Source organism: Athene noctua, chromosome 1 (assembly GCF_965140245.1).
Source record: "Athene noctua chromosome 1, bAthNoc1.hap1.1, whole genome shotgun sequence".
In the NCBI taxonomy this organism is placed as follows: Eukaryota; Metazoa; Chordata; class Aves; order Strigiformes; family Strigidae; genus Athene; species Athene noctua.
Window position 1 is genome coordinate 135,030,256 of NC_134037.1, and position 66,296 is coordinate 135,096,551.

General features: G+C 47.4%; 1 protein-coding gene across 5 annotated transcripts; it reads right to left on the bottom strand.

The window, feature by feature from the left end:
• Positions 1–4,812: 4,812 nt before the first annotated feature.
• LOC141956546 (galactosylgalactosylxylosylprotein 3-beta-glucuronosyltransferase 1-like) lies at positions 4,813–37,923 on the bottom strand. Of its 5 annotated transcripts, none has more exons than XM_074897402.1 (6): positions 37,853–37,923; positions 15,277–15,425; positions 14,432–14,970; positions 12,819–13,115; positions 12,210–12,317; positions 4,813–8,094 (listed from the first exon to the last, which is right to left on the bottom strand). In XM_074897402.1, exons 2-5 carry the CDS (start codon positions 15,386–15,388, stop codon positions 12,231–12,233), a joined length of 1,035 nt encoding a protein of 344 aa, XP_074753503.1. In that variant the 5' UTR covers positions 15,389–15,425; positions 37,853–37,923; the 3' UTR covers positions 4,813–8,094; positions 12,210–12,230. The 5 variants fall into 5 exon arrangements, with proteins under 5 accessions (XP_074753503.1, XP_074753484.1, XP_074753475.1 ...); XM_074897383.1 differs by having other exon boundaries at positions 14,432–14,967; positions 15,277–15,421; positions 37,853–37,920; XM_074897374.1 differs by having other exon boundaries at positions 15,277–15,421; positions 37,853–37,917.
• Positions 37,924–66,296: the final 28,373 nt, after the last annotated feature.

A 66,296-nucleotide genomic window follows, 5' to 3' on the forward strand; every position in this document is an offset into this window, starting at 1 on the left:
CGTATTATAGGGAGGATAATTCTACTGATTCAGGAAGGAGCCACCTGGACTTCACAGCGCACGCTCTGGAAAGAAGGTCAACTAGTGAACACTGTGAAGAAGACCACTTACTTCATCTCTCAACCACCAAAGACCCTCATCCTATTTTCACTACGCATGCTTGGACTATGCACATGAATTCTGGGAACTCATTGCCATTAGACACCCCTTTCCAGGAAATCTAATGAATATGTATGATCTGTGTATATGTAAACTGATGTCCCTTGTTATTTCTTGGGAGCTCTTATGGTGGAGAATCCCCAGGGCGACCCCAACGGTGCTAATAAAGAATATCTGCTTAACAGTAGAACTTTACTGTTGAGTTAATATCTTTGTTTCAACCTAGGCTTGTGCAACCCTAAAATAAATAAGCAATGTCCCTGAGTGTTTGTTGACGTATTGCAGACCAGGTGACAAATCCCCTTTTCAGACAACAGTAGGGGCGGCTGCTGGGTTGTACCATGGCTCTTCTTTGCTAGCCCACAGCTGCTGTCCCGACTGAGTTGCTTATTGAGTTGAGCAGGGAGGTGTGAACTGAGATGAACACACTGCTCTAGCCTGAGGAACTACAGCAGTGTAACCTCCACAGTGAGGGATCTCCTGCCTCACCACCCATAAAAATTTTGGCTTTTACACCCATCTGTTCACTGGCTGTTTTCTTAATGAGATGGGGTTTATGAGATTGTGCTGTCAGTCCATCTGCGTGCTTGAGAGGCAGATGGACTGACAGTCCAATCTGCCTTTAAGAGATTCTTAAAGTGTTGCCCATTGTCACTTAAATTTGGCAGAGGAAAAGAAGTCTTCCAGATACTAAATTCCTGTAAGGCTTCAAAGAAAAGTCAGTGGCTGAGTTTGCACTGAGGACAGTAGTGAAAAGGAAATTTGTGCCTGAGAGAGGGGGGCAGGCACCCTCAGCTCAGCCTCCCGTCCCGCTCCAAGGTGCAGCTGTCAGCTGGGCAGTCAGCTCCTGTGGCCCCCAACCAGGCTAAGCAAGTGCTGCTGTTTGCCCTCCAAATGGGGTGGCATGGGAAAAAGATGGGGGAGAGCATTTATATGGGGATCTGAGAGTGCTCTTGCTTCAGAGATGGACTAAGATGTAGGGGACACATCTATAAGAAACTTGACCTCTGTCATTCTGCTGCGCAGGACAACCCATTCTTCAATTTAAGTGGATTGCTTAAGGCCTGGATGCAAATTGTTGTCATTTCATATTTAATTTCAAGTTGTTTTTTAAAATAAAAAATGTACTTAACATTTCTTTTGCCTGGGCAAAGTCTCGCTTTATTGAAACCCACCCTATGCTGCAGAGATTGCTTTTCTTGCACACTGCCGTGAGTCTCTGCTGTTTACATTCTCCCTGTGCCATGCCCCCATGACCACAGCAAACACACCCGGATTGTTTTCTCCTCCATAAAACAAAGAAATGCTTGCTGGTCTGCTGGAAGCTCCAGCGAGTACAATGCCACAGACAGGAAAGAATTAATCTCTGCATCAACCTTGAAACAACAGAGGAACCAAGATTTCTGTGATATGACCTGGGGTTGCAGACAGCAATTGTTTTAGGGCCTGGTACTGCTTTAGGCTTTATGCTTTGCTTGTGATCCTCCCTTGGGTCACAGTAGGAAATCATGATCTAGGAACAATTTGGGCAAGGCCTGTCTGCCTCCATCTGTATTGGAGGCAGGGAAAAGCCAGACCTGCTGGAACTGTTCTGCACTGGCAGCTCTGCTAAACTCCTTGCTGTCAGGGCTTTATTGTAAAGATTGTCACCCTGTGTCGGTTCCTGGGCAGAAGCAGCAGGTCAGGTGGAAAGGCAACATCCTTACACCAATCTGTATTTTTACCCATGTGTATATATGCTCTCAAAACTGGAAAACTAACATACACCTAGTCAGATCAACTGTCTGCAGAGGAGCTGAAAAGCACATGTTTCTGCACGGGCTGGGAGAGCTGAATCTCTAGGAATATCTCCCTCAGGAGCCTTCCAAACCCAAATACAGTTCCTGTCCTTCCCCTTCAGCCACCACCACTGAAACAGGTGGATCAGAAACCACCATGAGCACAAGCAAGTACAGACTGGAGAGCAGAGTACAGATCAGAACATGGTGCCAGCAGGTCCAAGCCTTTTCAAGGTCACAGTGCTCCTGTTTTAAACAGAGCTGTGGAAAGCTGGGGTGTGTTTTGAATTAAAAATTAATCTCGTTGCTTAAATGCAAAAAAAAAAAAAAAAATTAACTGTCTCAAATGAAGTATGGAAGGGAGGTAGCAGGCATTTTAGCAACCCCTGCACACAGATTCATTGAGGGCAGTGATGGAGGAAAACAATGTGAGACTGGATCTGTAAGAAGCAGGCACCAGGCTGTCTTCACAGTCAAAGGTCTGCCTTTCTCATTTTCACACGTCTGCCTGAGAAATTAAATCGAATGCATACAAAAAAAAAAACCCAAACCCAAACCACCCGACAAACATCATCTTCAACAGAGCTTGAAATTAAGTTTGTGCGAGAGCCTCTGGATTGTCCCAAAGGAGGGGGGTCCCCTCCCTCCAAGTGCAATTTCACCTCCAATCAGCACTGAACATGATGAGAGACTAAGTACCTCATTGTGTTTAATAAGATTCATTCTTCCTTGTGCTTTCTTTTCCCCTTCTCCTCCATGCTTTTTCTCCTGGGGCCTGCACTAGATCCCTGTTGAAAATGCAGCAGAATGGCTGGGAAGCTTGTCCCTGACAATGCAGGGCCCAAGGAAGGTAGGAATGATGTGCTGGTGTAACAGCTTGATACCAAGCAGTGTCAGTCAGTATGTCTTATCCTCTGCCCTCCCAGGTCCCAGGGTTTCTAGCAAAGGAAGAGGAAGGTAGGATTAGTCCTTGTACAGGCGTTGTAGAAGCTTTCAGCCACTACAAGCAGAGCTGTCCTTCTTCTTGAGAGGATTGACTGTGTTTTCGAGTGGGGTGGACATTTCAGGTACCTTTGGCTACAGCAGTTTTTTCTCAGCCTTTTGCAGAATCTTGGCTTGTAAACTTCACAGTGCACTCTAAGCAACACCTTTGTGAAAGTGATTTTTTTATTACACTGGTATAGATTCGGCTTGTACTCTAGTATGCTAAATTTTTAGTAATGCTTCCTCAAAAGAGTCTTAAAAGTGCTTCCACGTTTCTGGGAGGTGGTCCCTTGTGAAAAAACCCAGATGGCTGATGTCACGTACCTTGGCCAAATGACAGAGTAAATCAGTGAGAGCATTAGAAACAGGACCTGGGTCTACTAGCTTCTCCCAGGCTTGTTGATTATCCAGCAGTGGTCTCCTGTCAAACAGGCCCACCCGTTCTCCTCCAGATAGAAGGAAGATCCAAGAGACTAGAGGTGTTTCCCTACCCAATCCCATTGCACTGACATCTAGTGCCCCAGTGCGAGTTCATACATTTTTCCCAGTGGGTTGTAGCTTACAGGGACTGGCAGAAGCAAGGACTGAAACAGCATGCACTTGGTTAGGAAGACTAGACCTCGTAATGTCTTAACCTGCACTTCCCTACCTGTTGGTGCAGCTCCTGGGTGTCTCCCCCTTGCTCAGAAGATGCAGTGGGCTGTATGGCAGAGGGCCACAAGCTGCTGCCCTTGCCTGCCTCCCATCACATGCTGTCCTAAGCAACTGATCCTCCTCCAGGAGAAAGGAAGTTGAAAAATGTCTCTTGAGAGGTTTCATGGCCTCCAGAACCAAGTGGGAGAGACGGTGGCACCCCATTCTTGCTGGAGATCCCTTATGTCTTATCATACTGTGTTGGGATTCTAGAGGGCTTTCTGCGAGAGAATGGCCATGTGAGCAATCCTGCGTGAGAACAAGACTGATAAGAGCCTCAGCCAAGCAAGAATGCGATAAGGATGTGACCCTGAATGAGGGGGGAGAAACTCGACGAGACAAAGAACCCCCGGAAGGGGTTGGGATGGAAGAGGAAGTTCCACAAGGCGGGAAGCCTGGCAAGGCTGATGTGGCACTTTTTATCCAATCATAAGAAGGTTTAAAGCATGGGCTAAGTTAACTGTCCAGTCTTGAGGACTTGTACTGCATGTTACTCACGTGTGCGGGAGAACACTATAAAAGGGCTTTCTTAGTTGTAATAAACGGGCATTGCTTGATCACATTGGTCGTGTGCGTGCTCAGCTCTCCCGCAATACTGCTGTCAGAAGAGCTTGTCCTGGCTTTTCCCAGAGAGGACAGCATGCAGGAGCTGCCTGGCCCAACTGAGCTGGAGTGGACACGGTGCACCCCTCAGAGCAGACCTCAATAACGTCCCCCAGCTCCACAGAAATCAGGCGGCCTGCCCACTACCAGCAGCAGCCTTGTTTAGGCATGGTCGCGCCAGGCAGCTTGCTATTTCACTACAACGGCTTGTGGCACCTTTCCCCTCTCCCTCGTGATGGAGAGCTGCCTGCCTGCCCTCTGTTTTGACCACCACTCACTTCGGAGTTATGGTCAGCACCTTTGCAGAGCAATCTCAGTGGGGATGGTCACCATGTCACCAAAATGACAGCTAGAGATGCCATGAGACTACAGAGTTCAGGCCATACTCTCCTGTCTTCTATCTCCTTCCTTTATCTCCATAATGTAGGCACTATTCTCAGGGCCCTGAAATCTTTTTGCTTGAACTTCTCTTGTAGCATTTGGGTCAGATGAAGACTGAAGTGAGTACCCTTGAAATGAGAACCACTAAAACCAATACAATTCTCCCTTACAGAGACTGTTGTGTTTTCCTGGAAAAGGAGTAAGCACTTACACTGCAAGACAAGACGATGTACTATTCACATCATATTTAATAACGCTCTAGTACCATTCAATATAAATAAATAACCATTAAAAAGTACTTTCTTGACATTCTCTCTCCTTCGTCAACAGTATCTTCTGCAACAGGAAATGTTAGTAATATTCATTGTTTGGTGAATTGGATGAATCTCAGAGAACATGAATATCAGATACTAATATGCTAGTAAAAACCAGGCGCTGGGATGCCTTCTCTTGTTTAAGAGGCTGGGATGCCTTCTCTTCAGGCTTGAACTGCAGCTTCCCTCCTTATTGCATTCACTGCATTCACATTCCCTGAAGTCCTTAGGCTGCTCTACAGGGAAAAGGGTATTTGTGCTGAACAGGTCCAAATGTCTGCTAGCCTGGAGCATCAGGTGTGTACATCCATGCTGTCCATACGAGGTCTTGGTCTTGCACAGTTTAGTGACTGACAGAATTTCTTGATTCACAGAAACTCTTCTCCACAGGGCCAGGCTGGGGCAAGAATGGAGACAGTGCAATAGGGCTGGTCTTGAGAGCAGACTCCGACTGACACTGAACTGACAGTGTAGCGCATATCACTGGAATCCAGGTCCCCAGTGGGAAAAACAGGAATAATTTTGCTTTCTTGTAGGGATGCAGAGAGAACAACTCTGTAAAATCATGTGTATGGGGGTATCCTTTGCAATGGGAATAGATTTTTGCTACAGACACCCACCGTCAGTGCCAAAACCCTACAGAGGACCTGCGCAAGATTAAAGGCCAAGGAATTTATCACCATATCCCCTCCTGTTCATACAGGCAGAAACCATGCCCATCTCAGAGGCGAAAATGGAGGATCAAAAATCAACTCTTTTATTCCCTCGCTCTTGCTCATTCATTGAAACCACAAAGACGGGGACTTAATCTTGGCTTAATGCTGGGTGGAAGCATTGAACCCACCTGTCTGGTAGCAGGATGAGTTGGCAAAGCTCACTGGAGTGCAAGGCCTGTAACCTCCTGCAGATGACAGGACACAAAGCTCTGACAAATGGAGAATGAAAAGTATTTGGTGGACACCAGGCTTCCTTCATGCTATCCAGTGCCAGTATGCCAGACCCTTGCTCTGTAAGGACCTTTGCAGGGCACAGAGAAGACACTGTTTTCATGTCCCATTCAGTATTTCTCCATGCTGAGACGGCTGGCAGGGTGGCCTTATAGTGCTCTCAGGATGTGTTCATCCAGAAGGGCCCTGGCCTAAGCCTCACTAAACGCAGGCTGCATTTCTCTGCTTGCTGCCTCTTCTCCTCCCTCCAGTATTTTAGTCTCCCTCTTCCAGTAGGATGCGTGGCTGCTTATCCCCCGTTTGAGGGAACACGGACCAACTCTCTCTCTCAGATACCCTTCAATGAGCCCCTTTCACAGAGGCTTCTCAAGATCCCATGGGGACTATCTGCTGAGTGAGGCACTCCTTTACATATGTTTTTACCTCGCTGTGATTGCTCGGGAGCCAGAAACTTAGTGCCACCCACATCTCTTGCATAAAGGAGCTGTAATTCCCTTTGCTGTACTCCCTTCCTTGCTGTGTTTCTGATTATTTTCCAGTTTAAAAAAACATTGTAAAGAAACCCCGGGGAGCACAGAACATGTGACATTCATCCGTGAACTCCAAGCTCTACCGTTCCTGGGAGAGGGGGGGAAATATTCTTTCTTCATGAATGTGTCAGGTGATCTAAGCTAAAAACAAAAACTAAACAAGGAGTAGGCAGAGAAGAATTTTAGTATAAATAAATCAACGAATAAATAAGTTTCCTGTCAGTCCAGAATTTCTTGGACGGGGATGATTCAGCTGCTTATAAATTTCCCCCAGCTGTGAAATCCTCGATGTGTTTTGAATGCCTAAAGCCTTGTTTCTCATGGCCTGAGTGAAGATGGTTTTCAAGATGAGCTCAGAGGGGTTTCTGGGTCATTCAAGGAATCTTCCTGGAAAAGTCACAGTGACACCACTCCCCACGCACACACATGGTTCCAACACTTGTGCTTTTAATTCAGTGCATCCTTCCTTCGGTCCTCATTTGCCACCTCCTCCTTTGTGGGCTGCCTTCCACCTGGCTGTTTTCCTGTTTTATTGAGGGAAAGGGAAACCCTTCCACATGACACTGCCTCCTCTCTCTTCGCAGCACCACACATGCTTTTCAAAGTTCAACTGGAAAACCTTGTCGCATTTGCTATTTCAGTTGTCATCTATGTGCTCAAGATATGTTTCCTGATGGTATCTCTGCACATTCCTTGATGTTCTCACAGGATATGAGCGCAGGCTGAGGGTTCCTCTTCTCTGAGCACTTCTCACCCACCTCCACCTCAGAGAGGTGTCTTCCCTTCTGGAGGTCTAGGAAGCAAGTCCGGATACATGATTTGAGGCTACTGAAGCACCCGATGGTGCTGCAGCAGGGTTCCAGGCTAGGAACACCACTTCCAAGTCCACCCATCTTTGCCCCTGCTTTCTGGTCTCTGCACCGAGACATGGAGGCATGGCCTTTGAGGTACAGTACCTGCCGGATCTCCCTGAGCCAGAGAGGGACTTTATCCAGGGGGCTCTGGGCCAGTATTTTCCAAAACAACCTTAAGCGAGGGCAGTTCATGTTCTCAGCCGAGGCGTAGGCACCAGATCCCTTTGGAATTCCCAATGAGGCGCTTCAGCAAAGCTCCCTCTCCCACACTGAAGGCTGATCCGTGTAGGTGTGAGTGCATCCTTCAGAAGGAGAGCCTCTCTCAGGCTAGCTTTGTTTTAAAGCTGTTTTGGGAGCCTACCATCCTCAGGCCAAGAGGTCTGCGTTTGTGCTTTTGTGACAGCTCCTGTCCTTGAACCACTGCAGCTTGCAGCAGCTGTGCTGAAGCTCAGGTTTTATGATATTCCAGGAGAGACCTTCCGAGGCACCTGCACCCATCCTGGACTTCAGCAACTACGCTGGCACAGCCGAGAATGGAGACTGCATCTAATAAATTTTAACAAATGGTTAAAAACACAGAGCCCGCAGGGGAAGGGAAGCACTCTTCTCCCAGGTGGGGAAGGGAGCCAGTGCACGAAGTCAAAGGTAAAGAGCTGTAGGATTGCAGGGCACCACATCAGCTCTGTCCCTGCTGGTTACCACCTTTTGGGCAGTGGGAGCTGATCGGCATGGTGACATTTGGGGGTGTTTATCATCCTCCAGTGGTGGAGCAGAACGCTGGGCAGAACAGGCAGGGCGTGAAGCTGCTGTGGTTGCTGACAAACTTCAGGAACAATCACTGCCCGCTGCCTCTGTCAAAACACACACAAGATGAGGTGAGAAGGAGATAGAGGTGTCAGTACCACATCCAGTAGGAGAGGGTAGGAGACATATTTCCAACAAGACTGTCCCTTGGCTCAGGTAGACACGGGCCACACATCAGTAAACAGGTTCCTCAACCAAACTATGCACAGCTTTGGGCTGGGGCATGTCTGAAGAGCTGCTTGTTCTGACTGTGCTACAGAGTCCTAGCTGAGAGATTTTATTTATGAGTTAGAAAAAGTCTTTGAAAGATTTTTTTTTTCTCCTCATAAAATCATTGTTTTAACCTATCTGATAGTTTTTTAAGGAAAGAGCAAGCGGATGAGATCTGAGGATCCCTGTTCAGACTCTGAACAGCAGGTGAACTGCATGCTCTGAAATGCAGGTGAACTTCTTTCCCTATTTCCAAATACCACAAGGTAGCAGGAGTCCTGTGCTAACCTAAGCAAACTCTTCTCTTTCAGATGCCTGTAAATAGATGTTAGCAATAAGAATAGGTGGTTTTTATAACATCAGTCTTGAGTGATAGTTTTCAGGGATTTAACAAAGGAAAATATGAAGAGAAATTAATTTCCATCTCCTGCTTTCAGAAGCCAAAGCCAGTGTTTCAAGGGTGTTTCAGTACAGTCAGCAGGGACATATGCTGTGATAGCTTCCAGTTGCTCTGTGGTCCCTGTTGCAATATAGACAATCCTAAGGATGTTCCCCATCCTCCACATTCTCCTTCCTACTCTTCACATCCCCACAGTGTTTCTCAGAGACCAGTCTTAGAGACATTTTTCACAATACCTCCAAAGTGAAAGCCTTTGTCCAGCTGAAGATGGGCTCAGAGACCCCCTTTTTGTCCCTCCTGCTCCTCCACTTTGCATGAAGAGGCTGAGGATGTAGCTGTGGCTCTCAGCCCTGATCCTCAATCCCAATACATCTCAGGTCCTGCCCAGTGGTTCTCAGGGCAGCAAAAAAAGCAGAAATTCTAGTGCAGAAAGGAAATCACTTCCCTTTTTTTTTAAATGTTGGGTTCTTCTTTTTGTTGTCCCTTGTGAAAAGCAAACCCCTGATGTGTCTTATAGCTCCCCCTTTGCAGATTTGCTCTGATTTGGTGCATAGTTTTCTCTACCAGACTCACAAACACCGCCGTGGTTCAGCTGGACACAGCTAAGGCTGGTGGGAATGTGGGCAAGGAAGAGAGTGGACTCCAGCTGGGACAAAATAACTGCTATTTACGTAGCACCCACTGAAGCCTGATCTACACAGTTCACATGATCATCAGGTCCCTTTATGCTGTGTGTGTGGCAATCCACCAAGTGGACACACGTGCCAAGCAGCCGTGCGAGTGGTCCAACTAGAGACCAACAGAGCACCAAATCCCGCATTGAGCAACGTCTGCCTGGCTCACATCTGCAGGCACTGAAGGGGAAAGAGGCCTCTGAGAGGTCTGGGAGTCTTGACTGGCTCAATCTGATCCTCAACAAGGACAAATTGCCAGGAGGAAGAGACAAATATTCTCCCTCCTGTGTCTAAGAAGAGAACATCCTCAGGGGAGCAATTTTATGTCTTTTCTTCCTCAGAGCTGGCTTATATAGATCATGTCTGTCAAGGTTCTGAAGCTCAGCAGCCTTGATAGAAAGGATCTCCAAACACCGTAGCCATCAGCAGAGATCTCAATTAAAAAATTTAAGGGGGGGAATCTAACGATTTTGTTTGACTGCCCAGTCAAGCAATTTACCTCACAGGTGTCTTCTGGAGTGGATGCCACCTGCCCGCTCTGCTCGGCAGGTCAGAGCAGTTGCCCCACGTGGCAGATGGTGGTGCAGAAGGGATTCTGGTCAAATTCACTGCTAATGCAAGTGGGAAGCTCCTTCAAAATCTACAGAGCCGGCCTAGCCAACACTCTGGCTGGAAAGCACCAGGGAGGATGGCTCTAAATAAAGGGTGCAAGTCCTGCTGGTTGAATGAATGGCATTGATCTCTGAGACTGGTCGCTTCCCTTTCCCACAACAAATCATTTACAGGGAGCCATTCCCATGAGTGACTGTTCTATAACTCCCTGAAAGGAGGTTACAGAGAGGTGGGGATGAGTCTCTTGAACCAAGGAACAAGCACCAGGACAAGAGGGAATGGCCTCAAGCTGCGCCAGGGCAGGGTCAGAGTGGCTCTTAGGAAGTATTTCTTTGCAGAAGGGGTTGTTTGGCATTGGAATGGGCTGCCCAGGGCAGGGGGGGAGTCCCATCCCTGGAGGGGTTGAAGAGTCGACTGAAGGTTGACCCAGCACTGAGGGATCTGGTGGAGTTGGGAACGGTCAGGGTGAGGTTAATGGTTGGACTGGAGGAGCTTCAGGGTCTTTTCCAACTGAGATGATTCTGTGATTCTGTGAATCCATAGCAGGTGTGTGGCATTTCTCATGGAGGATGGCTGAGTGGTTGGCCAGGGAGGGAGTGTGAGACCAAAAGCTCCGATACATAAATGGCACATTTATGAAAACATCACATCCCCTCTCTGCATCTGTAGTGGATCAGTTAACCCCTCCTCTTACAAATAGGCAAGGCAGGTCTAATCCATCTGAGTTTTTATAAGCCTGCTCATCCTTTACAAAGTAAATGGTAACTCCAGACCAGTTAACTGGATTCTGAGTCCTTATGAGCTGAGTTTGGGCAACCGCAGCTTTAGCCTACTGCAGACTCAGCATGCATGGGATGTATAATGAGTCCATTATGCTAGTGGATTTCACAGAAGCACAGGTTAAAAGAGGGGCTGCTGCCTAAGCATAGGTGTCTGGCATCATTTTAGGTTTGCTAGGATATCTCAGACACTAATGAAAAGATATAGTACAGAGTTTGTGGCCTACAGAAGGGCCAGGCAGGCTACCCCAGGGTCCCTATGGTGGCCCAGGAGTCTGTGTTTAGGCAACTGACTCATGTCCCTCCCATCTGCTGCTGAGTGTGCAGGTGCTGGGATTGCTTTGTGCTCTTTGTATGGCTGTCACTCAGAGATGATGAGGTGATGTGGAAATCCTGTATGCAGCTACTAGTAATGCACACAGCAGGTCAGTGCAGAAGCTGAACTACTCATGACTGCCCATACAAAAGCTGTCAGTTTTATTTCCACTGGTAGAGCTGAGCAGAGGTGTATATTGAGGTCAGGGCTGAAAGCAGCCCTGGAATATCTTCCAAAGTAGGAGTAAATCATTCAGCATCCTGCATTCTGCCACAGATATGAGTCATTCCAGAAAGAACTGGTACTCCCAAATTGGACACCTTTATTCTTTTCAGAGTTTTGGGCTAGGAATCTGCCAAAGGCAGGCACTAGCATCAGGGGCATGGCAGCTGGCAGAGGAGGTCACAGCTCCTCTGCAGCCTGTTCTTCATCAATCTCCACTTCTAAGGACATATCACTGATCTCTGATACATTCCTGCCCTCACCTGTGGTGGTTGCCATAATCCCCCCTCCTGCTGCTGACCCTGGCTGGCTCTGTAGACCACTAAAGGCAGTTCTAATGCCTTCACTATTTCTCCTCAGCAGCAGATGTATTCCTAGCTGGTAACATTGGTACCGAGCCCCTCAAACTCTGTGGGAGTATGTGTAGGTTGGGTTTTGCAGGTTCCTGTTTTGAGGTGTCTCAGCATCCCGACAGTCTTTCCCTGTTGCACCCACACCACGGTTGTTCATGCAGGATAAAAGCTGAAGGTGGATGCATGAAGCACTGCAGAGGTGTCAGGGCTGCAGGGGGAAGAGCTCGTCTGCAGGAGTGTGTTCTCTTTCCACATGCTGTAGGACAACTCCCACGCTAAAGAGAGTTTGGAGCTAGCAGCAATAGGGGTGCAAGGAATTTGGCTTGTCATTATTACTGAGTGAAGCCACGGGACTCTTCTGCCACTTTTCTCTCTGTATGCAGCCAAAGCTTCCATGTGGACTGCAAGGAAGCTTGAATAAGTATGAAATGCAGACCATATGTGGGTAAAGATGAGGATCTGCTTCTTGTGCAAACGGTGGCATGGTAAGGGAGCTACTGAGACAATCATATATGCAGTCTTTGAGGAAATAATAGCATAGGAAATGGGTACAGCTTATTTGCCTTGCCAAAACCAATAAAGACAAGGGTACTCACACCCTGGAGCTGGCTCTCTGCTTACACCTCTACTCTGGGGTCTGTAAATCCACGCTTGCCTTCGTTAACCAGAGTGGGTCTCTCAGTTCTTGTGTGCCAGACCAACACCTAGAGGGAATCACAAAGAGTTCAGGGGCTCTGGATGCTGTGGAAATGCCAAAAGCAGCGTATCCATCGGGTGGGATCCTCAGCATCCCAGAGCTCAAAGCTGTTTGAAGGATGTGATTCAAAGGGTTTGAAGATGGGAGACACTTCACAGGCACCATGAAACAAGTGGCAAGGAGGAGGGATCAGTCTGGACTGAAATCTCAGACTCAACCCTCTGCCAGTCCTCCTGGGTTTTGGAGAAACAATCTGGGCACAAATTGTACATCCGAGGCTCTTTATTAACACAGAGTACACAGCACTAACTGTTCCTCAGTGCTTTCTGAGCTTTGTATCTGTGAAGAATTTGGCAGGGTCTGCCCGTCTGTCCCAGCAAGGTTTGGCACAGATGCGTGCCAGCACAGGGAGGGCCCAGTGGAAGGTGGAGGAGCATGGCAGGAGGCTGCAAAAGCAGCCAGGACCCAGCAAGGAGAATGTATCCTCAGGGTCTCTTGTCCTACTCACCTTTGTGCAGTTGGCTGCTTTGGGCTCCAGCCCATCCATAGTCACTAGATCCTTCAGCAGACTGGTTTCCTGGTAGCCTCCTTTAACTCCCTCCAGCTTGAAACTGGCCTGAGGCTTCTCCAAAATCAGCTTGATGCTGATCGCAAATCCAGCCATGTCAATAGCAAAGGGCCGGTTAGGGTCAAAGACGGTTTTCCAGCCCACCACCTTCCCTGCTGGGCTCACTTTTGGGGATTCATATCGCAGCCCTCCAACGAAAGCCACTGGCCAGACTGACACCCTCCTTGTGTAGCGCATCTGTATGCCAGAAGGAAACAGTGCTGTGAAAATTCAACCCTACGATGTCTGTCCCAACCCATTGGTGAACCATCCTCTGCCTTCGCTGGCACCTCTCCTCCACCCTTGCCTTCCCACACCGTCACAGAGCTCCAGGCAGCACAAGCTCTTGTTCCCCTGTGCTACTGCTTGAAGAGCTGGAGCTTGCAAAGCCACAAGGTTGTTTTAGCATGTGCTTCTCTGAACACCAAACCCACTGCTTTGCTGTGTCCATGTTCAGTCCCTCAGAACAAGGAAAATCTTTGGTTTTCTGATCTCATCTGAACTTTCACCATTTTTTGTAAAATTTTTATCATTTTCATAAATGCCAAACACAACTTCTACCGAGCCTCTAGGTCCATATTATCAACTCAACTCACTACAACGTCACCCTCATGCACGTAATCTCTCTCCCTGACTGATGCATCTTTGTCCTCAATTATTACAAATTCCCCCCAGCTTTGTTCTTCCATCCATGGCCTACAGCCTAGAACAGTGGGGTTTTAGTGGAATTGTCAGAAAGGACCTGCAAAGAAGTGAGAAAGGATGAGCTTAACAGAGATCTAAAAAATTCTGAAAACTGGAAAGGTGTTCTGATGCATAACTCTGTATTTCAAGTGGTGTAGTACAGTTTGGTTTAAATTGGTGCCAAGGGTGTTTACTGAATTTTTGGAAGTTTACAATAGACTTAGCATCTCACAAAAGCCAGGTTTCCAGCAGAAGTCTGGGCAGGCTTCTCTGATCCCAGGGGCACAGGCTGTGGTGGCTGGAACTCAGGAATACAGAAGGACAACCAAGGAGAAAAGGTGGATTAGAAAGTCAGTCAACTTTTCCACATCTCCTACCCATCACACCCCTACATCAGTGCAGATTTGTGCTTTGTCAGAAGTTTGGTTTTGGTGCTTATTTAAATCAGGTCAGCTCTCTCTGAGGAGAGGTACAAATTCTGGAGTGTATATCCTCTGGTCCCTGACAAAAGGGGCTCTAACTGGTGCAACGGGGGAGGGTGTGTGTGGCTGCAGCCTGCATCATGGCAGATCTTTGCTCTTTCAGCCCTTTAGAGCATGTCTACTGGGTTTGCATAACTATTGCTTTGCATTTGCCCTATACCCAGCTCCCACCGAGCGCAGGGTGGGTGAGGAGAACTCAAGGCAGCATGCCAGAGCCCTTGTCTCCCAGTTGATGCTAAAAGTCCACATGACAGCTATGTCTCAGAGGTCTCTGCAAGTGCACCTGGCCTTAAGAGGCTTTGCAGCTGTATCCTGCTTTTCTGCCCCAGGTAATTTTACAGCTCTTACCTCTTCAAATAGCTCCAGGCTGTAGGTATTATCATCATCGGCAAAATACACTACCCCTTCAGGTGGTGCAGTGTTGCTGAAGCTGTTCCTTAGCCAGTGCAGCCCCAGGTTCCTCTGCAGTGTCCCCCTTGGGGTGTGGGATGGGATCCAGGACAGCCCCAGCTTCAGACTTTTGGGTGTCTCCACATTGAGGTGGGTGAAGTTGAGCCCTGCCTTCTCCAGCAGGTTGGATACCAGGTTGGTCCTGCGGGGCGAGTCCTCCACCACCACCCAGTGCAGGTTCTGTACGTGTAGGAAGGTGTTGGCCAGACGGGTCAGCTCAGCTTTTTGCACTGGCCGGGTGTAGGTAGGGGTGATAACGAAGATGGTCGGCAGGGTGTCTGACCATGGGGGAGGCCTGGAGTACACATAATTCTGTATGACTTTAGGCGTTGCCCCTATGCTTTGCTGCTGCCGAATGCATGATGGGAGGCCTTCTTCTCTCAGTGCAGATGTACCATTGAGGAGAGCTTTAGAGGTCACGTTCTCATCTGTCTCTTCTGGGACAAAAGGAAGGAAGAAAGGAAAGGAGAAGAAGAAAGATGTTAGAGAACTGATCACTGCTGGGCTGTCTCCTCTCCAGGGAGTGCTGGGGACACATCTGTCTGGAGTCAGTGCTCAGCACATCAGCATCCTCTCCCCAGAGCCAGCCTAAGGTGCGTGTTTAACGTGCAAAGTTTGTGAGAGGGCCTTCAGGCAAGTTTGTCTTTGTTTAACCCATCCTGTGAGAGAGCATGTCCTACCGAGGGCTCACACAGCAATCGTCACAACCACCAGCATGCTGATAGCAGAACTCTCGCACTTACTTCTCAGCAGGCTGAGGTAGTGGGTGGTTGGGTACTGGTGCCACAAGGTTAGGAGAAGAGCCCATGGCAAGGCAATCAGGAGCGTGGTAAGAAGGTTACGTCTCCTCAGCATGCTGCAGAGAGCTTCCAATGCCGAGGCATCTCTCTACCTTTCAGAGCAGAAAAAAGAGTTAAGACCTCTGAAATATCAGTCACCACAAACATTAGAACAGTATGTCTAGAGGCCAAACTAATAGACTGAGTTTGGCTCGCTTGGAGGGAGGCATGATAAATGTTGGGCCTCGATCCAGCAAAGCATTTGTCTAAGTATAAGTTTACAAGGAGCCCCATTAACGTTGCAGGCCCAAACCATTATCCAGCTGCCCTGGCCAATTCCTGTGTTATTGAACAGAAGCTTTTATCTATTTATGTTGCTATAAAGAATCTCCTGCTGCCCCATGATGAACCCTCTGTCCTTGATTTAGGGTTGTTCATGTTGCTGACTCTGAAGCCAGAGAGGACTGTTACTTGCCTCTTCTCCGGGGCTGGTGTTCACTCCTGAGCTTCGTGGTGACCATTTAATTTGCTTCATTTGTAGAATTTTTTAAAACTGTGTGCAAGATTTGTATTCCTGCATATGCAGGTGGATAAAACAGAAAAAGTCAGGCATCCTAAAGATAGACAAATTCTCTTTCATTTCTGCAGTTTTAATTCATCCTCCTTATGCAGATGCATTGAGGCAATCATGGATGCAGGCTATCACCTACTAAGCTTTCCATGAAATCCCTGCCTCAGTCATTCCACAGTGCTGGTGATTCCTGCTGAAAGTTTAATTATTCCACACCCTTTTCTAATCCTGTCTTTCAGTGTTTGGCCACTGCAGCATTTAGTTTAAGTCACAGACTTCAGAATACTTTAATTTCATTCTTAGCATTTCTGTAATGTACATGACCATGACATCTGAGGAACCGCAACAGTTAACATTTGTTTTTGAAACTCCTTTTACAAGGTGAGAGGAAAGGGAAAAACAAACAAACAAAAAGAAATAAAGGATAAAAGTATCAGGAATAATCAACAACAGGGGTGGCTGATGTACAGATGGTCTACAAGCTACAGTAGTCCTGTGCTTGGTTTTTCACAATTGTTGAGCACCTTCAGCTCCCACTAGTTAATACGATGGAAAATAGGCCTGGAAATCAGACCCTTGGCTTCCCAAGGTAGCCCTGCCTTCAACAAAGTATCCAGCATTAATGATCAGTTTGGAAAATACAGGCTGAAGTATCTGGACACCTGTTGCAGATCACTTGTTCAGGGACATAACTCAGACCTGTAAAGACATAGTGTGGTGAGACCCCAGCCCTGGCTCACCTGTTTTAAAGACCCTTAACAGCCCGTGTGCAGTTAAGTTATATAAGCATGAAATCCCAGAGGTGACTCCTGGAAGTCCAACATCAAAAGGGCTTGCCTAGTGCATGTGCTGCCTTCCATATGGCTCTGGCACAGTCAGGAACATTTTCCTCCAGCTTCCAGTTTCTGTTTTGGTCCCTCTCTGGGTATGAAATCTCCTGATACCACTACTACACACCAGCAGCAGAAGCAGTGCTCCAGGAAAGAAGTGGGATCCACTTCTGCTGCTGCAGAACAGCAGCCTACAGGAACACTGAATGGAATCACAGAATCATCTAGGTTGGAAAAGACCCTGAAAATCATCCAGTCCAACCATTAACCTCACATTGACAGTTCCCAACTCCACCAGATCCCACAGCGCTGGGTTAGCCCGACTCTTCAACCCCTCCAGGGATGGGGACTCCCCCCTGCCCTGGGCAGCCCATTCCAACACCCAACAACCCCTTCTGCAAAGAAATACTTCCTAAGAGCCAGTCTGACCCTGTTCTGGTGCAGCTTGAGGCCATTCCCTCTTGTCCTATTGCTTGTTCTTGGTTCAAGAGACTCATCCCCCCTCTCTGCACCCTCCTTTCAGGGAGCTGTAGAGGGCCATGAGGTCTCCCCTCAGCCTCCTCTTCTCCAGACTAAACCCTCCCAGTTCCCTCAGCCGCTCCCCATCAGACCTGTGCTCCAGACCCTGCACCAGCTCCGTTGCCCTTCTCTGGACACGCTCGAGTCATTCAATGGCCTTTCTGGGGTGAGGGGCCCAAAACTGAACCCACTCATCGAGGGGCGGCCTCACCAGTGCCGAGCACAGGGGTCAGATCCCTTCCCTGTCCCTGCTGGCCACCCTAGTGCTGATGCAAGTCAAGTACAGAGCAAAGTTACTTGTTACCATCTGAAGACTTTCTGCTATCCCCCCAAGCAGGCTACCTGATGTTTGATAGCTGGATTTTATTCCCTTGTCCTGCCTGGTAACATCTGTAATCTGTTTCCTCTGGGATTACCTTTCTGATGCCAAGTACTTCTCCTGGTGGACTTCCTCACTACCACAGCAATGCTCATTAGGAAGCTAAAGGGAGCATAAAACTTTCATTAGCCTCCTGCAGAGAGATTTCTGTTGGGAAACCATAGTCACATGCCCTGGGAACCAGAGAGCTGCTGAACAGCACAGCCCCACCAGGTCCTCTTGCTCTCCTCTCTCTGAAGGCAGTTTGAGGGAAGAGAGCGATGGCATCACACTGATACAAAGGACAGAACGGAGGTTCAAATCGGTTGGCTCCAAATTCCTGCTCTGCCAGGGATTTCCTAGGTGTACTGATGGCCAGTTATTGAAAACCAAGGTCCTCAAAGGGACACAGGCACATTTTGTGCAAAGAATTTGGTCCACACAGCTCCTTATCTGTCCAAAGGGGAAGGATTGCCTTGCTTCAGCCTTACAGAATTGTGTGAGAAGAAACATGACAACTGCTCCAAAAGGGCTCTACTTTGCAGTGGCAGCAGCCACATGCTAGATATCAGGGGATGCTATTCTAAATTCATCCTCTGGGACCTTCTTAGGACCTGTCTTTGATTTTTCCCTGATTTTACCTTGATGTCCTGAAAGAAAACAAAGATTATGCGACTGCAGGGTTCATCAGTGCCCTATTACCAATAACTATCAAACCCATTTCAGCCAAATCTGACAGAAGAATAACATGTCTCAGCAAGTCTTCTGGCAGGCAAGTAGATACTCACAAGCCCTATTAAGGAAACTGCTGCAGCATGAGCTCATTGTTTGTTAGACACCAGCAGTACCATGCTGGAGCAATCCCTCCACTGCTCCCCAATCCAACTGTTCATGGTGATAATCTCTAATGGTTATTACCTCCTCACTCAGGGAATGCCGTGGTGCCCATTCCTCTACTTTCAAGCTATGGAAAACTGGTGAAGAAGTGGGCCAAGGAACCTGTGTGGCCAGGGGCACGTGGGAGTGTTTTGGTGGTGCTAGCAGGACCCTTGAGTAGCAAACAAGCTGGCTCTGCATAACTTCATTGCTTTCTGATGGCTGGGTCCAGGACAGATACAAGAGTCTCCTTCAAGCTTTAGTGCCAAAAGCACTGGAGTTTGGTAAGGTACAGATCTAGGCTGGACACGGGGCAGGATGGTATTAACCACACCAGGGGCTGCTTTCCCTCCAGGAAATCCCTTCCCTCACCAGAACAGAGCAAAGCTTCCCGTCACTCGGGGCCATGAGAACAGACAGAGACACCAAAGAAATCCAAGGAGGGCTCTGCACTGCCTTGTAATGGTGGCCGAAATCTAGGCCCACCCAAGCCTGGCTTGGGGTCATCACAGCTCCTTGCTTCCTCTAGTATGACAGTCAGAGAGGGACCTGGGATGTTAATCGATTGCCAGCCGGCTGAACAGGAGCCAGCAGTGTGCCCAGGTGGCCAAGAAGGCCAATGGCATCCTGGCTTGTATCAGCAATAGCGTGGGCAGCAGGGACAGGGAAGGGATCTGACCACTGGACTCGGCACTGGTGAGGCTGCACCTCGATGACTGGGTTCAGTTTTGGGCCCCTCACCCCAAAAAGGCCATTGAATGACTCGAGCGTGTCCAGAGAAGGGCAACAGAGCTGGTGCAGGGTCTGGAGCACAGGTCTGATGGGGAGCGGCTGAGGGAACTGGGAGGGTTTAGTCTGGAGAAGAGGAGGCTGAGGGGAGACCTCATGGCCCTCTACAACTCCCTGAAAGGAGGGTGCAGAGAGGGGGGATGAGTCTCTTTAACCAAATAGTAAGCGATAGGACAAGAGGGAATGGCCTCAAGCTGCACCAGGACAGGGTCAGACTGGCTCTTAGGAAGTATTTCTTTGCAGAAGGGGTTGTTGGGTGTTGGAATGGGCTGCCCAGGGCAGGGGGGGAGTCCCCATCCCTGGAGGGGTTGAAGAGTCGGGTTGACCCAGCGCTGAGGGATCTGGTGGAGTTGGGAACGGTCAGTGTGAGGTTAATGGTTGGACTGGAGAGGCTTCAAAGTCTTTTCCAACTGAGATGATTCTGTGATTCTGTGATTCCGTATGCTTGCAACTACAAATGGGCCTGCACTAGAGTCAGGCAGCCAGTGCTTTTCCCCTTTAATAAAAGACCTTAATTATACAGGTACAGTTTCTATGCAGCAGGCCTGCCACTGCTGCAAACTCAGGTCGCTTGTGGAGGGAAGGAGAGGAGGAGGCAGCGGTAGCAGCTGTGTTACCAAGAGGGCACCAGGGGAGAGTGCATCAGACTTAGAAGTGCTTTAAAAAATGCCCTTTCTAGTTCTTTCTCCCCCTCCTCACAGCCAGACCTGTTCACGCTTCCCCACACTGCAAACAAGGGGAGATGCTGTTTGTGTGTGCAACTCCCCTGGTGCTCCTCGCTCATTTATTTCTACATGCACCTTCCTTCTATTGCTTTTCCAAAGCACACCATGCTGAAGAAGTTAAACCCTGCATAAAGCACCAGGCCACTTGTGAACCTCACAGAGGAGCTAACTTTAACCCTGTTTTCAGAAAATCTGTCATGCAACACTTTATTTTCTCTTTAAAACATTCCTTTCTCTCCCCCAGTGCCACCACCTGCATCCATCATGCTTGTGCTCTTCTCTGTTCCTTTACATTTGTCACCTGCCTTTTCTTAGTCCTTAGGAGTCTCTCTTCTGCCCTGTTCCCAGGACTAGAAAAATCCCCTGGCCTAATAATTTTAGCCTTTGTCTTCTCTCCTTCCCCGCACAAAGGCCTTTTGCATTTTCTTAATGTTCACCCCACATGGAGTATTTCCCACAAAGTGGTCCATTAAAGCATCAGCCCATCCTTTCGAAAACACAGCATCAAAACCCAGTCACATGTCAGTGCCTCTGGGTAGCCTGCTCATGGCCCCAGTGGGGCTTACAGATGTTTGTTGCACGTATTTTTACCTACTTTTTATAATTAAAAATGAAGTCTCCTAAGTGGCTTAGATTAATTGTGTGTCTGGCTGGCAGGTATTACTGTGTTTATTCTTGGCACAACCAGCTACTTGCCTTTTTCCTTTAAACCCATTCAGAGTAGATCTTATTAAATGAGATTCAAGATCAGAAGAAAATTTGGTGAGCATCTGAACCCATCTCCAGCGATCATCCCGTAATTCCTGGATTTAAACTGTAGAGGGCAGGGACTGTCTCTTAATGTTCTTCTACAGTCCTGCTCTGATCCCAACAGGAGCCTTTGGATGCGATTGCAATACAAATATTATTGATTGTACTCTCTTGCTGGCTCTTCCCTCCCTTGCTACTTCCCCTGTCCTGCCTATTCCCCTTTCTCTTCCCTGTTCTTTTTTTCCTAGTGTCCCCTGCAGCCCTTACTTGTGTTACACACCCTTAACAACATTAGCTGGATGTTTGATGGATGCCTTCAATATGCTGCCTGTAGCCTTCTTGAGCTGTTTTCCAATTACACATCCCTCTTCTTAATTTCATCCATCAATCTTCTGTTCTCCATTAAAAAATAAACAAACACACACAGAGCTCAAAGCTGAGTATGATAGGGACAAAATGTTTCTTGAACAACTCTTGCTTCACACTGCTTTGCAGACTTCTCAATTGCCAAGACACACCACCATCCATTTAAGCTCATGTGCTGATGCAGGGGGCATTAATCTGCAAAGATTCAGAAGAGAATGAGAGCAGCACACTGGGGGAAGAGCCCAGGCCCAGCCTGGGTGCGTCAGATTGATACTGAAGAGAAGCAAGATCAGGCAGAGGCTCAGAGCATCACCTGTGACTGGTCCCTTCGTCTGCTGTTGACTAATCACCAATAGGGTACAGTTTGTTACAGGCAGGGCAGCTCAGATGTTGGAAGAGGGATAAGGATTCTCAGGCTGGAGGACAACCCAAGCAGCCTCACTGCTCAGATGAAACTTTAAGAGGTCACATAGATGACTTTCTCCCTGAGTTGCAGAGTAGTTTGAAAGGATGTGTTGGGTGAATGGTGAAGAAGTGTGAAAGTTAGGGAGAGGGCCAGCTGACTGGGGGTTATTAGGCTGACATGTGAGTTCAGGTGCCTGTGATTTTCCTATAGCCCTGTCAAAAAGCTGCTCAATTTACATCCCCTTTGATAACTCAGAAACAGGTAGGAACACACAGGCTTTGGTAGTTCTGGTCTGTGGTTTCAGTTCTGCCTTCCACCTGCCTGATCCAGCATGAGAACCGCACCTTTTGAAAAGTCTGCTCTGCAAGAATGATGATTTTCCAACCTCTGGTTCAGGGCAGCCAGCCTGGCTGAGCCAGGCTTACAGGACCCTGAATGTTGGACCAATCCCAGCCCCAGGACTGTACGTCTGTAGTCTGAGACACGGACTCTGAAGATCATTATCTTCCCAGAGGGACAAATTTTACTGTTCAAAATGTCCCCTGGGAACATCCTGCCATCCAGTGTAGAGATTTTCTAGGCAAGCACCCAAAGTAAACTAGTCTCAGCTAATGGAGCCAAAAGCTTCAAGAAACAGCCCCTAATCTTGGTTTGTACCATGTTTGCAAGCCTACTGTTCTGTGCATACCCTGGGAGGACAGAGGCATGGAGAGGGGAGGGGAGAGGGGTGTGAGGGGCAGAACTGGAGCAGGGCTGCCAGCAGGTGCAGATGACTCTTAATTTCACACACCAAACCTCTCAGTGGGGTTTTTGGTTTGTTTTGCCTGCGTTTTGCTGCCTCTCTCCATCAGCCCTGAGCCACCTTGAGAAAGTCCATGCAGATTTCATGAGTTCCCTGATGCCCGGTGTGGGAGATGTGATGCTGAAGGCAGAGCAGGGAGCTTTCAATTATTGATGAGAGCGACCTCTCTTTAAACAAGGAATGCATAATTCATGGCAGCTCCGGTATTTGTGGTGATCAGCAAGGGCTCTGTCTGTGCTTTGCTGAAAACCACAGGAAGCTGCTGTCCCCTCTCCCCCCATTCCCTCGGGCCCATCTGAGCCCTGAGCCGAAACTTCAATATTGTTTAAAATTGAGACACGCCAAGATGCTGCAGCACTTCCCCTCACTGGGCAGTCTCCTGCCTGTTCGAGATGTGCACAATAAAGTGGGAGGACAGATTCAAGGAACCACAGAAGTGGGTGGAATGGGTTATTGCTTTGGGATAAGCAGGGGTGATTACTGTGCAAACACAGCCACAACAGGACATATCTCAGCAGCGAGACTCCTCTGACCCGAGACAGGGCTGATGTAGGACAGAAAGGACAGGGTACATCTAAAGGACAGAGCCTGAGGGTTCACATCCAGCTGTATTTCTTGTGGGGGTGGGAAACAGAAGGGGAGAAGGGAGATTTGGTTTTCTGCTCAATAAGCAGCAATTTCTCCCCTAAACTCTGCTGGAATTGGGTGGCTGAAAAGCAAAGAAAAAAAAAAAAAAAGGAAGAGTATTTTTTTCTAGGAAGGGAAATTTTAATGATGGAACATGGAAGGGAAAGGTTCTTCCCTAAACACACAACTGGGATCTTGACCTCCAAGTAGCATGGGCAATGCAGGTCACTGTGGTCCTGTCTGAAGGTGGAAGGGTGCTCTTCTGCTGCGGGTTTTAATCGTCCCTCTGCCACAGACCTTGTGAATGGCTTGGGGCAAGCAACACCTGCCCTCTGAAGGAGGTGAGCACTTCCCTACTGCTCGTGGGGACTGAGGGCAAGGAAAAATTAACTGAGCCCCCTGGAGAGACAAAAAGCAGAGAACTACAAATAATAAAACAATACGGGGAAGGATGGCCAGGTCTTTCCCCAGGGCAGGAAGGGCAGAGCTACCAGCAGCTGTGGGGTTTCAAGGCTCAGCCCCATCTCTGTCACTCGGTGTGCCGGCTCCTGCGGGGACAACTTCCCCGGGAAGTGAGTCACTTGCAGTGAAATAGCCGCCCTTCCCAAGCCCCCGCGCTTCTTCCTCAGACATAAAGAAAGGCTTCATCCTCTCCCTGCCAGCTCTGATCCCTTCGCCATATGGGACTGCAGTTACTTCAGCCCAGAAACCAGGCTCATCCTCGGGGAACGCGCCATGAAGACCCCTGTCCCTTCACCACTTGTGTGAACTCAAGTCAAGCATCTTCATCTGACCTTGGTTCGTAAACGGCTCAGCGCAATGCCTTGCCTGAGAGCAACCTTATCACAGACGTGTGGCTTGTGTCTGAGCAGCACAGAGCAGGGGAGGGTGATGCAAGGCTTTGTTTCCAAGTTAAAAAAAAAAAAAAAAAAAAAGGCAAAAAAACCCCCATCAGAAAACAAAAAAGAAACATTGATGAAGCTAATGAAATCTGCTGGCTAGGTCCCATGGGAGCCAATACTTTTGAGACAGCGCATGGCTTAGCCTGCCATCCTCAGGTAGATCAAGGGTATCCAGGCACTATCTGGGCTATCAGCAGGAACAGTGATAACCCAGTTCGGATGTAGACTAGACCTTGAACTTGGCTGCAAAGCCCAGCTATGCAGGGAGCCTTCCAGAGCCTGCAAAAGGAGGTCTAAGCCAGGCTATTTTTAATCAGCCCAGATCCAAGCGTCCTTCACGATCGACCCATGCGACCTGTCACTGCCTTCCCATCCTCCTGAGCTTTGGTGGGAGTGCGCTATGACTCAGAGGGACATGGCCCTTCACCCCACCCCAATTTCCCTGTGCTGCAGAGCTGTAATCCAGAGGTGCCAGAAATACCCGGAGAAAGATTGGCAGCTCAGGACCAAACAGAAGCAGGAGGTGCCAGATGTCTCCTGAGAAAGCCAGCTCTCTCCTGAGAGACCACTCTACTTGGAGTTATCCTCTCCTGAAAGGAAAGTCGGGGGCTTATTCAAATGTTGGCTCCTCTCCCCTGCTGCCAAGGTCTGGCAGAACCAAGGTCCTTTTTAGACACTGATGACTGTTACAGAATAATCGTTCCAAACATATCAGAGTGAATCAGCCCAATATCTACATTATCAAAAAAAAAAAACCAACTTTTTTTTTTTCTGAGGGGGCGAAATAATTCTAAGGAAGTAAAACCAATACCGGATTGTTCCAAGGGATCTGTACATTTCATCCAGAGCTTTCCCTACTGAGTTAACAGCTGATGCCTGTTCAGCAGGAGTGGGAGCTGTCATTTTACAGGTTTCTTACAAAAGCAGAAAGGAAAAGCCCATAGTATTTGCTTCCAGAACATTTTCAAAGACAGAGAGGAATTACTTTTTCAGAGAAAAAGGCATTAGGCATTATTTGATGGATAATTGCATTTCACAGGTGCTTGTTTGGGGGAAAAAAAAAAACCACCATGTTGATCACAAGCTCCTTGTAAAGATATGGGGCCCAAAGGCCAATGCTGTTCCTCTGGTAGCAGCCGGGATACAGAAACAGGCTTTGATCTTAGCTATGTGTCAATACGACATCAAATGCAGACCTCCAGAGGAACATACTATAACTAATGCACACTTTCCATTGATTTAGACAGCTTGTTTTCCTCCTACTTTCAAAGGCAACGTTGAAATGCTCTTCCCTGCTGGACTTCCCCGTTACTCCTAGGGAGGGCAAAAGAAACCAAAGGAGAAGCTGCTCTGGCTGAAATCACACTACAAATGAGTGGAACAGCCAATATGCCATTTAAAACACAGCTGAAGATGTCTACTGTCTTTCCAAAAGCTGTGGAAATATTGACATTTTAATGGTTAGACATGTGTGCTGGCACCCTGAAGAATCAGAGTCCAGACTCCTCATTGCATGGAAACAACTGTGGGCAGAGGATGTGTGTACGGGCAACACCCCCCCAGAGTTTTAATATGGGAATGCTGGCTGGACTATGTGATCAATAAAAACATCATGCAAACAGCAAATTTGGACAGAATGTTTCCGTAGATGGCCACTCCATAGATAACATAGAGCAGACATTGGCCAGCACTGATGAGTTGCTACCACATCATGCAGGCGTTGGTTCCGTGAGAAGCAGAAAGAGAAGAAACACCACTATGGTCTCCTTGATGGACATTTTTGCTGTTGCAGCTCTCCGAGAGGTGTGAAATATGCTCGCTCCGTAACTAGCTGAGATGGTCCAAAATGCTAATTCTGATTTCTTCCTCTGAATAAATCATTGGCCCTCATTAGATTTGCCACTTGCTGTGCGGCATCCAAGTGTCATGCAGACCCTTTTAAAAACAAACATAGAATAGAGGAATAAAGTGGCACCTAGAGAACTGTCTTTTGCGATAGATATGTTATGGTCCGCTGCTTGATTTGTACCTTAAATGCCACAGCTGATCTGTATAGTTCGGGCTCAATAAAAAGAAAAACTGGAATGAAAATTAGAGAGTCAGAAGACTACAGTGTTTATTCTCATGCCCTCTGCATGTGAAATGAAAAGGGAGGGAGCAAAGGACAGAAGGGGCAGGAGCGCAGTGCCCAGTGTCCTGCTGAGGCTGTCCTGCTGTCTTTCCATCCTAACAGGGAGGCTGTTGACTCCAGATCAAAGGCAGGCCACATCCAAATTAGGTGCCATCTGAGATCAAGAGACCCACATGGGATTCCCACCTTCTGGGAATACCAGGGAGCAGTCAGTGCAATAGCTGAAATACCTAACTTAGGCACTGGCAGCAGCTGCCAGAAGATAACCCTATGTCATGACAGAAACAAGTTTTTCTTTGTAGAAGAAATACGCAGTGGATACATTGGGATGAACAAACGGAGCTGAGGAGTGGCAAAAGCCAAATGCCCCTTTCTGATAACAATCAGGTCCTACCAGAAAGAAAAGGTGTAGGTTTTGTTTTTTGTTTTTCCATGTCTTGCACTGTTAGAATGGACGAGGCTTTTCTGTTGGGAAGGCAAGGAAGGCTGTGAGGGAATTGAGGGCAGAAAACTCACAGGACAAGAAATAAACTCTGCTCTCTCTCTCTTAAGAGGGCATAAAGCTTGCTCTAGGGCTTGCCTCTATAGGGATTCCTCTCTGCTGTGCTCCTTAATTGCACATGAAAGTAACCTGGACTGAAAGTGGTCTTTGCACGTGGTGTCTATAAACCTTCTCTTGGGAGGGAGGCCAGCCTACGCTGTATTGTACTCGTGGGATTGTCTGTAAATTTGTGTGCTTCAGGCTGCTCAAGACCTGGCTGCAATAAGGGGTTGATGGTAACTTGTCTGGTCTGCTGTCCCTTGAGCTTGGAGAGTGATCTTTGCACAGATACCAGCAAGAAAACACTGGGAGATGCCTCTCTCCAGCTCTTACATCTCTGCACTCAGGGCTGCTGGGGAGTGCTGTCTTTCCTCCCTCCCTCCCTTCCACATGCACGGGCTGCCAGTTGGCCTTGGACAGAACAACTGAGGAACAGATACTTCTGGTTGGAGGGGAAGATTGAACTAGGCTTTTCCTGAACCCTTCTCTGAACTTTGAGAGCCTTTTGAGCTCACTTCAGAGGCAGGTCAGATTGGCCTGGAACATCAGGGCAGACAAAGAGCAGTCTCTCTTTGAAACAAGAAATGGGCTGCTGCTGTAAATCTTAGAGGTGGTTCTGAATCTCTCCTGATTCTGGGGGTGAATCTGGCTCTCGTGTTGGGGATGGGAGAGGAAAGCACCCTCTGGTTATTGAAAAGCTTTCTATGCGTTGGGTTGGTGCATAGTCTCCCCACAGCCAGTGATGCTGGTAAAAGTAGTAGCTGCAGAACTAGACACTGGATCTCTAGAAACCCAGGAATACCGTAAAACAGGGGTCTGATTTGTCCTTGCCAGACAACCAACTCCTGCCCCCCAGAGCACACTTCTGGTTGCTTTTTGCAGTCTTTGTCCTCAGCCAGATTCTGTACATTATGTGACCGGTGAACAGTCTTTTGTCTCTGCAGTAGTCTCCTTCTTCAATTTATTAACTCTCTGTGGCTGCTGGCTATTACCCAAGTTGGGCTAACCTTAGGGTGATGTTATTAAGGCTGATCCTACCTGCTTCCTTCCCAAACTCCTGTCAGCGTGCACACCCCCTGCATCTCTGGCTTGTGCCTGGCATGCTGGTCTTCTGTCAACGGTTGTCTTGCGTGTCCTCAGTGTGACGGACACCTTGGTGTTTCTGGGCCACAGCAGGGCAAGGCCAAAAGCACTTCTCTGGGACGACGTTTGTGGAGGTCAACAAGCCAGGTGAGTCATTCGCAGCTTCCCACATGCACATGTGAACTACTTCCATTCCTTACCAGCTCTGCAAAATATACCTTCAAAGGGCCAGCAACAGTTTCTCAGCAGGGAAAACACCCCAAAACCTCTTGGGGAGGAAGAAGGAAGAAACTGGCTTCCTGGTTCTGCTGCTGTAACTAATTTCTAGGCCGTTTGTGTTTGTCCTGATGCTCAGGTCGGGACCCACTTTGGGGTTAGGAGGGAAATACCTAGTATCAGTTTTTATCTGTCTAATACCTAGTATCAGATTTTATCTGTCTGGTAAGTGTGACGCAGAAGGGAGTAAAAAAGAGCAGAAATCATCCCTACTGACTATTTTACACCAGCATTTAACAGCTACAGGACTTGCTTTGACTTTCAGGGAGCTGCAATCCAAGCGTGGCTTGGCTTGCTGGACTGTGAACAAAACTTGCTGATTGAGCTTATCTACCGCTGAAAGTGAGCAGGTGTTGACAGGAGAGCTGCAAGGGTTCTCTGCAGCACCTCCAGAAGAGGCTCCTAGGCGGGATGAAGTGTGCAGAGATTGTCTAGCAGGCTAATGTGACTGGGAGCGCATGTGGGGAGACTGGTCGTGATACGTGAACAGAACTGGATTTGTTCTCAAGAAGGTGAGAAAAGGAGAACCATGCATGAAGGCTCTTGGTAGTGGTAAGAGCAATTTTTAATTATCCTTTCTCAAAGAATCCTTTTGGATATATTCATCCACAAAAATCTTCTTAGCATAGAGGTCAGCAGTGATGACTGGTTCTTAGCAAAGTGCTTAGCAGCGTCCTGTGCCTCCTCTTGTAATGGAGCTGCAGATGCATATCGAGTAAGAAGAGATTTGTTGTGTTTTCCTTAATGCTCCAAGAATCCTGTTCTTACATGGAAGTTAGAAGCATCACTTCTGATGTAAAGAAAGCTCCTGTTATCATTTGATAACTGTTTGATAACATGATAACATGCTGCTGAGTGCCGTAGGTTTGAGGAAAACAGGAAACGGCACAAGAGTTGCTAACCAGAATGGGAAACACACTGGGATTACTGGAGGAGCTATGGCGAAGCCTATGGGCTGCTACAGTGCAAGAGGTGTTGGTATCCCATGGTGGAGGGCAGACGTGTGAGTGAAGGCAGAGCAGGGGGCTGGATTGGAGAGGACACCTGAAATATGTAGTTGTTGAGAAAACAGAGGCTGCAAGAGGTTGACGGGAGTAGAATGGAGGAGGTGGTTCCAAGGGGAAAAAAAAAAATGGGGTGGGGGTGAAATGCTGGCCAGGCTGAGGTCTGCCACTTGACAGCACTTGCCAAAACACAAATAATTTCTCCTTTCTGAGGATCTGCTGGGGGACACCTCAGCTACCTGGAGAGAAGTCCTATTGCTCCACAGAGATGAGGGAGCTGGCACGCACATCTGAGGGAGGAAAGAAACTTGCTGTGTACCTTGGAGCGGTAGGATTTTCTAGCTTGCCTCTGACTGCCCAGCCCAGCCCTGAGATACAGCTCAGCTGGGCTCGTGTTTGACTTCAGCAGATGCTGCCTGTGCGCTTTGTAGAGGTGCACAGGGATAATCAGGATTTGGTTTCTGTTTGCTTGCTAATTTGAGCCCCTGCTGTGAGATTTGGATGTTTCTGAGGATTCTATATTAGCTTTAATGATTAAAAAATTATTTCAATGCTTAGTGAAGAAGATGCATGATCTATCATTGAAGCCGCTTAGCAACAGGACTCATTAAGAAATGCATTAATACAGAAAGATACCCTTGCCCCAGCGTCCTCTTGGAATGACTATCCACTCATCTAAGCAAGATAAAGGTCTTTGCTGGCCTCCTCCGAGGCCAGAGGATAAAGCACTCAACTGTGAAACAAGATTTCTTGGGGTTTTTTTCTGGCTTCAACATAAGTTGCATAAGTATGTGGATCTGGACAAATCATTTCACCTGCTTCAGTGCCCCTCAGTTCCTCCACAGGTAAGATAAGCACAGTGATGTATAAGCACTCTGGGGAAATGACTTTCAAGTGCCTACTAAGCTCATTAGAGAAAAAACAACCCTTGCAGTGAATAAAAAGCGTCTCAGCCCCTTGACAGTAGCTTTTACTAACCACATGGTTTGCATTGCCCTCCTGAAGCCCGACATACAGTTAGCTAATTACAGGGGTGAAAAAAGATCTTCTCATAGCCCTGTACCCTGATGGTAGCCAAGTAGAGATGTTAAAAACTTGTTATCTGGCTCAAAAGAATTAATTTTAGGCAAAGCCTGGCAAAGTATTTCTGGTTACCCTTTAAGGAGAAAGAGGGCCTGCCAGTTCTGGGACAAGATCTAATTTTGCTCACAGGAACACTGTTAAATACCATGTCTGAGAGGAGGACAGTAATACTTCGTGTGTTATTCCCAGAGTCTTTCATTTTGTTTCTCAGGCAGCACAATTCTCCTTATGAGGAGAAAGTGAAGCGGGGTGGAGAAAGCAGGTATAAAGGGAGACATTTCAGTCCACACTGTAAGAGTTGAAGTGTTCCTGGCTCTTGGGCTTGCATGCAGGACATAGAACTTCATATCTGAATGCACAATCCTTGGGTGGATCTCAGTGTGGGGTGGGGGTAAGGGAAGAGTAGATGAAAGGAAGGTGAGGGAAGAAAAATGGGTGAGGGTGAGATACTAAGGTGTGACTGAAAGTGGTTCCTGAGGGAAAGGGAGGGAACTGGAGAAGAGATGAGGTTAATGAGAATGAGAGAGCAGGAGAAAGGAGGAGAAGGAATGAACAAGGGTGAGGGAGCAGGAGACCAAGTGGGACAGCAAGCAGGAGGCACAGTCAAAGCATCTGAGCTCTCTCTGAGGAGATTGCCTATTTTGCTTCTGCCTCTTTTTGTGTGTGATCTTGCCTTAAAATTGCAGGAATGTGGCAGCACAGCACTGGCGCTCTGATTTATTAATTCCATCCCGTCCCACCAGCCCATAAAACAAAAGCATCTGTGTTTGCTCAAGAGGAGCACATGAAGGGCCTCATTCACGTCAGAGGTGGAGAGGGAAGCTGGCAGATACAGGGAAGTCATCGGCGCCTCCTTCCTTTTCACCTTTGTGTGGATCTGGGCTGGGGGAAGGGCCGTGGGACGGAAGGATCCAGGGGATGTGGTTGGATCAGGAGGGAGAAAGCGAAGATCACCCTGGCTATCCTTGCGGGAGAAAGTGGAGGGGAGGACCCAAGGAACTTACTAGGCTGGACCACCTCCAGTGAGGAACGCATCCCAGCACTGCAGAGAGGGCAAGATCCTTTGCTGCCACTCAGGCTCCAAGGTGGCATTTTGTGCAGTTTTCTCCTGATGAATGGCTATTGCTGTGGTCAGGGCTTTCACAGAGCCCAGCACTGTTGCCTGACCCATAGCTATGGACAAAACCATAACAATAAATTAGATCTGCCAGTCACAGGAGAAATATCCCCTTACAGCTGTCTTGTAGCACGCTTTCAGAATGAGGAAGGCTCAGAGTGAGATGAATATTAACTGTCCTACTTTAACGACTGGGGCATGAAGGGGGAGAGGAGCCAGCAACCTCTACTCCTGCCAGGCAAGGATCAACTGTGCTGTTTCTAGCACAAGGTACAGAGAGATTTTTGTTGGACACCGGGGACCTTCCTAAAACCTCATCTCTATCCCCTAAAGACAGTATCTTTAGGGGCCAGGCTGCCCTGCAATGCTGATGCAAGGGGAGCGTCACCTCAGAGGAAGCAGGGTCTGCAAGCTACTGCTGCATGCCTGGTCCTTGGATTTTCCTCCAAGGTCTCCCACACAAGGACTGCCAAGGAGCAATCCTGCTTTTCTAGCAAAACGCAGTTCCCATGTGCCCTGTACTCCCACACACAAACCCACCGTGAACTTAGAGAAAGAGACAACGTTGCTGCTCTAAAATCTTTTATCCAGAGCTGAGATTGTCTGATTGCTAACCCTGTTCAGCTCCAAGTAATCCCAGCACTTTTCTTGGCTAGAGGTTCGCTGTAATGGGAATAAATGCCCTTGCAACCATTGCCAAAGGGTAACATCCAAAGAATAGGATAATACCATTTTCTTTTGTAATGCAGCATTATTCATAAACCAGCACCACACAAAGTTGCCAGGATGCTGGCAACTATCTATTAAAATCAGCACAGGCAGGGGAAGCAGCAGCGTAAGCACCACTAGACCAGCTCAAATCTCATCAGAACTTAACCTGAACCCACTCCAGCTGACAAAAACCAAACCTCTGAGCACTGAGTGTCAGCACACAGGCTGGAAAGCACATATTTTTTGCTTCTGCATGGAAATGAAAATATATGCCCTAGTGATCTTCACTCGAACACGTCTGTCCCCTTTTGTCCTTTGTCTCATACATTGATCAATGCTGTGGGTTTCAGGAGGTACAAGAAATCCTATACTAAACAATTGTGAGAGGTTGAAGCCTGAAGATTTAGATCTATTTCAAATGGACTGTCCTGTCCAGTGATGAATGATCCACTATCCATCAAAATGTCTCCTCTTTTCCTGAATCCTACACTCAGCACCAGCAGCATCTTGTAGCAGTGAGTTCAGTATGTCACTGTGCATAGCATGGGAAAATAATTTTATCATCAAATTGCTACCTTTTACATTTCCCTGAATGCAATCCAGTTCCTCTACTAACAAAAGCCATGTAGAGAAGCATTCATTCTCCCTCTTCTATGTTGTTGATTGCTTTGTTTTTCACCCCGATGTTCCTCCTCATTTGTCTCCCCGAGCTAACTAGCCCCATCTTAACAAAACTCTCTATGTGCACCAGGCATTAGTGGGATTACCTGGAGGACAGGGATGTGAACAGCAACCAAGATCTAAAGGTCCCTGTGCCAGAGCCATGGATCCCAGTTCTGTGTCACAGCCCTGAGAAGCCATTTCTCCTGAGGAAACTTAGCTCACATTTTACAAATTTGAGGGATTTGTGGAGTGCAATGTTTTTATCTCAGGGAGAAGGATTTCAGACAGCCCCCTGCACTGCGTGGCAGAGGAAGCCAGCAAGGCAGTTGACTGAACACTTGGGAATGTTGGCAAAGTAGATAAAACTGAGCTCTTATGGAAAGACCTTCGAGAGCATTAATGTCACATGAGAGAGTGAGCTAGAAGAGGCTGCAAGTTCTTAATTATGAGCCCGCGCAGCTTAAAACAGTATGAAAGAATAAAGGACCAAGTTTTTATAACTGCGCTGACCACGGGTCAGAGTGCAGTTTGGAGACAGACCCCAGCCTGGAGGAATCAGTGGGGTCTGACCAGTGTCCCCTTCGAAGAGCAGGCTTTAGGCAGTCATGCCTGCACCCGAGAGGAGGGTGCCGATAGCCACAGGTCTGCACTCTGTATTTATTAGTCTCGTATGGTACTGGTAGGTTTTAAATCACAGTCCTGTTCAGGCTGAGCTGCTTCCCAGCAAGTGCTTCTCAGAGATGCAGGGGCCTTTCCTGGGAGACAGCCGATCTGGGGCTGTCTCAGCTCTGACGCTATCAGCTGCAGTGTCTCCCTTGTAAAGCAGGGGTAGTCATCCTGACAAACAGCTCTGTATGTGGGCAGGGAGTGCTCTTAATCATGTATGCGGAGTACTTTGAGATCTCGGGATGGGAAGCGGCTCAGACGAGCATAATGCTTCTTATTAGACAGAAAGGCCAGGAGCAAAAAGGGCAGAGCCATTCTAGACTTCTCCAGGGCCCCACAGGTGTGTGCGACCCGGCTTCCAGCCTGGCTTATTACCACCTTTTTTGGCTCCTTATTTTCTTAGGAACAATTAAATACAAGGAGGAAGTGGACAGATATCATCTTTCCTGTGTACAACCCGCAGAATAATTGCAGAGCTTTCCCAGAGCAATTTTGCATGCTCAGTAAAGGGCATCTTTGGAGCCTATCAAATATCTGATCCCTCGTAGGCATACATATGAAGGCTTGCTGCATATATCAGGAGATCTCTTTATTGCTCCCAAATATTGGGAATAGGAAAGACAACTGAGAGCGCTGAAGAGGAGGAAGAAGAGGCCTTGGAAGAAGCTCCAGGGTGGCTCCTCACGGCTGGGACAGCAACATCACCTCCTGAGGCATCAGTGGGAAGCTGGAGTTGACTGTGCCTGTAGCATCAGCACCCCGAAGGAGAGGGGCAGTGGGGGCCAGAGCTGTGGCAGCACTGAGAAAGAGGTGCGTGTGCAGGGCAGTGCTGCTGGCAGGTGATTAACGTGGTGAAGAGGGGAGGAAAGACATCCAGGGCTACGAATCCACTCCAGGCTCCCGCCAGCAAGCTGCCTGCTAGGTACGACTTTGCTCTCAGACACTAAGCATATCTCCTGGCCTGCTGCTGAAGCAGAGGGAAGTTCCCTGCCAGAAAGCACCTCTACTGATTCTTCACAGGCAAGAAGAAAGGATGCTGGGGGCACAGGAAACACAGCCTTGGGCCATCCAGTACTACCTCGGACACTCTTCAGGGAAGATGCCATTACAGGACAACAAGCACTAGTCACAAAGACATTCCCAAACCATGGAAAGAATGTGAATTTTAAGGGCTGTGGAAGACACTGTGGAAGTATTTTCCTTCCTGCGTACATTTAGCTGCTCTATAGCTCTGTACAGCTCCCTAGGCAACAGTCTTCCCAAATGACACAAAGCCCAGAGGTGCAGGAGCTTCGTTCATTAACAATCCTTGCCATGGGAGCAAGTGTGCTCAGCCCGACTGCTTCACTTTCTATCCCGTGGCTGCTAAGTGTCTTGCAAGTCAGGCTGAGGCCCTTTGCTGTAAAAGTGGCTGCATCTCAGCTGTCCTCTGTGTCAGGTGGTTGAATTGCTTTGGGACTGCAAGGTTGCCTAAATGGTTTATCAATTATTGTACTTATTAGTAGTAGTACTACACTGAAAATGTCAAAGAAGCCAAGAGCTTTTAATTTGACCTCGTCTGGTTCCTGAAATACCCGATACCACACACATCTACCTCTGTACATTAACTGCCCTGGGGAGCCTTAATTCAGTGAAGTCTGAAGTGCCCTGAAAGTGATACTGAAGTCGTTCCCGGGAGGGAAGAAGGGAGGGAGGGACGGGAGAAATCACAGCCACCAGGCTCCTGGCCTCACACCGGGCTAGCACAGCCTGTGCTCGGCCACCAGTGCTGGTGTTTGGTTTGGGTCCCAGGCGTGCTCACTACCAAATAGCTCCCAGGAAACCATGAAGCAGGCACCGACCGACAGCGATCCCGGCCCCCGCGTCCTGCTTCAAGGCCCGGAGAGAAGGGGAAAGGGATTGGCGACGTGCGTGGCTGCAAACAGATGTGACACAGGCTGTCACACACAGCTCTGCCAGTGCATCCCCCCCTCGCACTGTAACCTGGTTACCCGAGACTGATCTCCCTATAACCTCCTACCAAGGTATCTCACTTGGGAGTAACGATGCCCCCCTTCTGTGAGGATTCTGTCCTTCCACCTCTGTGCACTCATCTCCCGACTCGCTGTACCGCCCCGGTTCCTAGCCCTGCCTGAGGCTCTCCTGCAGGGACACCTGGCCGTTTGGTGGTCCAGGGGGGCAAGGCACCAACCTCACCATCCATTTTTCCCTTTTTGCACCAGACGAGATTTAAGCTGGCACAGAGGCGGGTGATCAGGCTCATGCATGAAGCCGCTGCACCCTGCTACGCTCCCTGCATACGTGCTTTGCGCAAGGAGGCCTCTTCTGGGTCCAGGAAAGGAGCTGAAAGCACCTGCAGAGGCTGCATGGTTCACACTCCCCCACTCGCTCGCTGAGCTGGGCAAGCTTCAAGTTGCCGGATGGGTATTTATTGCTTGTCATTACTGCTCTGCTACAGGGATGCTTGGTGCTGCCCTGCTGATCCAAAGACCCCTTCGCCCAAGAACGCATAGAAATTGCCCCTTGACAGGTTTGCCTAAGGAGTTACTGAGGAACTGGCTGCTTCTCTGCAGCACCTGGGGTTTTCTCCCTCTCCTGCAGTAGATGCTGAGTCCACCCCTCCTCTCCTGTTCCCGGGCTGGATGGGCAAGTGGCAGGAGCCCGTGGGCATAAAAAAAAAAAAAAAAAAAGTACTTTCCAACTCACCTAGGAGCATCCACCCCAAACTCTGCTCTGGAGAACCAGCAAGTGTATCCCTCGGCAGACACCCCTGTGCCAGGCAGGGGGGAAAAGGGCAGAGACCTTCCCCAGCCCGCCTGCTCCTGCCCTCTCCCAGTCCGCCCCTCCAGAGCTCCTCACGGGGATGCCCACTCGGGATCCGTTCCCACCGGGGCTGCGTGTGCCTGCATACAAACCCCGTCGCCCCTCTCTACTTCTTCTTCCCCGGTATTTGTCACGAAAAGGTGCAATAAAACCTCTCGGGGGTTAGCGGCGTGCCCGGGACCCGCGTTTTGGGTAACCTGGTCGGAGCCCCCGGCGGCTGCTGCAGCCACGGTTGGGACCAGACACCAAGACCGGAGGCATCTCCCCACAGCTGGAAAATTCCACTCTGGGAGTGGGATGTTGCTCCTCTGGAAGGTGCCCGGGTTGGATGGGGGGGGGGGGGGAGGGGGGGGTGCGCAAGGACAGGGGCTCCCCGTGAAGCGCGGCGCCGGTTCGGGCGCTGAGCACGGCTGAAGTTTGGGGTGCCGATCGCTGGCCGGGGGTACCCCTCCCACGCCAAGCGCTGGGCACCCGGGGGACCGCAAGGTCACCCCTCAGCATCCCCATCTCCCCCCGAAAAACGCCAGTGCCCGAGCGCGGGAGAGGATCGGGGAGGGGGGGGCTCCCGCTTACCTGGCGAGATGCGCCGGTCACGGCGGAGATGCCGGGGCGCCGGGCGCGGAGCGGCTCCGCGCCGGGGGCTGCCGGGGAAGCATCGCCCGTCGCCGGGCGCAGGCGGGTCCCCGCTCCCTGCCGCACCGGACCGGGACCGGGACCGGGACCGGCCCGTCGGCGCAGCCGGCGGATGGCAGCGCCCGCCTTCAGACGGCGCCCGCGCTGCGGCTACGCGCGGCGCGGAGCCGATTTAAGGCCACCCCGTGCCGGGGGTGGGGGGAGCGCCTAGGGCCGCCCGCAACCGGCTCCTGCGCGCCGCGCATCCCGCGGGGCCACCTTAAACGGGGAAGGGGCGAGTGCGGAGCGGGAGAGGGGGGGCGGCCACCCGGGACGGGCGGGGGGGAGGAGGCGAGCGGGACCCGGCGCTGCCCCCGCCGCCCAACGCGGGGCGGGAGCGGGGCCCCTGGTCTCGAAGGGGGCGGTTTCGCTTTCCCGGGCCCTGCCGGTGCTCTCCCCGCTGAAGGCGAGGGGGTGGGATTTTTTTTTTTTTTTTTGTCCGTCCCGAGGGGCTCGTTTTGCTGCCGGCCGGGTGCTGGGCTGGTTTCCCGCTCCCCACCGAGGTTGCTCCAAGGAGGAGCCACCTGCCATCCCAGAATCACAGAATCATCTCGGTTGGAAAAGACCTTGAAGATCCTCCAGTCCAACCATTAACCTCACACTGACCGTTCCCGACTCCACCAGATCCCTCAGCGCTGGGTCAACCCGACTCTTCAACCCCTCCAGGGATGGGGACTCCCCCCTGCCCTGGGCAGCCCATTCCAACGCCCAACAACACCTTCTGCAAAGAAATACTTCCTAATCCTTCCATCACTACAGACTCTGAGGGCTGTGGACCACAGGACTTCTGGGCATTGGTCTTCCCACTTGCTGGTTGATGCCTCGCATCGCTGCTGTGTGCCTCAGTTTCCCTTCTAGCTCTGGGGTAGGCACGGAGAGTTGGTACAACCACTTCCCAGGGCAGCAGCCGCTGAGTGCTTTCTTGCTTTGGCCACATGAGCAACCACAGCCAACGCTTTGGCCGGCAACCTCTGCCTGGGAGCAAATTATGTGGCAGCAAAGACAAGCCCACTTCATTTTTTCCCTGCCTGCCTCCCTTACAAGCTGTGTCTCTCAGCCACAAAGTCACCGCTGTGCTGCTTGAAGGGGGGGGAGGGGAGTGAAGTAAATCTTCAGCCCCTCACCTGGGGCTGAATGCGCAGAGGGCAGGAGAATTGAGGGCTGTCACACCTCAGCCCTGCTCTAAGTAACTTCTTTCCAGCCTTCTCCTCACATTGGGCAGGGCAGCACACATCTGTCCCCCACTTACCTTGCTGAGGCTTCGTGGCTGCCACATCCCAGGAGTTCCTCCTGAAGAAGTTGCCACAGCTTTCAGCGAACCATGAGACACAGAAGGTAGCACATTCCTGTCTCAGCTAGGGACTCGTTAATCACGTTTGGCTTCAGGTAACAAAGCTCCTGCTGTGGGATGCACTAAGCAGGGCAAAATGCTTTGAGATCCTTGACTGGGATTGGAGAAGAACAAGAGAAGTCTCTCTTCTCAGGTTAGCTGGCAGGTCTTGGCCACATTTCTGGAGGAGATGTTGCTGAAAACACCTCAGAAAGACATCAAGTGACATTTTACAGCCCAAATGACATTTACAAAGTGCAACACGGAGGCAAACCCTACACGGGCAAAGCAGCAGGAGTGTGCATGTCCGTGCCTTGGCTCACCTGCTCCTCCCCTTGCCAAAGGGATGCTCCCAGCTGGACGTGTTCAGTGCCCAGCAGGACCTACTGCCACGCCCATTGCTGCCATGCTCAGAGCTGTGCAGACCCACTGGCTGCATCCTCATGCACCTCTCCCTTGGCCAGAATGGGGCACGAATTGCCACTGTCCGCCAGCAAGTGTGTCAGGGGCTGGCACTATCCTGCCCTGGCATCTCAGGCTGCCCTAACTGGGAGGAAGCCAGCAATCCATCTGTCCATCGGTCCATCCACCCATCCATCCATCCATCCATCCATCCATCCACCCACCCGTCCATCCATTCATCCATCCATCCATCCATCCATCCATCCATCCATCCACCCACCCGTCCATCCATTCATCCATCCATCCATCCATCCATCCATCCATCCATCCATCCATTCATCTGTCCATCCAACCATCCACCCAGCCATCCTCAGTGTTGGAGGCATAAAGTCCCCGGATTGTACGGTCAGCCCAGAAGAACCCTGTGTGCTCAGGGCTGAAAGCCAGCATGTGGGTGTCAGGAAATGGTAAGATGTTTCCCCACAGATGGCTCAGCAGAAGCCTGAGTTACTCCTGCACTACAAGCAGAAGCATTACCCTGTTCCAAGAATTAGCTAACTGGAGTGCTCTGGCTCTGCGGCACCTTGATTTTAAGTAAGGCTGCACCAAAGGATTTGCTTGCCTACCCATGCAAGACATTGAGTCTCTCAGCATCCTCCCGGGACAGGACAGAGACTTCATCCTCCTTCTGTAGCTGGGGAAAGGACTTGTGAAGGAGATAAGGAGGAGGAAGAGATCAGATCCAAGGCTGCTGCTAACTCTGTAAACCCGTACAATTCAATCTTTGGTTACTCATGATTCAGGCTCTCTGGTTTTATGTCCACAACTTTGACCGTTCCACTGCTACACACAGAGCCACAGTTTAGTCAGTGCATCCCATGGTTGGACTGCAGGGGCTGAGGGTCAGCCCTGCAGGAATATGCTCCCCTCACCTGGTCAGAGCTGGCTCCCGCCAAAAGCTGCACAATTCTGAACTGAGACTCAGGTCTGGGGAAAGTGGGTCTGTGCAGAGCTGTTTCTCTTGGCTAGAGCAGCCAGAGTAGATTTATTGGAGAGGACAGCGGGGTGTCCAGTGTGTCATACACTTTCTTATCCCTCCTGAAAGCACTGCCTGGGGCAGTCTGTATTCCCAGCCACATGGAAGGGGATTTGCTATGATGGTAAGAGCTTCCTCTTTCCACCACCGCCATGACTGTGTCCAGCCCAGGCAAATGCAGCAATCTGCACTCCTGTACTCCGGGTGGCAGCTCTCCCCCAGAACACTGTGCTTTCCAAGGCCATCTGCCCCTCTCTCCGCCTGCACATCCTCCACTGAAAGTGCAACATTGTTTAAAGCTCCCTGAAATCTCTATCCTGAGGTCACCACAAAGCCAAGCTTCTTTCCTAGCGGTAAGTGATTTGAGATCCTGGAAGAGATGCTGTTGGAGAGGGTAGTTTACCGTTGCAATCTGTACACAATTAATTCTTGCAATTTGCTTTTCTCGCTTTTTTGCTGCCATGCCCTAAGGGGCCTGATGCTGTGTCAGCTCTGAGGCAGGCCCACAAGACCACATCCCTGAGTCTTGCAACAGTAAGTCATAGAAGAGGAAACGCTGTGGGAAATATTCACTGACTCGTGCTGCAAAGGAGTAAAGCTGTGCCTCAGCGCTGTGAGCTTCCCGAGGTCTTACTCCATCTGGGCTGTGTGGCTGCAGCTGCTCCTCACTCTCCTGGTTTGACGCTCCTGCTGCTGCTCCTACAAGTGATGCATGGCACTGTCAGTGTCTGAGGCACCTTACAGGACTTGGGGAGTGAGTCGTTCACGCTTCCCACCCTCCCTTTTGGCAAAGGATTTGGCTACAGGGCAGCAGGGACCTTGCCATTGTCCTCTGCTGTGGGCAGGTGCGTGATGCTGTGCTGTGGGTACCTGTCTGTTCGCAGCTATGCTAACTTGTCTCTGCATTGCATTCAAGGTAGGGGAGAAGCAAACAGAACCGTTGCTGGTTCCTGGCTGGCATGGTGTATTTCACAAACAGAAGGTGAGGAAGAGCCACCAGCAGCCCTGGAGGAAGGCGGAGAGGGGATGTCATGCCTGCAGCTGCCGCGGCCCGTGAAGTGTTGCTGGGGGGTGGCATCACACTGCCTCTGTAAATGTGAATCTCAAAACACCACCTGTACTAAAGCGAGCGACACCTTCCCTGTGAGCTGAGGACGTGGCACTCCCTTTCTGTGGAGAGTGAGGATGAGCCCTGGAGAAGACAAGTGATTCCCTCAAAGTCACCCCTGAAACCCCTATCTGAGGGATGCAATGAGATGCCGGGGATCTTGGCTGCCAAGGCCCTGGTCAGGCTACAGCCTGGCTGTATTTTCAGAGAGCTTGCTGAGCTGTCTTCTGCCTAGCCACTCCTCTGTCTCCAGGACAGACCCCCCTTCCCAAGTCCTTTCCTTCCCAGCCTTGCGGACGCGGTGAAGGAGGTGGGGAGGGGACCCAGGTGCATCTCTCCCAGGGTCCAAAGCTGCGGCAGTGCCTCTCTCCTCATTGTAAATCTGTCTCAGAGATGTGTGACAGAACAAGCAGTCCTTGATCTAAAACCTGCCATCCTTTGAAGAGCCTGTGCTTCAGCGAAGCAGCCAGCAGTTGCTGCCTGAAGAAAGCTGAAAAGCCGCTCTGCAAGCTCTGCAGTTTCATTTCTCTCTCCCTTGAAGCACCAGAACTGTACACTAATCAAGCTATTTCTGCTACAGGCTGAGGAGGGAAGAAAGAGAGATTGTTAGTGTTATTGCTATTTTTAAATACTTTGCAGGCACTTGAATAGGATGATGATGGGGGCCGCGTAAGGACCCAGACAGAGACAGATTGATGTGTGGTAAACGCATCTGTTATTCTTCAGTTGGGAGGCGGCTCCTTCAAGGGCGCATCTCCAAAGGTGTGGCAAGGAGCCGCTGCAAGGTCTGGGCTCAGCCTCCAACAAGGCTTCGGCTCAGCGCTCCCAGGGCTCTCTGCCTCCTTTCCTAGCCATCCGTGAGGCACCATGACTGAGGAGAGGCGCCGAGCTTGCAAAAAACCCCTGGGTATTGATTTACGGTCACGCAGTGTGTGTAAGGGTCGCTGCGTGTGTGCCAGAGGCTTCTGCAGGCGTTACACGATTGCCTGCCTCTGCATGTGCCTTGCACCCTAGGGATGGGGTCTGTCCACGGAAGGCTAGAGAGAACCTGTCCCAGGATCCTACAAAACTAAATCACTCCTGCACAACCAGCTAAAGAAATGCAGCACGAAAGAAAGTTTCAAGCTTTGGTCTCACCACAACGGCAGGGAATATTCCCACGTGAATGGGGGGGAGAGCAGGATGGGAGCAGGGAGGTGAGAAGGAGCCTTGTACTGATGGAGAAGTTCAAAGAAACCCAAGATTAACATTTTCAGAATCAGAAAAAATTCAGATTGAATTATTCTCTAGCCTCAGTAGCAGGTGAGAAACTTGATACATAGCCATCAGCTGAAGACCCTTCTGGTCTCCCTGAACTATTGAGATGTTTGAGCAGGGGCTCCGTGTGCACCCAGGGGAGGGCACTTCAGCATCTCACCCCTCTGGAAAAGTTTTTCAGAGGGAAAAATATGTATTTACCTTTCAATCGATTTATGAGCCATCCTTTAATGTTGAGCAGAGAGTTATATCCTGATGGTTGATTTCTATAGGATGGCTTAAAAAGGAAAGAAAGTCACTCTCTATTAAAATGTCAGCTTTAAGAATAATTTTTATGCCATTCTGCCAGTCTCATCTCTGTTAAATTCAATAAGGCTTTTCCATAAAGGTAAGTATCTGCTTTTATAAGAAACTGTATCTTAAGTGAGCTATCTCTTGAAAGCACGGGCCAGATACTCCGTGCCATTACATGAGATTGATTCAGGAGTAGCTTTTGAAAGCACTGTCGTGGAGACCCCGATCTTGCCGAGGAGACGCTGCCACTCAACACACACCGACCACAGCAGATCTCTCTGTGCTGCCATTCCTAACAGCCACTATTAATCTCGCATCCAGAAGGATGCAAAGGGCCCTGCTTTCCACAACTGCTCTACTGACAGCGACGTCAAGCCCTCCTTTTTCCAAAAGCAGATCATGACACATCCTTTGTGTGTTCCCTTTGGGAGGCGGAGGGAGGCTGGGGGTGGAGAACAGAGGGCAGTTGTCACCCAGCTCCTCGGCTATATGAGAAAGTGGCTTCTGTTTCCGAGCTTCTCTCCGCTCCACGTCTTTCATCGACATCGAATTAAACAAGACTTTCTTTTGTACGAGGGGAATGAATGGTCATACGAATGGGGAATGTAAGGGTCAAATAGCACTGCCTGCACAGGCTGGAACCTGCCTCACACAGTATGGGCTTGTCCTGGAGACACACAATCACCGTCAGTTGTGTGTGCCCCCAAGGCTGGCTCCCCTCCTGGAGCTGGACACATGGGGGCAGAGTCCATACATCCAGGCGGGGAAGGAGGTGAATGCCAGGGCGGTGCTGCCCCCCGAAACATCCAGCTCTATGTCTGAGAAACATCTCGTGGCTGAGCAGGGCTTTGCCACGCTTGGTTCCCCGCCACTCGCTGGGTTAGTGCTGGGATGTCAATCTGAGCACGCCAGCAGTTTGGTGGAGGCGCAGCTGTAAAGTCCTTTGTGCAAGCCCTCCGCTTGGAGGTCAGATGGGAAATTTCTCTTGATGTGGTGGTGTTCTGATCTGGGCAACAGCTCTAGTTGTGCTTTTTGGTCTTTAAATGAGAGGCAGCCATGAATCCCTCTGGAGTGTCCGAGTCAGCCACATGCCTCCTCCAACACAAGCGCGCACTCAGATCTCACAAATGCAACAAAAGCTTTTGATCACCTTCTGCTTGAATGGAATCAGCCTCCTGCTCTGGGTTATGGACACACAGGAAGATGTATGCACTTTAGGTGTTCGTTCATCCAGTCTTCTTGTGTGTATGGGTCCCTCTGACTATGTCAGGTGCTGACAACAGCTGTGCGAGGCTGGGTAGCTGAGTCTGGGCAGAGCCTTCCCTCATGGGAGGTCTGAATCTTTGAGGAAAGAGCAGAATTTGTCAAGGCAGAGATGTATCTGGTGTGGTTTGCTTTGCAAGGTGGTTTCCTTTAAGCCTGCAGTCTCCCCCTCAACATGGACAGCCTCCACCACTCCAGTGTAGTCCTGCTTAGGTTTCTGCTGGGGAGACTGCTTAAACATTACTGATTCAGTGCATTTAACATTCCTCACTTGCTTTCTGGAAATTTCCTGAGCACTGTTCAGGCCAAGGTGATTACAGCTGTGCTGAGTGGCATGGCAAAAAAAGAGAGCTGAATGCCAAGACATACTGTTTTCATCTGAATCAGCAGTGAAGTGTGTGTCTATAGTCAAAACCAGGACAACAGGCTGCAAATGTAAGGGTCTGTAGAGGAAATAAGGACTCTGGGTGATTGCTGTATTGTGCTGCACTAGCAAATGGAAAGGCCACTGTGCCGGGCTTTTTGTTAAAGTCATCTCAAGCTTTAAGCTGTCACTTTTGAGTGCTTGTAATGCATGGCCAGTTAAGTAATTTTTGCAACATGAAACTCTCTTTCCAGCCTGAAACAGAGCACCACAAAGTGGTGCTGGGTCAATGCGATGTAACAATGCCATAAGAGGGGTCAGAAAGCCTTCAGACCCCTGGACAATATCTGTGTGGGTTATTCTCATGCTGATGGGCTGCTTTTAAGAACAAGAGGAAGTCCCACCCAACCTGAAGCAGGTAGAAACACTCTCTGTGCAAAGAAATGGGATGAGCTCATGAGCACTGATATGGAATTCCCTTCCTCTCCATCTTACTCCATCTGTTGACCTCATCTCAGTGCTGAAGAGGCCACTCTGTGTGGGAGACTCAAACGGCAATTCAGACTTTGGGCTGGTTTGGCTCTCAGCACCTCGCCCACACAAATCCTGCCAGTAGTCATTATTGTGATATCTTCAGAGCTACTTCCAGTGAGAAATATTGGGAGAAAAATGATGGGTGGCTGTAACAAAATGTGCTGACACCACACACACCTCATATCCCTCCCTATTTCAGTCTCATCTGTGATGAAAGGCCTCCTTCTTATTTCTGTGCTTCCCATCTTGGAATCAGCCAAGGATCAGTCCAGGGACACGAGATAATCCTGAATTTACAAAGTCTCCGTGTACATGTGCACACATGTGTGTCTACACGTGGACATGCATGCACACTAATACTGCACACCAGTGCTGCTCAAGAAGTAAAGTCCATGTTAACTCCTTGGTTCATCCTTCACGTGTCTTTGCAGGTCTAATTTTGTCAGGCAAGGCTAATTTTGTCAATAGGGCATCCGTATGCAACGTTGACCTAAGAAGAGCTAATACTCTCAATAAGAAAAAGAGTACACATGTACTTTTGTACCTGTTAAGACTTAAATATACTAGGAAGTTGAGTAGTGTGGCAATAGAATAACAGTTATTGCTCTAGCTATGTTATTTTAACTCCCTCATGTGCATAATCTATTCTGGAATAAGAGTAATTACTCCAAAGTAAGAAAATGCTTTTATTCTAGAACAGCATTTCCCTGAGGGTGAGTTATACTAAGAGCAGAGAATGAACTAGTTTTTCCTGCCTTACCAATCTTCAGGATGCAAAAATTCTTTTCTGATCTGCACCAGAATGAAAAATCAGATTCTTTTGATATTTTTCACGGAAAATAAATCAGAGAGGTCAAGAAAAGCTCCTCAGCAGCCTGCTGATCAGCATCTGCTATGGGTGGAGGAGCTGCAGTTTGAGGTCCCTTGACTGACTGATTCATGGATGGACATTTACTTGGAAATCCTGCTTAGGGAGAAATGTCCTGAAAACACTTGACTATAATAAGTGCATGTTCTGACTCTTATTGTCTCTTTCGTGTTTGTTTGTTTGTTTTTTGGTTTGTGGGTTTTGTTTTTTGGTTGGTTTTTTTTTTTTTTTTTTTAGTTGAAATGTGCTTGTCCTTGAGAAAAGTTTCATCTTTGATAAAATCAGTTGGTACTTTCCAATGGAACACTGGTTTGTTAAAAAATTCATGATCAGACTTAGTAGTATTAGCATAGATGTAATGGTATAATTATCTAACTATAGTTATGCTGGTCAGTTCCCTGAGGTACCAAAGCTCTAAGCTCATTTTTTCGTGTGCGTGTGAGCTCAACTGATAATGAAAGTCAAGTAATCCTCTCCCCTGAACTTCAGCATCTCATCTCTTCCCTGAAACTACCCTTGCTGGCGGTGATCAGTAGCACCTCCGTGATCCTGCCTGTGCCCCCCCACCCCCGCCCTGCAGCCCCCTGCCCTGCCCTTCCCGGGCTCCCCAAACATATGTTAACATCTGTGGTAACAGTGGGATCGCCCTGAGGTTTCAGCAGCACCTCACCTTTCTAATATGCAAAATCCCCTCCCGTTGCAGGTCCTTATCCCCTTGCTCCCTGTCTGCAGCATTACTAGCACCCAGGACTGCTCTCAGGCTGGTGACCTTGAAGCAGCAAGCTCTGTTATCTCGTCACCAGCCTGCCAGCTTGCCTTTGCCTTCCCGCTGCATCCTCCCCCTCCGCAGGCACACTTCGAGCTTGTTGTAGCATCTGCTGCCCTCTCATTTGGAGTCTCTCAGTGAACGCTGCTGCCCTCAGCTAACTGTCAGTATTTATCATGACAACCCATTAGCACAATCCACACTAATGACTGTGAAAGATGCATCCATTTCCATTTTCTAAAGGGCTTCCGCTGGCTGAAATCCAGCCGCAGGGTGAGGTTGGGGAGGGTAGCAGGGGGACAAATCTTCGTGTTGACAGAGCAAAGCGTACACATCATTACCAAGTGCTCCTCTCCCTAGGCTCGGCAGCTGTCAGGGGCGAGTGAGAGATGCCTCTCTTGGCAGCTCCACGCTCCATCAGGCACTGCAAGGTGTGAGGTGGCTGGGGGAGATGGGGGAATCACCTACCTTTTGCCATCTGCACAGACAGGGCAGTTTACCAGTTGAGTGGTCTGAAATTACCCAAAGCTGCCACTTCTCTCTGTGTGTTTAAGAGTTAAATCTGCAGCTGCAGGCCCAGTGTGGAAGAGCAGGGAGGTAGGATGCAAAAAGTTAGTTGGAAGCCCCTTGGGAAGGGGGTTATGTGATGGGAAGAGGAAGCAGGATTGGGGAACCGTGATGCAGCCTCTCACTACTCTACATAGCACTTGGTTCACCCCAGATGTGTAGGTCTTTGTTCCTGGGGTCTATGTGGCCCCACTTTGATTTTTCCTCCCCAAATGGTCCCCAGTGAGAAAGGACTCACTTCTCCCAGGCATCCAGCACCCTTCCCTCCACTCCTTTCCAACACTTTCTTAATCCAAATCCTGTTTGTGTCCCTTTCATCTGACTGAATGAGACTTTACTGCAAAGGAACTGAGCGACTTAGACTAACACTCTTGCCTGGAGAGAGGAAATAGGTCCATGGGAGATGCTTGTAGCTCCTGCTGTGCTCTCTCAGTCTAGGTAGAGATAAGTCAGCTCTGTTACAATGAGACCAGAAAACAAGTGTTACAAGAAATCAGGCTTGTACTCTGAGCCAACCCTGACCTCCTTCAGCAATCACCGTTGTTTTGGTCCAGGTGAGGGTGGAAAATCATATGGTGGGCAGAAATCCAGGGCAATCAAACATAGTGGCACTGTTCCCTTATTAGGACCTGACGCCATTTTCTCCTTGCCCCTCTCACATCCTGACTCCAGAAACTCCCACCCACTGCTGGCACAGATCACTCTGTGTTACCCAGCACAGAGGCCACCATACAAAGGAAATAAAGTAGAGAGAGCCTCCGCCTCTGCCCATAGTAAACTTTTCCATGACCCAGTGAAACTTTGGCCACATAACTTTCCTGACACCAAGTTAGAAATATCCTCTTTTGCTCCTACTTGTGCCTTGTCTCCCTGCCTCCACAGCAGTCTTGCCCTTTAGATATTGATGAATAGCTGTGTTCGCTTTTGGTCATCTATTATCCCATGGATATAGATTTAACTTCTGTAATACTTGCTATAAATTTGACCTTGTAGCCCTCTGACTGGTCTCATCATTTGTCTCTGAATTCCAGTTCCAGAAATTGCCAAAAGTGCTACAGGTAAACGGCTGATGTAAAATCTTGCCAGAGTCAGTTTTTCCCCCATCTCTGTCAGGTGCCCAAAGCAACAAGGACCATTTTCAGCACTCTTTATATTAAAACCTTCTGTTTAGTTGGTGCTTCCTTTCCCTAGGACCTATGCTGTTACCAGAAACATTTCACATATCTTCTATTTGCTGAGTATGTGCTAGCAATATTTTAGCCTTGACTTTTTAAAATGAATCCCATCTGGACATTTCTTGCTGAGGTTTCTAATCTCTCTCACTCTGTGCCTTGTTTGCTTTGGTCTTCATTATTTCATCCCCAAGGATCCAAGAAACGGTTCTATACTCTTTCTTTGATGTCTATCCTTGTCTTGGCTGCCTGTATGCTCTGCTTTTGCATTTTAATTCATTGAGAAGTTCCTTGCCTATCTAAATGGGCCTTATGCTGAAATACCCAGTCTTCCTGCTCAATAAGACTGTTTGTTCCTAAGCTCTTAATAATTTTGCTTTAAGAGTCAGTCAACCCTCCTGGGTATCTTAACCCCTCATAGCAGCTTCTCAAGTGGTCTCACCTAGAAAATCTCTAAAAAAAGGCAAAGTTTGCTCTGTGGAAGTCCAGAGTATTAACTGCTATTTACCTTCCCAGCCATTTTCTAGATCTTAAACTCAATTATTGTATGGTTACTGTAGTCTAAACTACTCTCCGTGGCTGCCTTCACCCCTGTTTTTCCCTGAGCAGGAAGAAGAGCATTGCTTTGTCCCTGTAGCATTTGGAGCTTCCTAGGAAATTTCTGGATTTCCTGTTGCCCTCCCAACAAGTGTCTGAATGGTCGATATTCCCTGCAAGGATCAGGGCCTGCAGTAAGGAGACTTCTGTTAGCTGTTTTTAGAAAGCCTCATTCACTTCCTCCTCTTGGTCAGGTGGCTTGTGATGGAACCCCAATACAACATCCTCATGTTTCTTTCTCTGCTGACCTTGACTCAGAGGTCGACCATTTCATTGCAGTTCTCTGCAGGCAAGGACCTCCTTTATATAGGACTGAACTCCCTATCCTCTTCTCCCCTGCCTGTCCTTCCTAAGCAAACTGTAACTCATCCACAACCCATCTCTAGTTGTGAGTAACATCCCACCATGTCTCTGTGATCCCATATGATCCTTCCTTGCTCACCATGGTCTGAGAAATGGAGAGGAAGCTGGATGCAGGGTCACCTTGTTCCTCCACATGTCTTCCCTTTGGGCAAGAAACCTCTTGCAGTCTGTGTTGGTTCCTGGCTGTGTTTCCTTACCTTGTGATCATCAGTATTGTGGCACACTGGTTCCTCCTCTGCTGCAGTCTGAAAAATTCTACTGTCTGGTGTTACTGAGCAGAAGGAAGTGTTTTCTGAGGCATGATGGTGAAAAAAAAAAATCTAAAACCAAACCAGAAACATAGATACTGAGATGTTCAAATTCAGAATAAGGATAAAAAGGATAAATAGGCCATAGCAATAAAACATAACCTGATTTTCACTGCTGCCCTGTAAGATGGGTACTATACATTATATGCTGTGACAGGGTGGTCTCGCTAAAAGCAAAATGATGCGTGATGTGAGTGAGAGATTCATGGTGCATTGGAGACTGTCTTGTCTTGCTTGTCTGGCTGAGCTTTGTGTGAAACTGATACGCTCTGATTATCTGTGATAATATGACCTGATGGCGAGAGAGAGCTCCATTGCACAGCACTATGGCAGAAAGAGCTCTGCAAGACTTAGTTAAACATTTCTGAGTATGCTGAGAAGTTCTGATGGAGTAGAGGACTACTTCCAGGCTTTCCTCCCACAAGAAAGACATTTGAATGTCTTTTGATCATCATTGGATGGACGAATTAGTGGAGGGAATGAATCAGGCCCTAAGAAGAAATGTAAACTGGTGATTTTTGTCATACGTTTCATTTATCCAGGGGGAAGTTTTGCAGGATTCAGCAGGAACTTCTCCATTTGAGGTATTGAATGGCTGACAGCCTAAAGCCTCCTGGACCTCAGTCCAAAGCTAAACCCCAAACACTTCTGCCACAGTTTAGAGATAAGAGACAGAAGCTTGTAGGGGAAAATCTCAGACAAAAGCAGCAAGGCAGGCTGGCTGATAAAACTAATCAGGCTGGCAATAAGGAAGAGCTTTGTTGTTACTACCTGCAACTGGAGATAAACGACTGGCAAAACGGCAAGAGCTGTTAGGGCTAAGCAGGGAAAGGGGATGTGAAGACTGTAGGATGGAACAGTCTGAGGAGAATCTTTGAAGATGATTTACTATGACTCTGGCCTGAATGAAATCCCAGGAAGCTCTGAACTGTACTTCAGAGGTGGGGAAAAAAAAAGAAAAGACCCTCCCTTTTTAAAGTGTTGTAGGTGGAAGCACATAATCCTCAGGGGAACAGGGGCGGGGTATGCAGTCAAAGGGACAGCTAGTGGGAAGAGCTCAATAGCCTTAACAAGTCTGGCAAAGTGTTTGTACATAGGCAAAGGCAGACCAATGCAGGGCAATGCATGATATAAAAAAGACACACTTCCTCCACAAACAGTCCTCCAAACCGTGGGTGAAGAGAGGAAGCAGCACAGGTTTTTGTGTCTACAGTGAAAAGAATCACTGCCTTTGCTGTTTCTTCACGGCTGCTCTGAAGCACCAGTTAGCCTCTGCTTCACCTGGATGATCTGCTAGATCTGCAAACCAGAGCCAGATACATTACCACACTAGACCTTTCCGGTGTGTGTGTCTGCTCCCTTGCCACCTCTAAAAGGCTACACTGCTGTCTGGACTCGGGGGGCCACAAACAGCTTTCTAGCAGCTCATGGATTTATCTCTACAGCTCCAAGTGCAGTATATGGCAGCCTAGTTAGAGGACATAATCTCCTTCTGATCTGATTGAAGCAATGTTCAACTCCACTGAAATTCGTTCTAATAGTCAAAGTGGGGATGACTTTCAGTCATCTTCTTTACCTTCCCTGCTAAACATACACTGGCTGGTTCAGAGAGCCAACGCTTAAGGTATCTGACAGGCACTGGGAAAATCAAAACCAGGTAGTTTCTAAAGTTGGAGTTGTAGGGGAAGTTCCGAATTCCTAGCCTCAAAAAGCAAGACAATTCTAGGAGCAGAAGGTTGTTATCAGAGATCTATTTTTGAATTTTTGCTTATTACCATGTTCCTCTGACCAATTTGCTGAAAAAAGCCAAAAAGAGAAGGAGACGAGATGGAAGGATGTCATGCACCTTTGATGCAATAAAAGAAGCCCTGAGCCCAGAGCCAATGTTGATAAGCTCTGATTTTAGGAGACCATTTATAGCACAAATATATATGACCAAAATAGGACTGGAGCAGTAGCCAAGATGAAAAACAGTGTATTTTATATCAGGAAGAAAATGTGCCCTTGGGAATCACGGTACAGTACTGTAAGAGAGGCGGTCTGGCAGTAACACAGTCCTGCAGAGCCTTCAGGTCTGTGCTTGTTGTAGTGAGAGGCCAGCATCCTCCAGCTTGCATAAATACACAGAGACAAAGACGTGCATATAACAAGGTGCCACCCGGTTTTGCAGTCCCGAGGTGAAAAACCAAACAAGAAGCCATGGCAAAAAGGGCTAATCATGGGGGAGATGCAATCCATGCATACACGGAGCAACTGTTCCTGTGCACAGAGCAGAGCGAGGGTCTGTCTGTCATGTGGTGGCAGTGGGGTTTTTTTGCTTCCCCCAAAGTGTAATGGTTCTGCTGAGGAACTAGTAGGTTATCCGTGCTGGCAGGCAGCCTGATAAAAGAAAGCTAATTGCTCACCAGCTCCTGTGTAGCCAGCAGTGAATGAGAGAGAAGGAAGTGCTAGTTCTGGGATGGGAAAATATTTGTGTTGCTTCCATGAGGAAATCAGAACTGGAAAGTTATTCTGATTTATTCTTGAGATAAAGCTGATCCTTATTCCCCAGGAAAAAAAAATAAAAAATCCTCTGATTGTATGAAGCCAGATCTAACACCGGACTCTGCCCAACACTACACGCAAACACATGCCTGATTTCTCCACATCAACAACGATATTTTGCTCAGAGTAGTAAGTTTAGACCCCCTATCTTACACCTACATATGTCACTGCCATCAGCCCTACCTCACAGGCAGGAAAACAAGATCAGCAAAGGGAGATGGTTTGCCTGTAAGGGTCATGCAGTGAGTCAGCCTCAGAGTTTAACAAGAGAACGTGTGACTTTGCGGATGCGTGCCCAGATCTCTGGCTGTACCTCCTGCCCAAACCTGCCCCCAGGCCCTCGGCAGGATTTCTCTGCTCAGCAGAAGCAATGCACAGTGTATTAGCAGAGAGGGGACACAAAGAGTCAGTCATTTTACTGGCAGGGTGCTGTTTCACCTGAACAATGCCAACATTTCCACTTCCCTCCATTGATCTTCTCCTAAATGATTCGGGAAAGAAACGGCCACGGAGGGAATGTTGACTATGAGGCTGGCAGCCTTGATGCAAATGTCCAAAGCAGTCAGGTCTGGATGACATTAAACCTTTCAATGAAAGACTGCAGCAATAAATCTGTGTAAGGGGCGGCGAGGTCTGATGTATGAAGACAGTTTAAAACAACTAAAAATGTGTACCGTAGCTTGCCTGAACGATTCACACCTGCCAAGTGACACCCACACATTTCATTGTGCCTGTCAGTCTGCCCAAGCCCAGAAGGAAAAAAAAAAAAACGCTTTTTTTTTTTTTTTTTCCCCTCACTACAGTTACTGCCCTTCTCTGTGCTTGTGGGGCAGGTAACCCCCCCTTCTGGTGCCCCGTTTGCTGAGGTGGCTCTTATGCTGAGATACTGCATCCTTAAGAAAGGAATCCAGTCAGCTACGGCATTTTTGGAAAGTGCCTAGATGAAAGGTAGTAGACACTCAGTGAGGAGTCATTGTGCTGGGGCTTCTCTGGAGAAGAGTGGATGGGAACGATAGCTTCAAGAAGCAGTACACCAAGATCATAGCTTCTTATAGCTCTGACCTCTTGAGACCAAAACTCCAGGCCGGAGAAATAATTTTCTCCCAAGCCTCGTGACTCCTCTCTGACTGCAAGTCCTGCAGTGTTGATGCCTGTCTGAATACAAGCCATGCCTGTGGCATGAAGGAATGATCTTCCCCAAGCTTGCCTGCCTCCTGGGGCAGAAAGGCAATGAGGGCTCCAGCAAGAGGCAGGTTCTGCCTCTGCCCCCTCTTCCTTACTCCATCCCATCCCATCCCATCCCATCCCATCCCATCCCATCCCATCATGTTCTCTCAGGAGAAAAGGAGACATTTTTCAAGTAGGGGTAGAAGAGAGACAAATAGAGAATGCATCCACCTTCCCCCCTCCCCCCCCCCCCAAGTACAGAAAAATACAATGAGAACAAAACATGCCCAGAGCTACCTCCCTTTTAGGCTTGGGAAGAGAAAGAGGCTATTGCTAGTGCCACCTTGAGATGCAGCATTTCAGGAAGGGGGGATAAGAGCTCAGCCAGGAGCTGCAGGAGCAGATCTGGAAGAATGAGGTTGCTCTGGAGCTGAGGGACTCCAAATCATCTGCAGGGAATGCAAGGGTGCATATACATGTTTTTGGGGTAACATGAGGGAAGGTACAAGCATTAATTGGATGAAGTTTTGAGAGAAAAGCTGGGAACATGTCATCTTCAGCAGGGGCAAAATCACTTTGGCTTTATGCATTTAGAGACAGTGAGTGATAGGGGTTCTTTTAGTTCCTGCCACATATATGTGGATGCAGAGAGGGGGTGAAGTCCCTCTGCATATGTGTGTATGTGAGAGAGAGAGAGTAAAAAACACACAGTCGTCTTCTTTGCTTGATCTAAGGTATGTGGGAAGGGATCTGACTCAGCATTTGGGGTTAGGCACTCCACCAGAGAAAGAAATAATTCAAGACAAAAGTTGGAGGACGACACAGTTGCAGGAAATTTTAACCTAAGCAATATAGGGGCTTCATAAATACTGTTCCCCTGGTCCTCAGATTGACAGCAGGTTGTGCTCCATCTAAAACCAGGGCAGCTCAGAGAGGTCTGGCTGGAAGACAAGAGGGGGTGGTCTGGCAGCCTGGCTTAGCACTATACCATTTAAACAGAATTCTGCCTTCAATTCTTCCCAGGAGATTTCATGCATCTGATTTAGCATCCTAAATAAGATATCAAATATTAATACAAAATATTACTCCTACCTCAGGGACTCACAAGCTGTTCTTGCTATATACTCAAGGCTTTCATTAAATAGGCTGGGGCTGCAGCTGTATTATTCTTATAGGAACAGATCCCTTTTTCTGTGTCAGGGCACTGCTGTTGTAAAGCTATGAGAGAGGGAATTTGAGAAAAAACAGTGTGGAACAAAAGAGTCTGTGGAATAGAAGGAGATACAGGGAACAGAAACTGGAAAATAGGAGCCGGGAGAAGAAGGATCAGAGAAAGGAATGAACGTGTTTGATGATGGAGAGGGGAAAAGAGGCAAAATAATGGAAAAGGATATGGCAAAAGAGAGAGAAAGAGAAAAGCTTATTTCTGCTTCCTAAGGCTAAGGCATAGTCCTGAGGGGACCAAGGAACTACTCTGGAAATGCTGGGAAGCCGCGTATAATTATTAATTAGCTGCAAGATGGAGTTTGGTGTTTGTTTTTTTTTTTTCCCTTTGGCTTTTTCCGTTCTTTTCCCTTTGCTCAGATTGCAGGGAGAAGTTACCCAGTTCTACCCTCAGGAGCCAGCCCCTGGGCTGGCAGGCAGAGAAAGAGTACACACGCGTTCATACCTCAGATAGGAGGTGAGGTGCACTGTCCTCTCTAGTGGACACTAGTACACGGTCTGTCAGCGGTGGAAATCCCCCCTAAATCTTCTCACTTCTTACCCTCCTATGGTGTGTGCGATGCAGCCATCCTGACTCGATGACTAAACCAGCCCCCAAGTGTTTTGGAAGTATTACCCTGTACCGCAGTGCTGTTTTGTCCTGGGAATTAAAGACCTTTTGTGGCTCTGTGGCTGGTCCTGTGTTGTACAAATTCTTTCCCCACTACACTACAGCACAACACAGTATTACTGAGTAATACCAAAGGGTTTTGGTTAAAGACAATATTCCGGATGAGAGCAATGAGTTAAACACTCTTCTCAACGTTACGCCCCAGAAGATCTTGAGCTCATATTTTGCTGATTTTTTAGGGATTGCTACTCCAACCTCTAAAGGCAACAGAAAGGAAGACAAATGAAGGAGCAGCACAGTGTTAGCTGTGATTCCCCGAGCTCCCCATCTGCTTCCATGGTGGACGGTCAGCAGAGGGGAATAATATGTTTGCAGGCAGCAGGAACAGACCCTCTTCGTAATTCTTGGAGATGATTTTTTTTGCAGACTGGCTCATTCGACCCAGTGAACAAAAATGCAATTCCTGGGTCTGCCGAGTTTCAGGCTAAAAGGAATCACAGTTTGATCAAGCAGTCTGACCTTTTGCGCACCACAGGTCTTTTGCATTCCTTCTCTGTTGCCACTGTAAGGACAGGAGGAATTTGTGTTTGGTGAACACATCTCTTTTTCAGATGACTATTTAGTCTTGATTTAAGGACAGCAGGGGATGGGATGTCCATATCTTATACCAGTAGCTGTTTCCTGGTTAACCACCCTCTCCATTGAAATTCGTGCTTCGTTGCCAGCAGAAATTTGTCCAGCTTCAGCTTCCAGTCAGTGACTCCTAATGTTCTTTTCTGCTAGAGACCTCTAGTAGCTGGCATTTTCTCCCCATGAAGGTGCTTGTATGTTGCACTTCAAGTCACAGCTAAACACTGAGATTCCTGTTGTAAGGCACTTTCTCCAGCCCTCTAAATATTTTAGTGGTTATCTTCTTTCATGTTTGATTTTTCAGCATCCTTTAAGGGACGGACACCAGAACTGAATATATTCTAGACTCAGTCTTACTAATACCCTTATACAGACGTAAAATAACCTCTCTACACCAGAGAAGTAAGCAACTCTTTTTCTTCTGCATTCAAGGCAGTTATTCCCCCTTTAATCAGCCTTTTATGGTAAAAGATGAGCATCATTTGTCTGGCATAGCCGCTACCTCTTTGATGTGTACAGAGGCACTTTTGGTAGGAATGGCTTCTGCTCTTTCTTCTTAGCCTTGCATTGAACCACATCAAAATGCATTTTGTCTGTAAGCACCCACTTGCTAATATTGAATGCAATTCAGGGTCTGTGACTGTCTTTTTTCTTGTATTTACTACTCCGCCAAACTTTATGTCTCTATAAACTTTACTGGCTGTGATTTTTTTATTTACTTCCAGATCATTAGGCATCAGGCCCAGTTCTGATGGTGGAGCTGTGTGAGACACCATCCCCATTTGAAGAGCTGTTCTTCCTGACAACTCTTTTTCGAGGTCTTACAGCTGTTTATTCTTAGTCCATTTATGATGTGTTTTATGGATGTTGTAAAATCATTACAGGTCTATTTTTTAATCAGAATATCATGGGCTACTAAGTGAACAGAAATTTCATCAGCTGCACTTGCAAATCCAAGAAAATCACAACAGGTTTGACACATTCTCTTTCAGTAAGAACATGTTGATTGGCATTAATTATATTTCTTCTCATTACTTTGTCAGCAGCTGACATCGGGCTATCTGACCTACTGTATTTGGGACAAGCTGCTTTCATCTTTTGGTACATTAACACAGCATTAATGTTCTTCCAGTCTTCTGGGATTTTCCCTCCATGCCAAGATTTGTTTACTGTAGGTTACTGTCTCTAATCAACAGGTAACACAGCGAACTCTTTAGGACTCTTGGGTACAAGTTGTTCAGATCTGGAAACATTAAAATATCTAACCTTAGCAGGTGATGTTTAATATCTTCAGACACTAATGGACTGGAAAGTACTTCATCTTATGATTTTTTTTTTTTTTTAATACAGACCACAAGAAGTACTTAAGTCAGTCTCCCCCTTTCCAATATGCAATAAAATATTACCTCCATTAGTCATGAACCCATGCAACTGATGGAATTTATTTAGTTCCTAACACACTTAAAATTCTCCTTATTGTCTTTAGCTCTACCAGTCACTTGTTCTCAACTTGTCTTTAGTTTCCTCTATCAATTTTCTATATTCACAACTTCTAATTTATATTGACTGCTGTCTATTTCTTGAAACAGTATAACCCGTTTATGAGACATGTCTGTTCCGTTCCTGATTGCCGCTTTGACTTTGCAGCTGAATAAGGATGATGAGCTCTCAGCCAAAGCATGTCTTTTGTTGATTGCAAAGCCATACTTTTTTCTAACAAACTCTTCTGTAAGACCTGCCAATTTTCATTCATCTTTCATGCCTAATTTTTCCCCCATCAATTTTGCTTGTATTTTTCTTCTGCTGTTGAGAAATAAGCTCTTTGCGACTGCCCTCTGTTTGCCCACATTTAATGTAATCATCTCACAGTCATTATCATCTGTAATTTTAGAAACCTTTAAACTCTATCAGTTCCAGCATATATCTTTACAGTCAAAACTCCTTAAGACAGTGCTTTTATTTTTTCCCTTCTGCAGTAGGTATGAAGAAGAGACAGGTGCATAAAGAATATTTCACCTTATTTTCTAGTTTGATTTAACAGTCCCAAACATCCCTGTACCAGCATGCCTCCCGAGTTTTATTAGGTAACACATTAATCCGTATGCATTCAACATCCTTTGGTTCTGGATTATCAATAACTCTAAATCAAGTAATGATGTCTTTAATGCAGACTGCCACCTCCACTTCTTTTATCTACTCACTTATTCCTAAACTGATTAAACCCATGGATTTTAGTATTCTAGTCATGCGAGTTGTCCCACCAGGTTTCAGCAAAGCCAATTATATCAATGAGAATTTCTAATTTCTTTTGCTTGTTACAGAGCCTCTTTGCACTTCAAGATGAGCAGCTGAAATATTTCTTCCCATATATGCTGCCACATCAGTGCAGTTTATCTGCAATGAGCTGAATTCAATGTCAGTTTTTCACTCCTGCACTCTGTGGCTTGACTCTCAGGGTGTGGAGTATGTGATCTGGTATCAGAATTGTATCAGCATCCGTGTTTTGTGACAGTGCTAGAGGCTAGCTTTGGAGATGGCTTGCTCTTTTGCCTACAAGAACTGTAAAAACTACTGCATTGGAACTTGGCACCTGTCAAATCTGTCTGTCTTCAGTAAGCTCATGATATGATATTTAATGCCAAGACATACTAAATAAAGGAAGGCAAAAATGTCTTCGCTTCTCATATTTACAGCTGGAGGGAGTTTTGTCTGGAGTTAGTGGAAAAGGTACCTCTTGTACTTCAGTCCAGAGATTATGAGATAAGAGTCCAGGACGCAGCTGAATCTGTGCAACGGAGGGAGGGCAGGGAGTCCCCCAGCCATAAGGCAAGTCGGAATATTTCCCTCTGTGCTTCATCTAAATGTCTTTCTTGCCCGAGTTGCTCTCCCTCTAGTTAAATATTGTAGGGTTCATTGAAATTGGGCCAGTGGTCCTGACCATGTCGCATGTTTAGTTGTTTAGCAATAGTCTGGGTATCAGTGACATCTCTCCATCTCACCAAGGGTTTTCAGAGGGTAGCTTTTTAAGTCGTGCAGGCAGGAGCTTCTGAGGCAGATGAGCAACTGTCCATCATCGCAGGATGTCTCTTCTGTAGCCTCCCTGGGGCCTGGGTTACAAGGACTGTTTGCTGAGCAGGGGACAGACAGTTAGACAGGAGAAAAATCTTTGCAGCAGAGGACATCAAATTTCAAATAATAAATCTGAGACAGGAGATCTTGCAATACTGAAAGTCATACCCATATATAGAGAGTGTTAATAAAGATTAAAATTGCAGTATAATCCCTTGAAAAATTTCTTGTTTTTATGAAGAGCCAATGCCACAGATGTTGTGATCTCACTCATCAGTTTCAAATCCTTGAAATCATCAGGAAAGAGAAGTTGACTCAATTGGCATGTAGTTTCCCAACCCACAGCAGGCTTGGTGGGTTCTGCTGGAGCAGGCTGTGGGAAGAAAGCCAGTGTTGGTTCTTTCTGGAGCCAGACAGGCACCTACCCAGTCAGTGGCCTCACTTTCTCTGTAAGACTCACTGGTTACACTGCTTGATCTTCCTCCAGCAGTGGCTCATAGGGAACAAACCAAAGCAAGAAAAAACAAATCTCCCTAACACAACACATACCTTTATCAGAAACTTGCTCTTGGTCCATGCTTATCGTTAGTTTAGATTCTCAGCCACAATCTTTGACACTCTTATCACTAAGTGCAACACCAGACAGAGATCTTATTTGCTGATATGCCTCAGCTTGCTCTCATAGAGCATAAACAAATAAACAGTAAATACCCAAGCGGGCAATGAGCAGTTTATCTGGGAAATGCAGTGTGTAAAATGGCAATTAGTCTAAAATCCGATGCCAGTGTATGTTCACAACACAGCCTGTATTCAAAAACATGTGGGATATTGCTGTCCAGTTTGCTGCAAGCCATAGTTTCTGTTGCCATTGAACATGGGTTAGGATAGATACCTTATTCCCTTGTCTCAGATTGCAACCACTTTCTCTGCCTGCCTATGATTCATCTCTTCCCCTGTCACATTCAATGCACTGTGAGCATCAAGTCACCAAGTACGCTCACTTGTCTCACTCTGGGCTGAGGAAAAGCTCAGTTGCCTGATCCAATGCAAATCATTCAGGAGATGCTTGGTCACCTCTCAGCTGAGTCAAGCATTTAAAAGAGAATACATCAGAGGAAGGGGCACATCAGCTGTTTACTCAGCCTTTCATACTGCTGTCTGCATGATAAAACGGAAGAGAAGCTCAGCTCCATCTGAACAGTGTTAATCATGGCTGGATTGTCAGCAGTGCTACAGGCAAGAAGGTTTAACAGTAGTGTGGCTGAAGAGAAACATTTTTGTCACAAAAGCTTAGAGCTCCCTGATGGTGGCAGAGGGTTCTGGAACGAAACCCTGGGCTGATGAGGATATGATGTCAGTGGCTGTTACCTTTCCTGGCACTTTGAGTCATGGGGTCCTGATGTCCTCACTGAAGACTAGAGACAAAAAGAAATCTCAGCATTGCATTACAACATGCCTCGGTGGTACTTAAAGAGCGTTCTTGCAGGGCCTTCCCTAAGGACATGGGCGCCACAGTACTGTCAAAGGTCTGAGCAATGTGTGATTTACACCCCAAGCCTCCTAGTGCAAATGTGCTCCATGCCTTCAGGACTGAAGTGTCAAGACTTATTCTACCAGACTGAGATAATACGACAAATTTGCATTTTCAACTAGGTCTCACACATTCCACCACTTTCCCCAGCATGTAGTTGTACTCTGCTCTATCACTAGTGGCTCTTTATTTTAGCAGGACAGCTGAGGGGATAAGATATTATTTGTCATGAATAAAAGAAATAGCAGATAACATTTAAAGAAACTAAGATGAGTAAACTGAGTCAGATGTTCAGCCAGCAGCAGGGAGAACCAGGAGTATGACCAGAAGTTTAGCTTGCAATGGGGCAAAATGCTACAGGCTTTCATATTGGAAACACTTTACTAAATAGACAGCTGGAAAATTCTGCAGCTAGATGTGCAGTTATTAAGGAATATATGAATGCAAGAGTTCTCCAAGGTAACTTAATCTAGCCCCTGCTAACAAAAGCAACTGTACCACAATGCTTCTTATAAACTGATCAAGTCCCAAGTAGCTATGTGGCTTGACCCATCTCTCCCTTGGACCCCACATATACAAGACAAAAGACTATGAAAGACTTTGAAGTATCTAAACAAAGAGAGGCAAAAAAATTGCCACGGTGTCAGAGAAAGTTCAGCTGCCGAACACTGACGCATTCAAAGGAATCATCTCACCGAGCTTTCAGTGTTACAGGACCTAAATTAGCTGTCCCTAATGATCAGGTTATTGAAAACTTGTGCTTCACTGCAGTGTTAGTCAAAACCAGAAAGAGGAAGGAAGAAGTGTACAGGACTTCTACGCATGTTGGTAGAAATACTTATTGAAACTTATGTTTGTGATTGCAGAATTTTCATTCTGTGGTGGCTTGTGCTGACTGAGAGTGGTTACAGCTGTCTTGCAGGATGGTGAGTCTGAATGCTGAGTGGGTGTTTCTTCTCTTTAAGTCTGTAAAGAGCACAGTTTTAGATGATGCTGTATTAACCAGTAGTTATTATAATAATATATAATAAACCATTTGCAATAATGATCCAGGCTAGGGATTTTCACAGTGTTTGTCTTAATAGAAAGAGTTCCAAGAAATGCTAACTCTACTTTTCCTGTTTCACTGGCTGTTTTATATTCCCTTCACTTAACTATCCTTATTTGTCTCTTCTTTAAACTGAGGGATCACATCCTTCTCAATCTTTCTTTAACAGCAGCCTCCCAAGCAGATGATCATTCATGTCACCCATCTCTGAACTTCTTCCATTTCTACTGCAACTTGATGGCTGGTGACTAGGACTGAACACAATATTCTAAGTGAAAGCACACTATTGATTTATTGAATGGCTTTATATTTTCAGTAATCTCTTTCATGCATACTTTCTTGCTACTGATGCTAGGAGAGTAAATGGATAAAAAGTGTCTCTCAAATGCACTAAAATGGAAAATATGAAGTACAATCTCTTCCTTCCCCCTGGGAAAGTAACACATCTGACACCCTCTGTGCTGCAGAAAGTGCACATCCATCTTGGTTCTTCAGAGAGGTGAACTTTTGACTTTCAGTGCAACTTTCAAGAAAGTTGACATTTATTGTGTTACTGCACATTTTCAAAGTACCTGTCTCTTATTTATAGAGGTGGAATTCAGTTAGCTGAGAATATGAATATCTTTTATTGAGCTGAGATATGTTAAAGAAGGAGATGCTAAAGGACTTTTCTTTGCCCGTAACCATTTCTGCAGGTGGATTTTAGCATTAAGAGTCTGTAACTGTTTTAACAAAGGATTTCTTTTTCATATAAGATATATGAGTCATCCCATGTAAAATACATGGGTCATCCATAACATGATGTCTTATAGATATGATGGCATAAACATATGTACCAAAACTAAATTCCTGAAATCAGGCCCAGAATATGTACATAGGCACTCAGACTAGGTATTGGAAACATCTTTTTCTTTAGTGCCTTTTTGTTCTGATTTCTGCCTGTGTAGAAATCATTCCTATGATTATAGCCCTTGGAACAAAACATGTTATCAGACCGAAAGTTTGTATGCCCTAAAAAATAATTTTAAGTGAGGGAGAATCCCCTCCCCCCTATCCTGTGGGAAATAAAAATCGAGAACTTTCAGGAAGCCAGGAGTTGGTGATTCTTTCTGGCCACCTCTTGGCATGCTCTTCACCATCTCCTGGATTCCTAAAAGAAGGTGCGGTTGGACTTGAAGAGTAGGGGGGGCAGGGTCCTTGTGTCCCTAAAGCAGTGGTGCAGACACCCTCACAGGCAGCTTTGGACTGAGTGCTGGCAGTCTTCCTGCTGACTCTGAGCTTTTTCTGCTCCTGTAAGGACTTAAGGATGAAGCTTCTAGACATAGAGACAGTTAGACTCTATCTATCTTGGCATATGCCAGTGTAGATAAAAGAGTATGTGGCTATGTGCTGAAGCTGTCTGCTAGAGCCAATTGACAAGAAATAAATGAAAAATGTAACCATTGTCATTATCTCCAAGTGTCTTCTAGACAAGGATCACTCTCACCGAGCAGGAGCCCAGTCTCAGAGAGTGTGTAATGAAATAGGCAGTGAGATGACTTTGTATCTATCTTTCCATCTACTGTCCTCTCCAATGTTAAATACGACAGTTTCTCAGTGTATAACCATACTGCACAGTCCACTAATTGGTTCTGGAGTTAGTCTTAATAAAAATAGGCAGCTGTGTGAATAATGACACACCTAATTTCCTTTTTTTCTGGCTATTGAAAGCTACTTGAAGTTATCAGTATTGGTGGAGAACCAGTCCAGTCCTGGAGAGTAAAGCCAGCTTCCATTATAGCCATAACTAGAGAAATGAATATTAGGAATTAGCAGGACTTTACCATTCACTTGTGGCACCACATGTGTTAGACAGGTCTGCTCTACACAAAGATCTTCCCCAGGTGGTTATAACAAGCATTGAGCTATTATAATGGACTTGCAAGTATGAAATATGAATCTTTAACTTTGAGGGTATCTTTGGAATTAGGAACAGTTGTGCCTCTGAATTTTACACAGTACATATTTGATGTCAGCCTATCTATCAGCAAGCAGCACAGGTGATTAACAGACATGGATCTAAAAAGGTAATGCCTAAGGAGGATAGGAGTCCATGCAAATACCTGTGGATTAAACAGCATTTAGAGAGTTTGCTAGACACTCCGTTTAAAGTGACCTGGAGAGCCACTCAGTCTGTTATTTGATCTTGCTCATGTTTATCACCAAAGAATCTGAATTTTTAACAGTGAATGCATGCAAATCCTGCAGTGAGACAGCAGGGAAGTGGTGGTCAGACAGCAGGGTAGTTATCTGCTAGAGACAGTTTCTCTCTGAACAGCTATTTTAGCATCACATTCTCCTACTATGATCAGATATATTGCTGTGGTGGGAAGAGGAGTAGATAGATGCATAAAACGGATGATATGGTTCAGGATGATATGTTTCACGTCATTAACCATTAGGTTGATGGGTCAAGTGCAGTCTCCATCCTTGGATGTTTCCAAGATCAGACTGGACAAAGCCCTGAGCAACTCAGTCTGATTTCATAGTTGACTCTGCTTTGAGCAGGGGATTGGACCAGATGATCTTCTGAGGTCCCTTTCAACCTGAATTAAATTACCTTATAACTTTTTTTTTTTTTTTTTTTTTTTTTAACAAGAATGGTCTGCATTATCTGAGAGCCTACAAGTCAGTAAGAGTTATCTGACACATCCCGTTATCAGGGTTCCAAATCAGTGCTCTGGTGCCAAAACATCTTCATGGTCTGGCATGTTTTCTTAGCTGACTGCAATCTTGCTATTTGTTTCAGTCCTTGCAATGTACACTTCGAAAGCATTCTGCAGTCAATGAAGACAAAGGTCTAGAAAAAGAATATCAACAGGGAGTCTGTGGCTGTGAAATGCACAGCCAGAGGTCAGGCTAAAATTGATGAAAATTAACTATAAACTCCCATTACTTTGCCCAAACACATTTACCTTTCATTAGGACTAGCAGAATATGGTGGCTGTCTTCCACACATGACGGCCCCCCACAAATATACACCTTTCAGTTTTCTCCAAAGTTCCCCCCACTTCCAACTTTATTTCATTTAAGAATGAACACTAAATCATAATTTCTGTTTCATTTCATGTTGGACCATCTTTCTTCAGTCATATCAAGCAATTTATTCCTATTTCAGTTTTAACAGAAGAATGTTTGCTTGTTTTAATACCCTTTCCTCAGCCTAAACAAACAAAAAATTGGAGAAGAATCAAGTGAATTTTTTTATTCTGAAGAATCAAAATCTCTAAGGGAACAAACATTTCTCGTGAGCATCCGTTCCTTTGAAAACTCAGTTTTTGTCCAGAAAAAAAAAAAAAAAAAGAAAACCTTTGATGAACACATTAGCAGCTCACTCTAACCACAATAATAAATGAAACCCTCTGGAAGCAAAAAGAGCAAATAGCCTCTTAAAACAGATAGCTGCCTGTGTTGGCTTTTTACGGGCAAACTTGGTACAGCAAGCTCCTACACTGTTTCTGCAAGACACTCTCCCACCTCCAGCTTAGGGCTACTGTGCAATAGAAATCCCTGTAGCATGGCAGGGATCCCTCTGTGAATGCTGCAGTGCATATAGGAGCTATATATAGGTTAATTGTCTATAATAGTGCCCTTCACACACTTTGCTAAGTTTATTGTTGCTGAAAGGTGTCAGCCTGACATCCGCTGAGGCTGAAATCTCTCATCTTCCACGGGAGAGATGACTCCAAATGTAGCACAGGCTCCAGCAACTTTTCATCCCTTCTGATGAGACTGGGTATAGGGGGGACAACTGTAGTGACAGTTTTGTGATCAGGACAGCCTCTCAAGAGCAGCAGGACAGGATCATCCACAAGAAATAGCCGTTATTAGATGGTAGACACTTAGGGTTACTGCTGAGTGGAGGAGATTTGAGGAAGTTAATTTATTCTGAAGCCAGAGCCTTCACACATTTTGATGTATATGTAGGTTTCTGTACCTTCTCAGCTCTGTGAACTCTTGGTGCAACATGGAGAGTCAATGACAACTCCTTGGAAGGTTCATGGCGTAAAGCAACCAGGAGGATAACACAAGGGAGGACAAGAGGCTAGACAAAGGTGATGGCAGCACAGGTGGTCCACTCAACGACCAGACACAGTCCCACAGCACCAGACAGGGTGCGGATAGAGACAGGGACGCCCCTGACAGCCCCAGGCAAGGCAAGGCCATGAGTCAAGTCCAAGGTCCCTCCAGGGCTTTCTACAAGGTGAATCCAACATCTCTCCAGAAAAACAATTGGTTAAGCCAGGAGAGAACTGAGCATTGGTAAACAGGAAACACAGCCCAGGAGCTTTATTTAAGCTCTGGTCTGGGCTAATGGGCAGAGGGTGCATGGATGGAGGGCCCAGGTAAGCCCAGGTTTTATCTGGCAAATAAAAGGCTGTAAATAAGGGGGAGCACCATTAAACAGACAATGTGAACACAGAATCACAGGGAGGTGGCTCATACCATCTTGTGAACAATTGCCTTAGGGCTAAGTGTGAATTGATTATTCCAAGTTGTTGTTTTTTTTTTTGTTGTTGTTTTGGTTTTTTTGTGGGGTTTTTTGTGTTGTTTTTTTTTTTTTTTTTTGTAAAGAGCTAAAAGATTTTTCTTTTTGCATCGGGTTACAGACAGCAATACATGGGCACAAAGGATACGCATCACTCTGCAGAACAACTGGGGATTCAACACAGAAGAGCGAGGTATATTAGGGTGAAATCAAGGGTGGTGGGGAGAGGAAGAGATTAGCCCATGCAAAAGAGCAGAGTTTGCACAGGATCAACCAGTAGGTGAAAACAACCATGGCTACCAATTGTCATGTGTCAAGGTCTAAGCGTATCACCATCAGAAAGGCATTTCTTTCCAAAGTATACATGAAAACATGAGATGTGTCATCAGCTATTTTACTACATCTCAGAACACATCTGTCTGATCATTTTTCAGGAGAGGGTACTATGATAGATGATGAACAGAGCTGCTCTAGCATGAAAACTTCTGCTATTCTTTTGATTCCTTTGGATATTGCAAGCTGCGTGCCCCAGGGACATGGGGCTGGTGGACCCTAAAATATAAGGTGTGAAGATGAGGCAGCGACAGTGATTCTAATAATCAGAAGAGGATCCTAATAATCAGAAGGATCTTTATTTCTGTCTGGAAACATTATTAGGACTTGTTAACTTATGTGGGTCAGCCCCTAGAAAAAAGTGGCATACCACTCTCTCCTAGAGCTCCCTGTACACACTTCATGTGTTATTTGCACATGAGAAGGAGACTTAGACAGCAGATGCTGCAGAAAAGGGAATCAGTGAATATTTATTCAGATTCCACACAGCTGCTCATCTCCACTCCTCCCCCACTCTCTTTTGTTTCTTATTCATGAGGACTGGTGTGAATGGGGTTCTGCCTGGCATGTAACGTTTGGGACACAGCTGTGGCAGGGGTATTTTCTGCATGAGGAAGAAGAAATCTTGTAATTAAAAGCATTCTGACATGCAGTTCGAGAGCAGTAAAGAACAGCACATCACCGAGGGAGCCACTTACACGGCCTGAACAGGAGAGGGAAGCAAGCTGCAGACACCTCCCACAGACTGAAGTTTATTTGCATGAACCATTCATGAAATAA

Excerpts from the sequence above, each read along its gene's own strand:
- LOC141956546 (XM_074897374.1), bottom strand. The coding sequence starts at position 37,879 with ATGTGGCAGCCACGAAGCCTCAGCAAG. Across the intron at positions 15,422-37,852 it reads AGCCACGAAGCCTCAGCAAG|AGAGATGCCTCGGCATTGGA; the intron begins GTAAGTGGGGGA and ends TCTGAAAGGTAG. Across the intron at positions 13,116-14,431 it reads GCCTGGAGCTATTTGAAGAG|ATGCGCTACACAAGGAGGGT; the intron begins GTAAGAGCTGTA and ends TCTGGCATACAG.